At 39.6% G+C, this 72,089-nt stretch overlaps 2 protein-coding genes across 2 annotated transcripts in view; both read left to right on the forward strand.

Annotated features, from left to right (window-relative positions):
* The first annotated feature begins 34,568 nt into the window (after nt 1-34,568).
* xpnpep2 (X-prolyl aminopeptidase (aminopeptidase P) 2, membrane-bound) lies at nt 34,569-57,404 on the forward strand. Its single transcript, XM_063494645.1, has 21 exons — nt 34,569-34,668; nt 35,310-35,371; nt 36,204-36,314; nt 36,407-36,470; nt 37,127-37,231; nt 39,933-40,019; nt 40,187-40,330; nt 42,556-42,657; nt 44,799-44,880; nt 45,037-45,238; nt 47,223-47,312; nt 47,469-47,578; nt 47,753-47,830; nt 51,619-51,690; nt 51,783-51,843; nt 52,015-52,084; nt 52,226-52,330; nt 53,741-53,800; nt 53,874-53,950; nt 54,062-54,151; nt 55,787-57,404. The coding sequence occupies exons 1-21, from the start codon at nt 34,620-34,622 to the stop codon at nt 55,985-55,987; spliced, it is 2,022 nt and encodes a 673-aa protein (XP_063350715.1). The 5' UTR covers nt 34,569-34,619; the 3' UTR covers nt 55,988-57,404.
* A 7,576-nt stretch (nt 57,405-64,980) lies between these two features.
* Nucleotides 64,981-72,089, forward strand: part of sash3 (SAM and SH3 domain containing 3) — an 8,672-nt gene continuing 1,563 nt past the window's right edge. The window contains exons 1-7 of the mRNA XM_063485990.1: nt 64,981-65,172; nt 66,681-66,776; nt 68,888-69,022; nt 69,656-69,791; nt 70,808-70,965; nt 71,416-71,628; nt 71,714-71,858. Of these exons, the coding sequence (XP_063342060.1) occupies nt 65,116-65,172; nt 66,681-66,776; nt 68,888-69,022; nt 69,656-69,791; nt 70,808-70,965; nt 71,416-71,628; nt 71,714-71,858 (940 nt within the window). The 5' untranslated portion in view covers nt 64,981-65,115. The remainder of the gene's footprint in view (nt 65,173-66,680; nt 66,777-68,887; nt 69,023-69,655; nt 69,792-70,807; nt 70,966-71,415; nt 71,629-71,713; nt 71,859-72,089) is intronic.

The raw sequence follows: 72,089 nt of genomic DNA on the forward strand, positions 1-72,089 counted from the left end.
TCTCACCTTATTCCACTCAGGTTAAAGGAGTTCATCCATCCATCCACTGATGGATGAGTCTTGGGGACAGCAGTCTTCCTTCCAATTAGCTCTTCCTCCAGCTCTTCTGAGAGGATATCAAGGCATTCTCAAGCCAGCCGAGAAATGTAATCTCTCCAGTGTGTCCTGGGTCAGCCCCAGAGTCTCCTCCCAGTGGGACATGCCTGGAACACCTCACCTTGGAGGCACCCAGACGCCATCCTATTCAGATGCCAAACCATCTCAACCGGCTTATTTTGATGTGGATGAGGAGCGGCTCTACTATGAATTGAAGCTCCTTTCCCTATCTCTAAGGCTGAGTCCAGACACCTTTTGGAGGAAGCTCATTTCTGCTCCTTGAATGTATGATCCCATCCTTTCAGTCCCTACGTGTGACAATAGGTGAGGGTAGAAATAGATCAAAGGGTAAATTGACAGCTTCACTTTCACACTCAGCTCTCTCTTCATCCCAACAGACTCATGCAGCATCGCTGTAAGTACAAGCTTCAAATAGCTGGCACGCTAACTTGTAGGTGCTTTAAAGATGACTTCGTCATATCATGTGCCCAAACACCACAAATGATCATATGTGCATGTATAACATGCCTAATGCTTGAGGGTTGCAAAATGTTTTTTACGTTGCCAAAAATCCCCTGAAACAAAGCACTGTAACCTTTCAGCACGGCTCCATTGTGGAGCTCCTTTTTCCTCTTGGAAACTTGAATTACAGTCTAAATAGGGTAAAAAGCAGAGTGGGGTTCAAATCCTGTGTGAAGCCAAAGAGCACTTATGCAATGAACCATGTGCTTAATTGGTGGGAAGGAATTAGAAAAGGAAAGTGAGAGCTGCAGGACAAGGACTGTCCATTTAAAATTTTTAGTTTTGATTTATGTTTTGTCTAATAAATCTTGGTACATTTCACGACTTTAATGACAGAACTGCAGCGGGTAAGAATGTCATATTCAACAATAACTGTATTTGTAACCATATCACAATCAGAACTTGTAATGAGAAATAGGGAAATAGTTTTCAACACTCCAGACATTAGATTCAGAGTGCCTCACCTGTGCCTCAGATAAAGATGTGCAGCTTTCTGCTTCCACTCTGAAAACATGCATTTAAGCATTTGGGATGATGACAGTCAGATGACTGCCACTGTATTAGACTATGATATGGAATGGCACCCATTCTAAGCCCAAAATAAATGTTCATATTTTATCCAAGGTACAACAGCTGCTACTGTACATCTGATCATCAGTGTAACTGACTTATCAGGCCTGACTGAAGGATTACATTCTAACACTAAAGAGTCCTCTATTAAAGTGATACGGAGCATAAAATTTTAAAGCTATCAGCACTTAAATCCACACAGGCCTTAAGACAAGTGTTTAAAAATTGCATTAGAGTTTAAATGGCAATAACAGCTCCACAGACACCTGGTTCTGTGATCTGGAGCCAGTTTATGTTACGAGTCCAGATAGACTCATAAGGCACTCTCATGAAGACTCTGGCAGCTCTGTAAAGCTCAGGATATGGCTAATACCTGAAAAAAATCTTCTTGTGAATAGACAGACAGATATGTCTCTTTACCAGTTTTTCAAGTCAAAACAAATACTTTATCACTTTCTCTGACAACATTTCCTTCACTTTGAACTTCCCTGTCTGTAACATGGTAGACATGGTAGACATGCTTTCCCTGCGCTAAAAGCATGTTACACACTGCAGGCTGCCGCCAAAATTGCTGAAAGGTTAGACATACAATCAGGAGATTCTCCATGATTGGTTGCAGAAGCTCAGCGGGGATTCGGATGTCCTGCTGTTACTGTGTCTTGGCTTTCTTTTTCCTCCATGACCTCCAAACCTAGAAGGTATCGCCCTGCAGAACTGAAGGGATTCAAAGGATCTCAAAGGGGCCTCCAGTAGATTTATGAGCACCATACTCGTGTTTTGCCAAGGTGTCCCGTTTATTTTTGCTTTACTGTTAGAGACTTTAGGTTGAGCTAATGAATCAACAGACGCACTGAAGTTACAGATCCACGGAGAGTTGGTCTTCACTGTTCACCTACTTTCACGATCTTGTGAATTTGTTTTAATTTAGGAAGAACAGTTCTGCACAAAAGCTCAGATGGAATTTATAAAATTTATAAAAATCCTCTTATACTAAAAAAAATCTCATGATTCAGTATTTCATTTGGCATTGCTTTCATTAATAAAGAGTATATCTGAATCCAACAGCATCTCGAGATTGACCTAGTGAACAGTAAATTTTATTCATACACCTTCATTAATTTGCTCTCATGCTTTCTCAGTTTTGAGATATCCTTTCAGGATGGCTTTGGTATGATAATCCTAACAGCACGATACAGTGCAACTTCATAAAATTTTTAACACTAAACAAATAGCAAATACAGAAAAAAAATAGATATTTACACAATTGTTAGGAAGCAAGGATGCATTTAACCATAATGCAGTTACAGAAAAAACAAATAGATGGCAACAGTTCCTCAGCAGCACTGATGGATAGTTGACTCCTGTGGCAATCATTAACTTAACCTGTCAACCAATCTGCCAATTTGGCCCAGACTGTTGGATGGACTGACCTAAAATATGGTGTACATTTAAGTCCATAATGTTTTTGGACAAAAGTATGTCTTGTAGTTTTGCCTCTGTACGCCACCACAGTGGAATTTAAATAAATAACTATGTAATTGAAGTGCACATTTTAAACTTTAATACAAGGAAGTTTACAATTTTCCATTAACTGTTTAGGAATTACATAATTGTTTATACGCTTTTATACACACTACCCCATTTATGCTAGTCTGCCCAATACATTGGGCAGACTAGCATAAATTTAAATATAAGGTTTGTTTTTAATACTTTGCTGAAAATCATTTGTATTCAATGACTGCCTGAACTCTAACTCCTGTTTTTGATTATTTGATTATTTGACATAGTCATATAGAAAGCTGCTGTTGTGCTCTACAGAGGCAAAACTACAAAAATGTTTTCAACAAATCATGAACCCAACTGTAACTTGTGTTGCTAAGACGATGAATTCATGAGACTTAATTCTTCATCCTTATCATGATGGAGTGTGATAACTTTGGTGTCTTCTCTTTCCATCTAAAATTAAAATTCGCCTCATACTTTGTTATATAATCAAATAACTTCTAACCTGTTGTGAGAATATCAGCAGATACTTGTTTTCTTTCTCTGGTTAAAAGATTGTTAAAAATTGACAAGCTGCCAAATCTGAGAGCTGACCCAAGACCTGAAAGTAAATGTTTGCCTTTTTGCTCTTCTCACTGGGCATTCGGGATCTATTTCTAATACACGATATGCATGGACTCACATGATTGGTACAGTGAGTGAAAAATCTGAGCTGCAGGCAATAATTGGTCCAATTTGGTTAACAGAGCTCTAGAACTTTCATGTTTTAAAGTTAGTTTACTGAAAAAGAAGAAGAGGAAGAAAGAGAAAGGGAAAAAAATTAAAAATATATACACGCAACCTTCTACACTATAAAATAAGAAATAAAAAATATTAAAAGTGAATTTAAGATATTTCTGACTGTCCAATAAAGAAACACACTGTTGGAAAATAATCAAGAAATGCCAAACATCAGTTTCTCAAATAATATGATTTGATGGTTTTCTATGTCGTACAGTCCTGCGAAAAACTATTCAATAGCTTGTAGAACCACCTTCCTATACGACTTTATTAGTCTCTCACGTTACTGACCCACTCTTCTTTACAATGTTGCTTCAGTTCATTGAGTTTTGCAGTCACTCCTTTATGCACAGCTTGCTGGATCCTTTAAGGCAGAGGTTCCCAAAGTGTGGCGCCCGCCCCCTAGGGGGGGCGCAGAGCCATTGCAGGGGGGGCGCGGCATGAAAAGGAAAAAACAATGCTTGGACACTGCTACCACGGGCGCCTCCACAAACGCAAATCAGGAGATGAAGCATAGCTGAATATGTTTCCAAACCAACTTCTTTCCAAGCCAAAGACTAGAAATTATGGTGAAGCATATCTGCCCTTTGGTTTCACCTGCACAAGTGCCAAGGTAGGTCTCCCCTGCAGAATTGCTTTTCCATGCGTCGGGAGCACGCGCTGGGCTGTTCAAATCACGGACAAACAGCATCCCACATTCTTGATTTTTAGTTCACAAACTTGTTGTAATGACTAACTACTCCTGACATTTTGGAGATTTTAGCTCTTTATACAGTAAAGTTACAGTGGGATACAAATAACATCAGGCTGATCCTGCCACAATTTGTTCCCCCTGTTCAAATCACGGACAAACAGCATCCAACAGTTGTTTATGTTTTTGAACCCATTTTGCAGAGAGATTGAAAAATGTATTGATAGCAATGTTGAATATTATTACACAGGAAAAAAACAACTACATGTAAAATAATTACACCATGACGTCTCTGCCTTTCTGAATGGAGGGACAGTAGCTGCGTGTGTGTATGTAAGCGTGTAAAACCTGAAGACTATTTTGTCTCTATCTGCTATTCTGCAATTAATCTCATGTAAACAACATGAGATTAATCTTTAAAGACACATCCCTTTGACGTTGCGTGAGGAACTCTGTATTCCTCGTCCACACGTAAACGGAAAAGAGTTTTAAAAAATCTCCGTTTTCGGTGATTCCAAACGCCGTTTACGTGTGGACGAAACAGCTGTGTTTTCAAAAATGCCCGTGTAGGTGTGGACGTAGCGTAAAAGAGTTAGTAGTTTATTTCCTTACTGCCTGTAATTTATTGCAGATTACTTGTATTTGCTTAATTGTTTACTAAATGTTTGAGGTGTGAAATAAACCGCAATGGAGCAAAATATGGGTGTGTGTGGTTGGAGGATGTGTTCGCGTGTGTGCGCGCATGCGCGAGGGGGGGCGCGAACATTTTTCTTGTAAAACAAGGGGGGCCCAGCAAAAAAAGTTTGGGAACCACTGCTTTAAAGTATCCAGGTCCGGTGGCTAGAAAACAAGTCCAAATCATCACCCCTCCAGCACCGTACTTGACAGCTGGTAAAGCTGTTTGTGCTGATATGCTGTATTTAGTGTTCTCTAAATGTGGTGTTCTGGATTATGACCAGATATCTCCACTTTGGTCTTGTCTACCCAAAGGACATTGTTGCAGATGTCTTGTGATTTATTCAGATACTGCTTTAAAAAAAACTCAGGCCGTGCTGCTGCACTGTTTTAGAGAAAAGAGGCTTTTTTGTTCCTGGAAACACTTCCAAACAAGCCAGACTTGTTCAGTTTCTTTCTAAATGTGCTGTCACGAACTTTAACTGAGGCTTGTAGAGTCTAAGATCTAGCTCTTGGGATTTTTGCACTTTGGCTTAATATTCCATTATCTGACCTTGGGTGAGTTTGCTGGGATGTCAACACCTGGGAAGATTGTGCCACTGTGTTAACGCTCATAATTGATGATCATTTTGTCAAGTGCATTTTATTTTGAGCACCTGGATGCTGGTTGTTGGAAAAGAGTAAGGTTGTTTTTTTCATATGGCTGTACATCCTGCCAAATACACATGGGTAAACAGGATAGAGACAGTTTTCTTGATTTTAAGCCTGCTGTGCAGAAATAATCACGTTTAATCAAAAACACAGTGAATCTGTGACATTGCAGCACAGAAACAGTTTTCAGCAATAACCTCTTTAGCCACTATTTTTCACTCCAGTCTTTGAGACTGTAGTTGGTGGTGGTGGTGTAGCATCAATGAAATGTATCCTGAGACACAATACATTCTCTGTTCCTTTCTTTCTCCTATATATTCTGTGTTATGCTTGGCTTGTCAGGCTGTCAGGGGTTGGCAGTTTTTAAAGGCTAGAATAACATTTGTTCACAGATAGAGCCTGGAAATGTGGGCTGTTTTAATCACTTTCAAATGCTAGATAAGGGTACAGTGAAAGGTATATCTCAGTAATAACACGGCTATTAATAGCATTTGCCATCTGAGCTGGGAGAAGAAGGTGTCTGAGCTAACAGGCAGGCTGGATGATATGTCGACTGAGGTCAGCCTGTGTGTGTGTGTCTGCGTATGTATGTGCATGCGCTTCATTTTTCCACTGGTCACTGCTGACACCCATAAAAGTCCTGCACATGACGGGGTTGCAGCAGCAGAGTCTCATCGCACAGCAGTTTGTGTTTTTTATTCTCCTTCCAAGAGAGGCTTTAAAATCGTTCCTTTGGCCATGACATGAACTGAATTTTATATAAACCGCATTTTTCTCTGAAACTGAGATGACAGATGAAGTGCTCCTTTTGATTTAGATTTTTATAATGCACAGTATATGTCACTTAATATTAGATTTTTGATTGTAAATGATCCAACAGATTAAAACTGTGTTCTTTTCTGCTCCCAATTTATTCAGAAGCAAAATGTTTTTTTTTCTTTGAAAGACTGTGACTCATTCCTAACATTTCATTCTTACTTTTAGGTGATGCAGCTTTCTTTCCAACTTAGTCTCCAAGTTTGCTCATTATATTTTTCTTGTAACATAGCTGCTTCTATCGAGGGTAATAATGAGCGTTTCCTCTTTTCAAAAACACAAAAAAGAGGATTGGCATTATTTCTCCACCTAAAGTCTCCCCCTTCTTTTCAAATATTTCATTTCTGCATTTAAAAAAAAGGAGCCTATGGAGCTTGAAACTACATGTGACAGCAGCCTCAGCTCTGTTTCACTGTTTGCCAGAGCACAGCTTAACCCCCAGCAAAGTGTATATAATGGGGAGACCTGACTTGCAGGGTTTGACATGCAGTCCTCCCTTTGTAATGAGAGGTCAGCGCCTGCCACGATGGAGCCGTTTACAAGTGTCAGAGGCGAAGAAGCATCTGTGGGGACGAGGCAGAAGCCCCTGCAACTGAGACGTGGTTGGTTTTTTTCAGCTGCTGTCTGCACACAGTCGTGCAGGGGTCTTATTCAGAGGGGTCAAAAGGTCAAGTTAGGCATCGCAGTAATCCCTTCACAAGCCTATTATGAGACTGAATGTGCAGACACAAGATGTGCAATATTTTAAACTCTTAGTAAAGCTTGTGACATACTCCTGGTTTCCTTTTTAATTAAGTTCATTCTATTTAATGCATCCTTTGTTTCTACAGTGGCTTGGAAAAGTATTCGGCCCCCTTGAACTTTTCCACATTTTGTCACATTAAAGCCACAAACATGAATCAATTTTATTGGAATTCCACGTGAAAGACCAATACAAAGTGGTGCACACGTGAGAAGTGGAACGAAAATCATACATGATTCCAAACATTTTTTACAAATAAATAACTGAAAAGTGGGGTGTGCGTAATTATTCAGCCCCCTGAGTCAATACTTTGTAGAACCACCTTTTGCTGCAATTACAGCTGCCAGTCTTTTAGGGTATGTCTCTACCAGCTTTGCACATCTAGCGACTGAAATTCTTGCCCATTCTTCTTTGCAAAACAGCTCCAGCTCAGTCAGATTAGATGGACAGCATTTGTGAACAGCAGTTTTCAGATCTTGCCACAGATTCTCGATTGGATTTAGATCTGGACTTTGACTGGGCCATTCTAACACATGGATATGTTTTGTTTTAAACCATTCCATTGTTGCCCTGGCTTTATGTTTAGGGTCGTTGTCCTGCTGGAAGGTGAACCTCCACACCAGTCTCAAGTCTTTTGCAGACTCCAAGAGGTTTTCTTCCAAGATTGCCCTGTATTTGGCTCCATCCATCTTCCCATCAACTCTGACCAGCTTCCCTGTCCCTGCTGAAGAGACGCACCCCCAGAGCATGATGCTGCAACCACCATATTTGACAGTGGGGATGGTGTGTTCAGAGTGATGTGCAGTGTTAGTTTTCCGCCACACATAGCATTTTGCATTTTGGCCAAAAAGTTCCATTTTGGTCTCATCTGACCAGAGCACCTTCTTCCACATGTTTGCTGTGTCCCCCACATGGCTTGTGGCAAACTGCAAACGGGACTTCTTATGGTTTTCTGTTAACAATGGCTTTCTTCTTGCCACTCTTCCATAAAGGCCAACTTTGTGGAGTGCACGACTAATAGTTGTCCCATGGACAGATTCCCCCACCTGAGCTGTAGATCTCTGCAGCTCGTCCAGAGTCACCATGGGCCTCTTGGCTGCATTTCTGATCAGCGCTCTCCTTGTTCGGCCTGTGAGTTTAGGTGGATGGCCTTGTCTTGGTAGGTTTACAGTTGTACCATACTCCTTCCATTTCTGAATGATCGCTTGAACAGTGCTCCGTGGGATGTTCAAGGCTTGGGAAATCTTTTTGTAGCCTAAGCCTGCTTTAAATTTCTCAATAACTTTATCCCTGACCTGTCTGGTGTCTAAATCCAATCAAGAATCTGTGGCAAGATCTGAAAACTGCTGTTCACAAACGCTGCCCATCTAATCTGACTGAGCTGGAGCTGTTTTGCAAAGAAGAATGGGCAAGAATTTCAGTCGCTAGATGTGCAAAGCTGGTAGAGACATACCCTAAAAGACTGGCAGCTGTAATTGCAGGAAAAGGTGGTTCTACAAAGTATTGACTCAGGGGGCTGAATAATTACGCACACCCCACTTTTCAGTTATTTATTTGTAAAAAATGTTTGGAATCATGTATGATTTTCGTTCCACTTCTCACGTGTACACCACTTTGTATTGGTCTTTCACGTGGAATTCCAATAAAATTGATTCATGTTTGTGGCTGTAATGTGACAAAATGTGGAAAAGTTCAAGGGGGCCGAATACTTTTGCAAGCCACTGTATGTAGGATGGTAATGTTGGATAATCTCGATCTCCAAAGGATGAAAAGTCAGTCATACCCTGACTGTATTTTATAAAAATAAATATCAAAAACATCTCTCAATGTAAAGTTATGGTATCTTTTCAGGGCGTGGCTAGTTTCTGACCAGTTTGATTGACGGGTTTCTACACTAGGGTTGACCATGGTGTTTTCATTTTCTCATGCATGACTAGCTTCTTTAGACGTTCTATAAAGTTACATGCTCAATGGTTTTCTATAAATATGGCTTTGGTTGAAAGTCTGTTTTTCAAATCCCAGCTAGTATCAGAGTGAATGGATGCACATTGCTATCCAAACTAGAACATGTTTATGCTCACCTGGATGTAATCTATAAGCTCTACAGACATAAATACCTGTGGCACAAGCTTCATACTTTCTGTTCCTTTGTTGTGTTGTTTGATGCTGTCTTCGTATGCTCACCCTAGTCGTCACTTTTTAACTGGTTTTGATATTCAAAATATATAATTGGAATTTATTTTGAAAGCAGAACTTCATGGTGTTTCAAAAATAATTTCCAATTTCTGACAGTATAGAATTTAAAAATACTGAATGCATTTTTAACCTTTGTAGCAGCATTTATAAGTCTAACTAAATAATGAGCATTTTTCATTGTTTTCAATGAGCTGCTGTCTGTGATGACACACGTCCTAATTTCAAGTGTGAATCTACTGAAACATGTAGCCAGCAGCAACATTGTAGTGTAATAGTAGTGGCACAGCATTATATCCAAGGACATCAAGAATATATAAGTGTATAAGGCAAAATTTTCCTGGAAATTTTAAGTGAGGTGACTGCATAACAGTTCTGTTTGACAGTAACTAAAGTAACTTAACCTTTTAACTCTGCAGAACACACAATACTGTCACATAACAAAACTGAAAAATATTTTCTAACTGGGATCCAGTGTCTTGGGTTGATCTTTTTAAACCGCTGCTTAAAGCACTGCCTTTCCACTATCTAATTGCATCAGTAATTTCCATCCACTGTTTGCTCTTTCTTTTTTATGGGTAGCTGACAATACTTGGTTAACTTGTTTACATTTGGGACAACAGAGGGACAATAATGACAAGTATTAATATTAGAAAAACAGAAAAATCTAATTGCTACATGAGGTAACAACTGGTAAACCGAGGACTAAAAATATTAATATAACAATCAATCCAAAACTTTTAAATGAAAACAGGAACAAAACTCATGTAAGTCATTGTAATTTAAAACAAAGCAAAACCCCCCACCATGAGTTCAAAACTCAAAGCCTTGGGACCAAGACCCAGGAATCATGACAGTTTTAAGCTCAAGTGGTGAAACAAATTTGCTGTTTACACGCTGAGCATGAACAGTTTTCTTGCATATTTTGCTGTTGTATTAGCTCCTTTATTTTGGTGCTAAATAGTCATTGGAGGCTAACACATGGCTCTTGCTCTCAGTCATGCTATGGCTTATCTCGTTTTGCACACTAGCAAATGTAAATGCATGGCATTGCTATAGATTTCATAATATGACACTTTTATATCACATAGAAATTTATACTGGCATGATCACGGACGATATGATATGGCACAGCCCCAGTGTGAACAATTATTCTTTTTTTACATGGAACAGGTTGGGTCCCTTGGTGCAAGTACCAACGAGACACTGTCTGCTATGGAAAAGGAAACATTGTGCTGGGATGATTGTTGATTATGTTTTCACTACTTGCAAACCAGGTTGATTTTTTGGAAACCAACAATAGCATAGCAGTCCATGTAATATGTAGTAGGATGCAGCTGGTTAAATCTGCAAAGAGTAAACCTCAAAGTCAAAGCAGCAGCACAGGCCAGCTGATCTACAAAGAAAACAAGTCCACTGGAGCTCATGGTACAAATCAATTTTGGGAGTTATTTTGAGATGAATCATTTTTTCATCACTGCAGTGCTACACCCAATCTTAGGGTTCACCAACTGCAAAGTTGAACCTCTGGCTAAAGTTGTATTTTCTGTCCCAGTTTTAGTCTCTCACCCTGATATGTATGTATATTTAACTATATTTAATTTAAGTACTTTACTATGTTCAACAGTCGTTGGGGCAGGTTGTGTGTGGTGGATTTTTAAGGTCAGGTATTTTTTCTCTGAAAACAGTAGAAAACAATGCCAGAAGGAGTGAACCTAAACAAAAGTAGTGAGCCGGAAAATCCAAATAATGAGCTGAAAGTCCCTAAAATGCTTTGGGTGATCATTTTCTGTGTATACATCATTTGGACTAAAGCCTTTGTATTACACATAGTAATTTGATCCTCTGTAATTATAAAGATATTGATTAGTTCAGTATTTTTGGCTCATTATCCTGGACACCACATGTTCCCACTGATTTCCCATTAAATTTTTCCTCATTTGCCTTCAACCTGCTGTCCCTAATTTGCTTAAAACTTATCCATGATTAGGGATTTGTTGGAAATATCCACTTCTAATCAAGCCGCAGGAATTGAGCCATGTAATGTCTGTTCGGGCTGCAGGGGCACATGTGTTGGTGCACGATCACGTGGTCACCCAAACAGATTAACACAATAGCATTCTTTCACACACACTAACATCCTATGTAATTAAAAAGGAGCAAATTCTGAAAGAGTGATGCCAATTATAGAGATCATTGAACAAACAAGCTGACACAATGACAGATTGACTGACTCGCACACATAAACACACACACACAGGATGTCCGAAAGTAAGGAAGCAGTGTGTCAATAGGAAACAACACAGCGTGAGCCGGAGTGTGTCCCGTGTCCCTGAAGTCACTGTACACTTGAACCAGGTGCCTTCCTCTGTGTATTTTCCTGTTTACCGACTCACCCGCCTGCTTGTTTGGGTGTTTTCTTTTGCTCCCTGAAGTCAATATCTTCCTGTGGGCCATGTAGCTTTCCCCTGACTTCACCGCTCTTTTCTGGCCACCGGACGTCATTAAAAAATGCTGCACATATCAGCCAAGGGAAGTCTGATGGAGTCCAGTGTGCGGTGCATTGTTTTGAAATCATACTGGTTTGAGCTTTAGCTATTTCTGGAGCCACAGAGCTGCCTCCTGTACATCATCTGCATTCAACTGTAAGAAGTAGTTATTTTCCACCTACGCCTTGATTGCCAAACAAAACAATGCCATTTCCAAGGACTTCCTTTAAGTATAAATTCATTTCCTCTCTGCGGAGTGACAACTTTATTAGTCACTCAGATGCTGGAAATCTTTGTCAAACTGCTGTGTGAAATTCTCTGAATCATTTTTCAAACTTAAAATACAGTGAGTTTATTTCTTTAGAAATATTGACCAGTTATTGAGTTATTGAGAATAAATGCCTGCCAGCATGTCTCTAGTGCTGGTAGAGTGCAGTAAGACAGACCACAACTTTACTGTTCAGGAAATACTCTTAGAATGTGTTAGCAGGGCCTGCACAGCAGCAGACTCCTGTTCAGTAATGTTCTCCTGCAAATTAACATTATTTCTTATGTGGATGAAACTCATGCTTTTATTCTTTGGCGCTTGCAGTCGTTCTGCATTGCAAACCAAATGACTGACGATAAAATGGTTTCCTCTCTATTAGACGCATGTTTCAACTACAAATCTAGCTTCAATCAACCAGCACTACAAGGATTGTATCATACTGAATGCGTCTGGTAGCTGAAGCACAGCTTTACTGCAGCACAGTCGTTTGTTTTAGTTGTTTTAATGCAGGAACGATTTTGCTTTGAACACCCACTAATTCCTGTTCTCTGTCCACAGTTTACTATCAGATTTGGGATTACGCTGAATCCCTCACAAATCCACAGACATTTCTAAACCCGAATCTTTACGACCTTTTTGACCTTATGTTTGAGATATTGCTCGCATGTGTTTTTCGCACCCTCATCGTGAGCTTTGAGACGAAACAGCTTTGGGGGCTCCCTAAATGTAACTATGCACTGGGGTGGTCCTGCAAGAATTACATACTTTTAGGGGCTTTTTTTTTCTTATTGCATTTGCACCACCGGTACGTGGTGTAAATTGCACCAGTATGCAAAGTGATATATTATCCACCAGGCTACAATGACAACAAGAAGTTGGTGAGCACATAATTCAAGCTGTGTATTTGTTGTGTGGTCAAGGTCTCATGATAATAACAGAAAGCACCTATTATATGCTCTTTTAAGTAAATATGCAAGGAGCCACTAACTTTATACAGAGGCTTCCAAAGCCTAACCTCCAAAAGCCTGACTAAATAAATCCTTGCTTGATTATAACAAAAACCATAATCATCATTATTTAGCCAGTGATTAGAATGTACTTATCTTCTTTTTTTTATCAAGTTACAAGGGATTTTATTGTCCTTTAAATACAGTTTTTAAAAAGAATAAAACAGATAAATAGGAAAAAAGAGGTGCACATGGAGGATGATGCATGGTCATTAGATGGGGAATTATACTACTAACCACAAAGCCTGTCTCACAGTCCACTGCCTACTCACAACTAAGCCACAGTCTCCACTGCAAGTTGTCACCCGGTGGAGGCTGCAGCATACGTGCTTGTACTCGCGTTTTTTGAGACACTGAGTAGCCACCTCAGTCACAAACCACACAAAGTGGACTGGGTAGGAAACCCTCTGAGACAAAGCTAGGAGTGACTCGTCTCACTTAAGAAAAACTTTCCGAACTTTTATTTCTTCTTGATACTTTTTGATTGTTGACAAAAGGCATTCTTTCTGCCTTCTTGGCTCAAGCTGAGCTAAACTGTTTTAGGTAGGTATACAATGTCAGTTTATAAAATCGAACATCTATCCATGCAGTCTTGTTTTACATAATTTAGTGAAAGACTGGGTTATTTTAAAGAGCTCACTAATCTGAGCGTGGTGATATAATAATAATTAGATAGTATACACTCAGTTGTAATTTAAAAAAGTTACTGTGGTCCAAAAGAACCTAATATGTGTGTCAGTCACAGGTCCTTTACAATGACCTTTGCTTTAAACAGAGACAGCATAGACTGCACAAACACACACTACTCTGTCTGTATTTGCAGTGTTACGCCCCAGATCTCTGCTGCTTTCATGCCAGCCCAAGACAAACTCTATGATAAGGAAGGATTAGCCGGTCTTGTGCTGAATTGCTCTGCTGACTCTTGACATATCGTGCGCTTTCTCCAGCCTTTATCGGGCTGTTATCAACTCGATCCGGCTACTCTACCACTCATCTACTGTACTCTCCACTGATATTTCTTCCCTCTCGCCTGCAACAAGTTTGGTTATTCCCTCATCGGTTTGGAATTTGACACTCTGAGAGACAAATGGAAGCATAAGAAGTCTCCCATGTTACCGTCCAGAGGCCTGCAGCTCTGGAACAAGCCTCTGTCACCTCACACCACACCAAGCACACACTGTTATCATCCTGTACTCTGCCAAATATGCCACCACCTCACCAGCTGCACTTGTATCAGCCAGCATTTTTTATCCTCTCTAAATGACAGCAGCTCATGCCCTTCAGAAAACCACCTCGGCAACAGAGAAAAACTACTTAAACTTCAGAAAAGACCCAGTTCAGAGGTTTTCCATTTTACTTGAGTGACTTTTGTAATTTTACACTGACCTCAGTCTGGGTCAAACAAAAGTCAGTCATATTTCCCAAACTAAATCTTTCAATGTGGGTGTGATTATTGTCAAACTAATCAGAACATTATGTCTTAAATGTGATCTAACCAGGATGAAGCCGAGAGCTGAGATGTTGTCTGTGGGTTACTCCAGGCTTTTTTTGGTTTTACGAGGTAATCTCAGGCTTCACTGACTTGAGGTGGTTTCACCAAATTAAATACCTTTCAAGTATTAATCCTTTTCACAAAACACCTTTAATGATCATGGATTCTTTTACCAAATACTTTCTGACATATTACGCCACCGTGCTTCTACACTAGAGTATTTACACAGAAGGTATTCATGAGGGTCTGTGGTCTACGGAAAGGAGCAGATTGCATGTGATGGTCTTGTTAAGAAACATAACTCAACCGTGGCACAAAGTTCTGCAAATTGCTTTAACCATGCTATCTTATAACCTAAAAGTCGATTACATTATTGAAGACAGACCTGAGAAATTGCATATTGTAGCCATTCGTTCCCCAGAGCCCTGCATGCTGCGTTACTGTAAAATGTGATACCTCTTCATTAATCCTGCTGATTGGAGCACAGCCCAGTAGGATGTATGCACTTTGAGACCTGACTGTACAGCTTGACTTTGTGTGTGTGGGCATGTGCACACATAAACTCACATCTGTTTTTTGCGAGTACATGCATGCATGTTCATTCACATCTGAGCACGTGTGCGCATGGTAAGTGGAACACGGGTGCCTTGAGACTCCCATCTCTCCACCTCTGAGCGTGTTTGTGTGTGATTTGAGCACCAAAGGAGAAGTCTTGCATCCATCTCATCTGACAGCTCCCGACCTTCTGGTAATCCCAGTATTTCTCACTATCTCACTCCCTATTACCTCACACATAAATGCATATATGCATGGACAGAAGGCATGTGACCTACTGCTGCATCAAAGCCAGCCAGTTCATTCATCTGCGGCTGAATTGACATGCAGTCGCACTCAGTTCTCCGACATCAGCTACTGGCCGAAATTTGCCGTTGTTCCATCTGCATCCCGGCTTTAAACTTTGGAGTCTTATTATGTCATCTCATTAGGCCGGATCTGAAGAGCACTTTCATTTGTCTTCAGTCACTGGAGAAATGAGAGGGTTCACCATGATGGCTTTTCTAAGGGGATACAGTTTCTTCCGTGGTTTTGTTTTATGAGCCCAGCTAACAGCTTGTTTTGTTTCCCTGTCAGTGTGTTCACCAGTTTGGTTCAAACTGAAATATCTATGTCAAAAACAACTATCCCATACAGTCCATGAAATTTGGTCTTCATTCTCTCACCCCCGATTGGTCACAGTAGATGGCTGTCACTCCATGAGCCAGTTTTCCTTCCTACTGTTGCCAAGTGTTTGCTCATAGGGGGTCTTTTTATTGTTGGGGTTTTCTCTGTATCATTGGAGGATCTTTACAACATTAACAGCCTTGAGCCAACTTTTGTTGTAATTTTGCACTATATAAAGAACATTGAATTGAAGTGAATTGAATTGAATTAAATGGTAGAAATTTAGGGTTCCTAAATTAACTCCATCCAGCCAGCTAGCCATTTTCTTCCGATTATCCAATTCTGGGTTGTGGGGGAGCTCGAGTCTAATAGGTATTCAATGCCTTAGCTTCAGTCCCCTAACCAACCACTTACAGGAATAATGAGACCAGCTTCATTTCCAGTATTCACACAGGTATGACGCTCGTTTGGGAAACACTGTTGTGACATGTAGTTGCACTGGATACTAGAGGTGGGAATTATCAGTATATCCTACAGTGGACAGTGTATTATCCTACAGTATATTATCATGATATCATTACTGTTTAAACATTTTGCAATATGCCGAGTATTGCAATTGACACATATTAAGGTATACTGTGATTTATCACTTTTTTCAACTGCAAATTATACCCAAAAGCCCCAAAAAGTTGATTCTGTTCATCTAGACGTACATCCAGATGAGCAGAATCAACTTTTGGGATTTCCTTACCTGGATGATTGGGCATGCATCAAGACGAGCCCGTTTTCACTCCCAGGGCATAGCATACCGACGTTTTGTCACGTCCCGCGGTGTTCGTGAGGAACGTGAAAGGTTATGGTACGCGCCGGGTTATGGATGAATTGCAGTGGAATGACGGTCCCGCAGTAATAGACGTTCCAGCCATGTATTCCAGCCCTAAACCGAAACTTATCCCTAACCCTAACCATAACCCTATTCCTAACCTTAACCAGCACTGAAATGACGTAAAATAGTGTTTTCCGAAGCGATTTGAAGAAAATGAACGAAAATGTGTAGAGTGAGTCCAAACGGTTCTCATGTTTTCTCATTTTTCCGATGTCGTTATTTAGGAACGTGTTGGGTACCCGAAAGCGTAAAATGTTGACGATTTGTACCTAGCGTAAAATATTACGCTTAGGGAGTGAGAACGTGTTGTCAAGACATATATCCCAAAAGGTAACCTTTGTCATTATCTGTTTTATCTGTTCTATCAGTTTCTGCACCTGAGAAACTGAACTGTTTGCATTACAGTGTAGTCCAGCTTAACAGAATGCAAACATGTACGGACTGGTGTACTACTATGGGTATTTTGAACGCAAGATAGTACTTCCAAGTTCTCTATGAGATAATGAGCTGTCATGAATCCACAAGCTGTGATGTCAGTGCATCACAAGTTAATGCTATCCTTTCTGATTTACTCAGCAGAACTCCCTTCTATGTGTCCGTGACTCAAGGTGTGACCCTGAGCGTGCACTTCAGCGTGCATTTTAAAACATCTTTGCATGGATGCAGGTCTTTGCACATAAAGTAGGTGATGGATTGCATTATTTAACTGGAAGGGTGTCGGTGTTGGTTGTTTTTTTGGGTTGAGCTGATTTAATGTTAGCTTTACTGTCGTCAGGTAGCATTAACCCACATGGTGCATGAGATGAACCCTCATGTTTGTAGTGTTCCCACTGTAGTGTTTTACTTCCCTATGAGATTCCATGCAAATCCCATTTATCAAACGCATCTCTTTTGTCCTAGCCTGATTTAAAAAATCCAAAAGAAGGTCATATATTTTATTTAAATGCAGATGTTGCTTTTCTGATTCCCTTTGTTCAGTTCACTGGTTTGATGTGCCCCTAGTTTTCTCAAACAGCTGGAAAAGTAATAACACTGGTGCTGTTAAAGAGATGGTGTACTGCTAGTGATCATCATATAGAAAATCCCCCTAAATGCTCCAATCTTGTTCCCTATGGTATGTGAAATGTGATTTGCCCTGTATTTTTCATGCACATAACTGTTTGTAAAAGGATATATCTGCATGTCTTAAAACCAGATGTAGCTACAAAAGCCAGTCCTATTAATACATAACAGACTGAGCAGACAGAACTCAATTTGTTAATCACATCTGCACAAATACACTGACTTGACACTGATGGACAATAGTGGTTTTATTTCCTTTTATTGTCTAAAATTACCCACCCTTGAGTACAGCCTAACAGCTCCTATAGTTTTGTTCCTCTCTTGAATGTGATCATCACTCTAGGTTACGTTCAGAAACTTGCCCTGAAAGTGGTATATGGGGGAGCAATGAAAACATCACCACGCCATTATACATTTTTACAGGAGAGATAACTCTCATAGTTGTTGCTACCGCAGGAAGGTGTTACTCCTGTTCTATATGTGAATCCCTGGCTGCAAAAGTTTGTCTCAGCAGTGCCTGATTTACTGCCCGTTATCTTCTGTTTCCTCTATCGCGCCGAACAATCTGGTTTCACTCGGGCTCCCAGCTCTATTTAAAAGCACTTTGTCAACACAATGAGAAGAGGCGGTATTCCTCCCAGCCAAAGCACCCAAAATTATGTATTGTCGTAAAGAGGAGGGAGAGAAAAAAATGGTAAGACTTGTTTTATAGAGCTGGTGCTGAAATTTCCTAATTTCTTCAAGATGTTGGGATCTTTTGTGGAGGAGATGAAAAGAAGTTGCATTTTTCCAAAAGCAGCATATGCTTGGGATCGCTGTTTGTCTCGTATAATCATATAAAGAAATATTTATCATTCACAGTTTAACTTTCCACACAACATGTATACAGATAAAACTAATTGCTGAGTGTAAAAATACAACTCTAATTATGATCTATTCTGGCCAAATAATACCCAGTGGAGCATTTCAACCGATTAAATGAACTAGTAACATGGGTATAAGAACTGTAGTACAGAGAAGCAGGGTCTTTCATAAGTAAAAATGGGGAGGGGACTGGATGGGACTGAGGTTTTTAGAAATACTATTTGTCAATGTGATGTTGCAAAGGACTTTGAGTTTCCAGCATGTGCATTAAATAATACACCTAAAAGGTTCAGAGAAACCTGAGACATGGCTGTTAAATGGTGATCTTGATGCCTGTGTTGGCTTTTGTTGTGGAAACTATTTTTATGCGCTCAGAAAAGCTTCTGATAACTACCTCAGTCACTTCTTCCACAAATGCAAGTAAAAATTCCACCATGCAGAGAAAAGTAAAGACATATGACCAAAATCCAGAACCAACACTAGACCGAGATCATTTACGAAGCTCTCAGGCAAAGTGGAAAACTCACTTCTGCCAAATCAAACTTTAAAATGGAGTGGTACAGCCTAAAGATGATGGTTTGTTATCAGCACACAGTTCTAAAGCCAGCATCTTTGATAATATGACTGCTGCAAAAACAGCAATGTTAGCTGTCTCAAAGACAATGGTAGAAGAAGTGGTTAACACGAGAAGGTTAATGCTTTGGATATTTCTGGATGTTAAACAAATTAACTTTGAATTCTTTGAACAGATCTGAATGCTGAGTTTGGTCAAAATCGTCTTAATTATGTCAAACATCCTTTGTGTATTGCCATTTGCCACTCAGATATACTCAGCTTTTACTGTCCTTCTTATCAACAAGTCGGGCGGAGCTATTGACAAGAGGATGGACTAGAAAACCTGCAGGTGCATGTTGCCCCCCTTTACTTCTGAAATAATTGCAGCCTCAGTATATACACTGCCTACGGTACCTACATACAGCAATAAAAAAAGAAAAGAAGCAAGTATCGCTGTGTTGTCAGAATTTTATTATTGATAGACATCATATATACAAGTTTCAATGAGATGTCTACGCTAATCAGTGTGCAAAGTGATGACTGCCTTGTTAGACTAGTCAGTTATTACCTATAACTTCTATAGTTTGTACTACACCTCATTTTCTTTGGATTTTTGTTTTCTTTTTGCCTTGAAGTGCTCCAACTCCAATGGATGCAATGCAGGCAATTCGGGTTCAGCGTTTTGCCCAAGGATACAATATCCCGACTGGAGTAGTCAGGGATCCACCGACGTTCCAAATGATTAGTGATTCATGAGTCTCTGTTAAGTTGGAGACAATACTCTGGCGGGGAAAGTGTTAACGGCTACTGTAACATTAAAAAATCACAACCATCCACATAATGATGATATTTGTGTTTGTTTTTTTAATTAATAAGTAAAAATAAACCTATTTTAAGATTAGTCTGAAAACTTTCCAAAAGTTTTGCAACTTTGTCTTGTGTTTGAATTTACTCAATATTAATGTTTAATGTGAGATTTGAAGCCTTTTAGTAACCAGCAAGAATATCAAGCGTTAGCCAACCTTGCTAGGTTTTCTATTATAATATTGACCTTTTTAATATTGTTAACCATTGATTTTTTTTCTGCCCTTTTATTTATGTTGTTCTATTACTGGGAAACTGTGTTGCGGTTTATGAGGTCATAAAGCGGCACTTTGTACTTGGAGTCTGTGCACTCTGGGCAAATATGAAGTTGGACAATCTGAACGGAGCAGTGCAAAAAAAACATTAAACTGTAATATAGCTGTAATCTCTGGGAAGTGGCAAGATTTGTAATCAGCTTTGCCAGGCCTCTGCAGTAGAATGGCAAACAAAAGCAGCTCAAAGATTGGAAGTGAGTGACCCTAACTTGGAAGGTTGATGTTTACTTTCTACAGCGACTGATGGCTGCACAAGGACTGTACTCTGTATACGTGACTGAGATCACAAAACCTCTGATGTAACTGTGTGACAGGACAGGACTGCTTTTAATTAACTCTTTTCTCTTTAACTTATTCACAGTCTTTGCCTTTTTGAATGAGTTTCCTCATTATAATTCACTTTATTGTGAGCTATTGTCTAGACCACATAAGAAGTGCTAGCAGGGTTCTGGAGGATTTATATCCAGCTGGTAAATCTAAAAATCTATTGCAGCCATTATGGTCACTGTAAAAATACCATCCACTCCTCAGAGATACACGAGAATACTGTATGCATCACAACCCACAGCTCACACCAACCATCCCAGAGCAACACAGGAGAACACCCATGCTGCATTTCCACCTTCATGTAGTTGAAATTCAAGCACTGCTGCATAACTCACTGAATGTAATTTCTTTGGTTTATAGTGACCAAAAACTAACAAACAGCTGAATCCCTCTGCACCAAAACCCCCAAATGAGTCCTCGGCTGTAAGCACTCATGCTAAAATCTTGATTTGATTAATTTTGCCTGTTCTCTTGTTCTGCGCAGATGTGACACTGGTTCATAGCCAGGTTTGTTGTTGGTTTTCAGAGAGCATCCGTGCTCGGCCACGGTGCCCTGCCTTCCCCTCTGCCTGAGCTTCTCTGACTCACACACTGAACACTGTTGCCAGGGCTACCATTTATTAATATTGGTCCATAACTTTAAGCCTCATCTCCAAGCTACAGCATGGCTGATGGCTGACAAAGGCACTAAACCCCCTGGCATACATACAGATCAATGAGCATGCAAACACAGGCACAGAAATGACTGAAGGGCTGATTGATGCAGATTGTGAATGAGAGCTCCCATAATGGAGCAAGCTTTCTGAAAAAAACAAAACAAAACAAGAAAAAAAAAACAGGGTGTTCACTGAGGATGGAGAGAGAAGTGGGAATGCAGAACACTGAACACCAGTGACCCCCTGTGGTTATGTTCAGCAAAGTGATCAGTTTACCCTCACCATGCTGAGATCAGGTTTTTATATTGTACCTATATATGAAATACGTACCCTTAGGTTCACAGTTAAATAATGTAATTCATCAGCTACTTTAAGTCCAAAGACCTGCTTCATACAAAGTTGTGGAAAATGCAATCTGAAACATTGGTATGTGACACAGTCGGAACATATTTTCACGGTCACACCCTGAGTCACAGACACAGAGAAGTGAGTTCTGCTGAGTAAAGGAGAAAGAATTGCATTAACTTGCAATGCACTGACATCAGAGGCTGTGGAGTCATACAGTATGGCATTATCTCACAGAGAACTGGAAAGTGCTATCTCATGTTCACAGTACCAGTAGTAGTATGTATGTATGTATGTATGTATGTATGTATGTATGTATGTATGTATGTATGTATAAGTTGCACGCATTTCTGCATGGCTGCTTTGTCTTTTCGTGAGCTTCTCTTACATATAGCATGTGTCCATTCAGACCTGTTAGCTGCCTAGATTGTATAGGTTTTTCACGAGTGCCACATTTTTTCGGGGGGATTTTTCAGGATTTTTTTGTATTTAAGATATGTCAAAGGCAGCACTGCTGAAACTGTTCTAGTATCTTGACATGCCTATGGTAGAGAGTCTGGATTCACATCTATACAGCAATGAAGGACTGCTAGGACTACCGCTCTGTATACTGTGCACTTCATCTCCAGCTTCAATCCCCTATCGTTCCATACTCTCTTTTAGAGTCTGCCACGCTTGCTTTAGCGATGCATTTGGATACCTCGATATTAAGACTTTCGGAAGCCAAAAGACTGCTACCAAGATAGGTGAAGTCAATATTATTAAGGTCTTTGCTGTCAGTCTTTATTTCAGGCATGTTTGCTGTTCATTCCTTTGCAGGCTGAAGCATGACTTCAGTCTTCTTGGTGCTTATTGTGAGTCCAAAGTGTTTAGCGGCTACAGACAGAGAATCTGCATTTGAATGGGGTGTGGCGTTACAGCACTAGGTGCCATGCACAGAGGTAAGTTGCTTAAATCTGCAGTCGCCACCAAAAGGCGATACCTGTGGTTGCAGTACTATTAAATTTGGTGGGAAAACAGCTCTCTGTGACTTGAGCTCTCTAAACACTTTTGTGATGAAGTTATAGGCTCATTTACTCACTTTGTATCATCCATTCACTAAGTTTTGGTCATAGCCAATGAGTGTGTGGTTTCACCGTCAGACCTACCCCACTCTCATTACATTAGATGGCGTCTGTGAAAGTGCATGTCTGTAAGCTAAAAGATCAGCTCTCATGCTACTCTATATGCTCCATATAAGGTTGTTTGTTTGTTTGTTTTTTACTTCAGTCTACTGCTGCTATGGCGGGTATAACGTGTTACAAAGCAAAGTCTGTAATCACTTTACATTTTTGTTACGATACTGTACTGAATTTACAGTCACTAAGCAAACAGCTCTATTACTACTTGTGTTACATGAGTTCTCAGGTTATCTGCAGGTTGGGTGAATAGAGACAGTTAGCTGACTGAGTTTTTGTGCAAGGAGGAGCAAAATGGTCTGTTGAGAAGGGGAACTAAAGAAAACTAAAATATAATTTTTATTGCATGAAAGGGCATGAAGATAATGGTAAAGTGCAAAGTGTGTTTAGGCTAGAAAGAACATGCATCACGCTAACACAAAGCTGGTTGGATCCAGAATTATTTTAAAGCAGAGGGAATGCTGGCTGCAACCAAAGGATTTGTAGCTTTGCAGCTTTCATTTCTCCCTATGCCTTCTACTGCAGAATCACAGTGCCCAAGATCTTTCTTTGAAGTGGTGTTTCTTCTGTTTTTCACCAACATTTCTGTTGGCTTTGTGCTAAAACTAGAACACTAAAATGCAGTGATCACATCATTCAGTGTCTCAACCTGAGCAGATGTCCAATCAGCCAACAAAAAAACAAAATATAATCCCTTTGGGTGCCGTTAAATCTTTGAACAAAAGCACCTTTTCCCATTTAAAATTAATTTTTGACGCTGGAATTCCAAAGATTCGGTTTTGTAGGCATCAGTGAAAACAAGTCGTTTGTCTTTTTCTGACAGTGCAAATATATTAGTGTGCATTTCAACAAAAACACACACATTAAAGCTTCACAGCCTGGAAGAGGGTTTGCTCGAGTTTGCAAAAACATCAAGAAACAACATGAGGCACTTATGCCCCCAAATGCTCATTTGAGTGTACTGCTAACAGAGTTTGTGTCAATATTCTCGGTCAACACCAAGGCCGTGAGAACTAGGGGTACTGAGAGTGCTGCAGCACCCTCTGTCGGAAAAGGCAAAAACAGCACCACCTGGCAAATAGAAAATAAAAAGGTTTAGAAACACTACAAACACTATCTGTGTCAGTATTTGTTTAAGAAAATTGTGAAATTGTGAAAACTGTGATTTCAAAAGCAGTGATAAAAGCAAACATTCTTTGCTTTTCATCCCATATTACACACAATTAGGTAGAAATGCAGCATTATTCAAAATGAGCTATCAGCCAGTACCTATCACAAGCTATCACAGTGGTATGAACATTAATTTCTAGATTTTTTTAAATGTACATATATATTTTTGTTAACTACCATGTTATAAAGAGAGATGTTTGTTTTATCACTTGGCAACGATTATGTCCATGGATGGCTCCACAAAGAAACCTATTTAATTATTTATTAATGTAGGGCACTGAAGGAGGAAAAGAAAAGGTTATATGAATTTCACTGGTGTAAATTCTATGAGTCACAGTGATGGCAAAAGCATATTATATATATTATATATGTCTTCAAGTATATATATTGGCAGGTTTCCTCATGGAGTATTGTCGTCACCCAGCCAGGCGGGCAGGAGAACAGCTGGATGGGCAGTGTGGACACCCAACTGTGAGAACACGATAACTCTAGAATGAGGCGACGTAGGATTTTCAAATTCATACCTTAAATGTATCTAAACACCAAGAACATACCCGTAGCCACTGCAGCCAAAATTGAGGAGTTGGCAACTTGGCAACAATCGGCAACTTAGGATACGTGTCAATTTATTTTTCCACAGTCTTTGCATCTCCAATTCAGTTGCTGAGGATTAAACTGGTATTTGTGTAATTTCATTTGAAATAAGGTGTCTGTACGCTCTGACTACATCATGCTTTTTAAGCATGCGTCATCGTCAGCTCAGAAAAGATTAAGATGTGACAAAGTAAAACTTCCCCTGGGGGATTTTGGATTTATAGCGTGCAGACAGATGTTGTGTACTCGATACTTTCACTGACATTCAAAAAAATGGTGCAGAGGATGAACTTATTAACACTGCAGCTGTCACACACTGAATTGATGGCATTATTTTAATGCATGCTGCAAATGTGTAGTATGATGGAGAGAGGTCATATGCTCCTAGAATGACAGCAACCCACTATGCATTACTTATTATGCATGTGGTGGCAGGGCTAGAAGAAAAATGTTCCCCTAAAAGAAATCCATGTACAGTAAATGCAAAAGTCTTTTACAGTTAATATGAATGCAAACAGCACATAGTTAACAAGCAACAGAGACTAATTCACACTACATATTAAGTGAACAAGAGAAACAAACTGCCAGGGCTTCAGCTTCAACAAGCGCTGTATCTTAATGATATCAAAGAGTAATCTCTGCAGATAACATTAAAAAAGTCATCACATTGCCCCAGATACCAAATGCAGATGATCAAAGAAAACTTCTCTTTAGTGGGCCTGGAATCATTTAACAACACATGGCAGTAATTGGTCTGTTTGTTCTGCCAGAATAGTTAAGCATGTTTTAGAAAACATCTGCAGTCATGGACAAAATATTATGGATATGGGTCATCCTCAAAAACATCTAAGATGATCAGTTTTTTCCTATTTTCTGTTATTTAAACAAATAGCAGAAATTACTCCATCCATACACTATTCATTTATTCCTGGGGTCATGGAGGCATCAGGAGTGCAGAAACATCTTCCTGCCTGTGGCTATTTTGGGGTTTTCTGGGTGGCACTGTGGTTCTCATCCAGGTTGGAGATTCCCCAAATTACCTGACATCCAGGAGGCATCCTTTCACTGATGTAGGGCACTATCTCTATCACCTTTGACTTTAGTTAAAGTCAAATTGAGTCACCTTTATTAAAAAGTTTAAATAAAACCTTGAATACTTCGGCTTGCGCAAGCTTAAATGTTGCAGCAAGTATTTCTGAATGTCACAGCAAAACTTTGCCTAAAGATGATTAAAGACTTTATGAAAGGAAAATAAAGCCGTGACTCATTTCTCAGCAGAAATACATGTCCTGAAGGACCGCTGAGGGTCTCTGGACACAGTACACTGCCCATCAACAGTTTACAGCCTTCAAATAAAAGTTGCATAATCATTTTTACTGCTTGCTCATCCACCTCTCTGTGTTCTCTTTGTGTTATCAAGATATTATGCAAGCTAAACAAGCTTTATGGGCAATACTAGGTTTTATTGACCCATAAGCAGATTGCTATTACAATGCACAGTGACAGATGACAGCCAAACATTAACAGCTGTAGCTCAATTTACTTCTGTAATGGAGGATACTTTGGACCAAGGTCAAAATAGGATAGAGGCTACACTGAAGTCATTGTTAAAAAGTGTATAGTTACAAAACTAAAGAACCCGAGACTTTTGTGGCTTACTTGGTGGTACCAGATTCAACTATTAGCAGATTTTTGCCAAGCCACAGCCCAGCTCTATATTACTTTCATTTACCTCAACCAGTAAGAGAACTAGGGTCATATTCAAACAGGGCTTCATTTACAGCTCATAAAAATGTCATTTTTAACAAGATAAGTTTGTTCCTGTTTTCATTTGTTACTTATGAAAATTCAGAACTTTACATGTTTATAAATTCATGATGTAATAGAAGAAAAGTCCTTTCACACTTGTCACTCTCCTTTAGTCCATACAGTGCAAAATATTTGCCTCAAGTGCAGTCCTGAGACAGCCGTGATTTCAGAAAGTATTCATCTGCTGTAGATAGTATTTTTAAGCCTGTGACGTCTTCTTTCTGTCCTCCACTTGTCCAGTTAGTCTTTGGATGTCGTCGTCCTTGTTTCTGAGTTTTTTGGTCGTCTGATATCTTTTTCTTTTATTATTAGGATATATGTCCACTTCTTGGTTTCTTTATTGGTCACAATTTGAATTTTAGTTTTGTCTAGCCTTTGCCTTTGTCTTTGTTTAGTTACTTCCTGTTTTATTTTGGAGTCCTGATCAATGGTCATGACAGTTTGCAAATTAATGATCAAAAAACTGACCTCACAGCCCGTTGTTCGTCAGTGGTGCTAGTTTCAGTCATTATGCAAATGTACTGTTTATAAGATTGGGGAAATCTGAAGTCAGCTGAAACTGAAGAAGTCACTTGGATGAGTGATGAAATATTTCTTCCACTGAAAACGCTACATGTGGATTTTGGTTTTCTTTTCGACTTTAAATCAACCAGAATAAAACGTTTTTGTTTTTCAGTATTATATATTATAGTCTTGTCTAGTCTTGGGTCCTCACCTTGCCGTTCATGACATTAGGAATAACCTTGTTAGTGTAAAACAGTGATTTAATGTCTGTCAAACTGGGTTATTCTTGTCATTTTTCATAGATTCAACTAAAGAAATGGGAACAAAGTATTTATTTTGCAACAGGCTTATAGTAACAAAAGTGCCTAAAGGTACAATTTAAAATCAGTTCTTTGCTACATTGTCTGTTATGTGTAGACATAGCACTAGTTATTCCTGAAGGAATCATAGGTTAGTATTGAGTGGCTTAACATACAAAAACAAAATAGCAAAAAAAACAGCTGCCAGATGCCAAAGAGCTAGGGGTGCACCCTGGACAAATTACCAGTCTGTAACAAAACAAAAACATCAGTCTAAAAGTGGTCAGGTACAAGGACTGGACTGAGAATGAGAGTAAAAAAAACAGCCAATGTTCCAAGTAAAATTTTTAATAATCAAAACCACCAAAAAAATAACAAGAAAGTCTGGCTCCATGGAAGCAAAATATAAACGAAAAAGAGGGGTTGCTTAAGATCTTTCCCCAGTAGCAAATTAAGTGTTTTCTCATTCTTGACATTACCAGATGTTAAATGTGATACAGCTTTGCTGCAGGAAATAGAGGACAGGGCAGGAATTTGTGGTAATGTTTCATTGTGGGCAAAAGTCTCTACAAAAATGACCCAGAAACACTAATGTGGAGCTGCTCAAGCCCTTCAGGCTGATCTCTCTCACGTCATTGTCAAAGTCAGTCGGGCTTATGTCATAATATTAAATGCAATAAATAGGTATCGTCCTCTGTCTTCCTCATATTACAATGAAAGATTCAGTTTTTGTGTTTTTTGTCAGTATGGGATTTTAAACAAGAGCTACACTGAGTGGTGTGTAATTTGATTGAAAAATCCTCACAAACACTCCCATCCCTGAATACCAACTCAGGCTTTTACACTGATTATAATCAGATGGTTTTCATGGCTCTTCACTGGATCAGATAATTAGATGTCCAACCTAATTTCTGGGTCACACGATCTAAAAATACTAGACAAGACGCTTTGAGTGTGACATTTAATTGTGATAGAGTCGGAAAGACTCGTTTTTCACAATGGATTTAAAAAAATACAAATAGCATTGCACACATAATATTGAAGTAGCACATAAGCAGCATTCATGCCATCCACTATATTTATTGGCTTTAGTTTCATTTATTTTTTTAGCAGAGAAACTGCTTGTTGCTTTAGCCATGATGAGAACAAGACTGACTCACAAAACAAATATTTTCAACTTCCCTCCTACACTGTCGGCAGGTTTACATGAGTGGCTTTCACTGAAATCTCTAAATACACATTGGATGTATTTGTGTGCACATTAAATGTTGTGCATGAATTATAGTAATACATTTATTCATATACCACTTTCAAAAACAGAGTTTGTAGTGTTTTGACCCACAAGCAAAAGCAGAAAATATCAACATAAAGCAAGATCACACTAAACAGCCAAGAGAGCCAGTAATATATATACTGGCCAGCCACTTTTCATTTGTTAAACCTGTAGTAAATATCAAACCTAAATATCACCCATCTCAGTAAACGTAGGCATGCAGACATGTTCAAGACTAGCCTGCCAAAGAAATTGCTGATCTGCTGGGATTTGCCCATAAAATCAGAAACCATGGTTTACTGAGAATGTCTGAAAAAAAGAAATTATCCAGGGAGCAGCAGCTCTGTGGGTGATATTGCCTTGTTGATGTCAGAGGTCAGACATGAATGGTCAGGTTGTTTTGAGTTGATAGGAAGGCAACAATAACTCAAATAACTACTCATTAAAATCAAGATTTGTAGAAGAGCATCTCTGAATGCACAACACATTAAACTTTGAAGCAGACAGGCTACAGCAGCAGAAGACCAATACAGCTGCCATCCCTGTCAACTAAGAACTAGAAACTGAGGCTATAATTTATACAGGTTCACTAAAATTGCACAATAGAAGATGTTGCCTGACAAACGATTTCTGCCACAGTCTTTGGTGGGATCAGTATTTGGCGTAAACAACATAAATGCATGGATTCATCCTGTCCTGTATCAAAGGTTCAGGTTGGTTTAATGGTGTAGGAGATATTTTCTTGGCACACTTTGCACCATACCAGTTGAGTTTGCCTAACTGTGTTTTGCTGACCATGTAAGCCAATTTATCGCCAGAGTTTACGCATCTTCTGATGGGTGCCTTCAGCAGGATTAAACGCCATGTCACAAAGCTGTCAGAGTCTGGGTTGTTGTGATGTTCTCCTGTCTTTGGGGCAGAGCCATCATCCAGCTCTTGCCAGACACACCTGTGCTCCATCAAGATGCAATTAAGCGCCTCCACTTGTTACCAGATTGTCTGCTACCTTCCAGCGGTAAAGTGACTCCCTGATGTTGTTGTTATCTTGATTTTTTTCAGCATTAAGCTTGTTTTCCTGTTCTCAGTATACTCTGCCCAGCGTCAGGAATCAAAGTAACCCTGCTCTTCTGACCCCTAGTGAACCCCTGGTGCTTCTAACCTTTTTTTCTCAATGAAGTTCTTGTACTAAGTGAGTCCGCATTTGAGTCCTGAATTTTGGTACAGCCAACTCGACCCCTGACAAAAGCTCAAAACTTCTGTTTTCCTGAACATCACAATGAGTTCATTGTACTGAAATGGCCTCAAGAGTCACAAGATCTCAATCCAATAGACCACCCACTGAATGTGGTGGAATGGGAGATTCATATCATGGATGTGCAGCCAACATATCTGCAGTAACAGTGTGATACTATCATTTCAACATGGAGCAACATCTCTGAGGAATGTTCCCATCACCCTGTCAAATGCATGCTGTGAAGAATTAAGGCAGTTCTGAGGGTGAAATGAGGTCCCAGCTGATAAGATGTAGTACTAACTTTATTACTGCATTAGGTAAACCTCCATCTAAGTGCTCGTCAAGTTCAGGATCACAGGCTACACAAATGCAACAGTGCTGATCACTACACAGCTGTGTTGCCCTATTAAACCGTATACCTTCTACTCATCAAGCACAGCTTTGTAACATTGGAGCTGCTAGCTATTCATTAAAATCACAGGAACCTTTGCTTTCATATTCTCTGATGTTCCAGCCTAAGAGACACTCTGTGATCCCTTTACATTACCCAGTGTTATATCATAGGCTTTTTCTTATTCCAGCACACTGTGCTCTGAATGTCTGTCAGGTTTTGAAGTCATGTTCAAAGCTAATGGATCCCAGAGCACCATAGAAGCGTTGCCTCTCAAAAATATATTCACATCAGGTAGTTATAGTGTCAGTAAATCATGGCATTGGCTTGTTAAACAATCAGTAACATTGGGCAGTGAAGCACTATGTTATTGTGTTGTGTACTGACTACCCCCATATCTCATGAATGCCAGAGTCCATCTGTCAACATGACAATGACAGCTTCCTTCCAAAGGTCTGGTAATTGTTGGATGGCCAAGAAACACACGATTTTAGTTTCTCATTCAGTGAGTCACTAACGGTTTGGTTTACAGCAGTACGTTTCTGATAAATAGTCCAATGTGTGCGCTTGTCTGTGTGTTAAACTATGCAAAAATAACAAAATTGGATTTGTTGACAACCCGAGGTGATAAAAAATGTTTAAAAAAAAACGTAAAGAAACCTTTCACTCTATCAAATGAATACATTACTTTCACACTGACAGCCTGTTGAAAAAAATATATCAGCCTTCCTCATCTTGAAGTAGCATGCACGTGAACGTTTTGCACAGCTGGTAGAAATGACAGTCGTGCCATTAATGGGTTTGTCTACATTTCAGTGCTATATTATTAGCAAATTACACATATACAAACCAATGTGTAACCCAATGACTGGGTCGTTTTAACATCCTCTGTTGCAGATTTATGAGTATGCTTGGGATCATTTTCCTGTTTAATGTCCTACTTCTAGGCAAGCTTTAGCTGCTGGAAAGATGACCTCAGATCTGACTCTAGAATACTTTGGTATACAGATCTGTTCATGGTCAACTCAGTGAATGCAAGGTCCTGAAGTTCTGTGGCTGCAAAACAAGCCAAACTCCTCTCTCCTTGGTATGAAATGTTGGTATGAAATGTTATTGCTTTGTCTGGTTTTCATCAAACATTCAAACATCTCCACTTTGGCCTTGTTTATCCAACAGACATTGTTCTAGAGGTCTTGTTGTTTATCCAGATGCAACTTTGCCATATTTATTTTAGACAGAAGAGGCTTTCTTCGGCCAAGTCCTTCCACAAGGAAAGTCCTTACTTTCTATGGAAGCAGTAATGGTGTACTGAGCAGTTCACTGGACTCTTTAGAGTCCTGTAAAAACTTTCTTTCTAATTAAGGCAGAAAACAGTAATTCTATCAGGATCAGAGGGAGCGTCTGGCTTCCACTACCTTCCTGTGTCTACCTCTGACCGCCTTCTGGGCGGAGCCCTGGTTCCTCACCTGCCCTACATACCTCTCATCCATTGGCGACAATCAGAAAGGCTGTATTTAAGACCAGCACAGTCTTCTATTCGCCGCCAGTTTGTCAGCTAACTCATGGTGGTAGCCAGGTTTCACTGCTACTTGTTTTCGTGTTCATGCTCTGTACTTACCTTGATTTCCTTGTGCCTCCAGTTTCTTCGTGATGTCACTGCTTTACTCCCCTGCAGCTCAATAACCTGGTCTCCTTGGCAAGATTCTCCACACCTCTCTGCAACCCATGCACTGGAATTAAAACTACTCACAGCTTTTACCTGCTTGTCCCCCTGCCTGTCATCTCTTCTGGATTATCAGGAAAACAAGGTTGGAACAAGAGTCACTCACTCACCTCTTAAATGCTCACTCGGCTGCCCTCCTCAGAGCCTCATGACCTCCACCTTCAAGTAAGCCTGCAGAATCAGTATTCCTCTCTCCTCCCTGCATTAACTCCTCACTCTCATAACCTGACCTAGCTCTCGCTGTTCAGTGCCTCCCCGTTAGAGACTCCCCACTATGTACCCTCGTCTTGCCATTTCTAATCTGTGTTCACAACAAAGCTTGTTTAAATCTTATCGGTATTCCATTTGGTGTCTGTATTTGGATCCACATCCATGTACTGGCCTCCAGTGACAAATTCATAATGTAAACCCATTACGATGGCTTTTTCTGTGGTCATGAAGTTTACTTCATCTTCTATACAGTCTGATTTCTTACTGAAACCACAGACGTTACCTTTGATGTCGATTAAAAACAATACAGGGTTAAGGCACTTCCAGAACCAGATGCTGCATCCATCTTTTATTCATATATCCTGAACATTTTTTAGTTTGTCCTAAAGACAGACCGGAGGGACACATGTGGCCAGGCTCTGTCCAAAGGAAACAGTGGTTGCAGTGACATCCTCTTGACTGCAAGAGCCTAAGGAAGTCAATGTGCTCAACCCCTAAAAAATAATCCCCTTTCAATTTCAGCTTTTGTGCATCTTCATCAAATGAAATGTATGTTAATTAGCAAGTTTTCCAAGTATCCAAGTGTTGATAGGTATTTAGTTTGTACCTTCATTTACAAACACACCATCTGTCTCCCTGTAGCTTTAATTTGATTATATTACATAACTCACAACAAGAAAGCCAATTTATGTCTTTGCATAAATATCAAACTATCTCTTCAAAATGAAAACGAAATATGTAAAAAAAAAAAAGAAAAAAAAAAGAGTCCAGTAAAAATTTGAGAAGGTAGAAAGATATTCGAAGACAGCCTAATGTATTGCTGCTGTAATTAATCTCCTCATACATTTCCCTGCTCCTTTTTCCTTCCTCTTCTTCCTCCTCCTCCTTTCAGCTAAGTGGTATTATCTGTTTGGCATGAATTCAACGATTTAAAAATACCAAAGGGTTTTTTTTATGGGAATCTCTGCAGAATTACAAGTAGTCTTGGTGTGCAGACACAAATACGACCGCATGTCTTTATTATCCGTCCTCAGATAAATACTGTCATGGTACGTCAGTCCTAGCCGGTCGATCTGCCCCTTTTATTATGTTTTGTTATGTTCTCTCCCAGTCCCCTGCTTCCTTCTATGTGGGTATGTGTGTGTGAGTGTGTGTGGCCTGTGTGCTGGTTTACAGGCAACACCAGGCCTAAGGAGTTCCCGCGCTGAAGCCAGCCATATCTTCCACCAATCAAGATTCACCAGCTGCTGCTGCTGATCCTCCTCAGCAGTCTAATACTTAGCAGAGTGGCTGGACTTCAGTTGACGCTGGAGCGTTGAGTGACATAGTCAGCACAGCCCCGGCTCTGAGGTGAACCTGTCTTTATCCCTCGTCTAGGAGAAATGTTAAACTAATCGTCACATCTTGTTTTGTTAGGAACCTGGGAAAGAGAGTTTGGCGGGAGCAGAGCACACCTGTAAATATTGTGTGTGGGATTTCACCACATACCACTGACCAAGAGCACGGGAGTCAGGAGTAACCACGAACAGAATCACAACTTTGGAACTGTTTGCTTTTCACTGTTCATGTCTCACTGTTCTTTTCACTCTTTGTGGAAAAGAAAGTGTATAGACACTTTGTATATACTTGTATAGACTTCCGCTGACTAAACGAAATCACAGTTAAAAATAAGTACCCACTGCCCTGTTGTCGTCAGTGCAGAGGGTAACTTGGCCTTTGCAACTCTTACCATCTGGTCAGAATCCAGAAAGGTGATGAATGGAAAAATGCCTTCAATACTCCACTCGGCCACATTGAATACCTAGTAATGCCTTTTGGTGTGGCAAACGCCCCAGCAGTTTTCCAGGCTCTGGTGAACGACATTTTGAGGGACTTCATGAATCACTTTGTTTTTGTTTAACTTGACAACTTTCTAATGTTTCCCAAGACCCAGTCCGATCATGAGAATCACGTTTGTCTTGTTCTTCAGTGGCTACTAGAGAACCCTCTGTTTGTAAAAGGTGAGAAATGCGAGTTGCACATTTGTTGGTTTCATTGTGGAACAGGGGCATCTCCGGGCGGAGACGGCCAAGATTAAGGCTGTGGTGGAGCAGCCCGAACCCCAGACTGCACGGGAGTCAGGAGTAACCACGAACTGAGTCACGACTTTGGAACTGTTTATTTTTCACCATTCACTTCTCACTGTAAATAAATTCACTGCCTCTAACCAGGAAGTTTGGGTCCTGTTCTTGCCCTCAACCTGACAAATACTCTTCAATCACACAGTCACAGAATATAAGCAGCTTTATCCATGTTGTTCAGTCTAAGACTGCTTCTCTCTTCTTATATACACAAACAATAACAGTAGTGTTCTTAAATGCACAAAAGTGGGAATTTCTAACCCACAGCCACTGAATTACATCATAATACAATCAAAACTGTTGAGTCAGATGCAAGGGAAACAAAAAAAAAACCCACAAAACAAACAGGTGGGTGTTTTTCATGGATGGATGCATATTTTTGGTCAGGAATTTTTCCAAGTACTAAGATTCACTTCCAGTGCCACCACACATGATTCCTATCAGGGAGATAATGAGTGGTGACAGTGGAGGAGGAGAGAGAGGGAGCGAGAGAGAGAGAGAGAGAGGGCAGTAATGCTTTTACGAGCAACACCCCCACACACTTTCACACATATGCTGCATGCAACATCAGATCCTCAGCCATTCCGTGTGTGGATCTGTTCGCAAAGGGCTCGGAGTGTCAAGATGCCTTCTTTCAGCTGGCTGCTGGCTCTGTATCTAGCAGCACTAACAGGTAAAAAAAAAAAGTTCCTCTTTATCCTCTGTGATTAGGATCTGCTCTCTGTGTGAAGACTTTTATTGAGCCACTGTGGCGATCAATATTTCTCTTTGTTTACAGTACAGAAACTGTCAAGTGGCAAACAGCTCACATGTAGGAGCTGCTGTTCTAGGGATAGTTACAGTCTGCATGTACATACACTGCATGATTTAAGCACTTAGACCATTTAAAGTAGACTTGCATTTAAAGAAGTATATGCGTTCTCTTTCTGTGCCGGGTGGTTTTACTTGTCTGTATTTCTTTGCACAAAATTTGACTGCATAAACTCTCCAGAGCGGTTTTTGATCAGCAGTAACTTGGACATGACAGAATAGAGTATCTTGATTGATTGCACTTCTCTTGCTGGATGAGCTGTGGTTAATGGGATTGATATGAACTCTGTGTGTCCAGTCTGACTCTTGTCCTCAAAGCCTTGAGTCGCATTGGTCCCGCAGATTGCTGTGACCTTCAGATTGTCTGAAAAGATTTGGTACAATAAGCCCCTTTTAAAGGGAAAGATTACTTTAGACTAATCCAAAAATGTGCCTGCATAGCTCAGTTCAGTCACTTGTATCACTTTTCCAAGGTCTTTTACCTCTGTGTGCATGCAATTTCAGGAAACACTGATGGTGCTGTTGCACGAGAATCAACTGAAAGAAACTGCTCTTCGACCCCACCGGTAAGATTAGCTTGTCAACTGAATGTCTATATAAGGGGATACTGTTGATTTCTTTGCTAAAAATTACACAAATGAAGCGGAAAATAAAGCTGAGTCAAAAATGTGACTGATTCATATGGAGGAGTAGAGGCAGGCTGAATAACAGACCAAACATTTTTTTTTCTGGTTGAATCCAGGGTCCAAAATATATAGAAGCTTGTTTTTCACACCAATAACAATAATAACAATTAAACAAATGATCTAAATTTGAGTCAATGAATTGAAAATATACTGACTCAAAATTTGAACTTACTGACTTAAATTTCTGAGTAAGTTGGGATTTTGGAACACCGTCTGAAAATTTAGAGATCAATAGGACAGGTTACACACAGCGGACTAATTGGGGGAGCCAAAGCAATCACGAGGATCCCAAGAAGGGAAGGCTGGAATAATAAGGGAATCAAATGTGCACACAGGGATAACAGGAAAAAACTAAACATCAACTTGAACACTAACTAAAAATTCCAATCCCAGAGATCAGGACATGTTGCATGAGATTTGTACACTTAGTTAATGATTGCAGCACATGGACTGCAGTTAATGATTACGGAGGGAAATACAGAGATGGATGAATCAGCAGCTCCTCAAGTTTTTATTCAATCTGAAGATTTTTACTCTTGGTGTGTGTGTGTGTGTGTGTGTGTGTGTGTGTGTGTGTGTGTGTGTGTGTGTGTGTGTGTGTGTGTGTGTGTGTGTGTGTGTGTGTGTGTGTGTGTGTGTGTGTGTGTGTGTGTGTGTGTGTGTGTGTGTGTGTGTGTGTGTGTGTGTGTGTGTGTGTGTGTGTGTGTTGTAGTACCTCCCCAGCACAGCAGTAAACACCTCTCTCCAGCTGGAGGAGCTACGAGTGCAAATGCGTGCCATGAATATTTCTGCCTACATTATCCCTGCCACCGATGCTCACCTGGTACACATGCTGTCCATCATAATTATTTCATCAGAGATTAAAGCTCGTGTGTGTTTGTTGTGTTTGAGTTTGTGTATGCTTTTTTCCATTAGAGTGAATACATTGCACCACGTGATGCCAGGTTGGCCTTCATGACTGGTTTCACTGGTTCTGCAGGTACAATCCTTTTCTGTCTCATCCTCCTCCTCTCCATGACTCACTCCCGACATCTTCGGTCACGCAGCTCTTCTGCTTTCATCCCACATCCTCGCCATACATCTCGCTCCTCATTCATTTGTTTTCCCTGCTTTCACTTGCTGCACGGCTGCATGTCCTCAAATGTAGGCACTCGCCCTCGCGGGGGAACTTCACTATGAAATGATGAGCTCTGTTTTCACGCTTTAACTGTGAACTGAATTACATTAATGATAACGCACACGTCTGTACTCAGCTGTTGCATGAATGAAAGAATAAGAAAGCAGATGACAGTTCAGTAAAGCGCTGTTTACACTCCATCAAACCTATGTGAAACTCTATTATGAGAAGCCATATTGTCTGGGCTTTTATTAAGATTCATTGATGGGTATTTGTGATGTGAGGGTGCAACAGTGGAATGATAATGTAAACCCTGATTATATATCCACACCACATTACCAGACTGTTATCACTGTTTCTTGCTCACCCTCTCATCCAATCACACATACATCTTTTAAATTCAGATTAGCTGTCCAGTCACACATTGTACTGAGTCAACTCTGACATTTATAGTCGTTTGTAATTCACTGTCGCTGCTGCCCTCTCTATAACGCAGCTGTTTTCCTGCCTCTCCTCAGGCACTGCCGTAGTTACCCTGAACAAGGCCGCTCTGTGGACAGATAGCCGCTATTGGGTTCAAGCTGAGAGACAGATGGACTGCAACTGGGAGCTGGAAAAAGATGGTAGGAGTGGTCATATTTTGCTAACTTGTTATGACAACACAGCACCCATTCAATTCCAGTTAAATGTTTCCTTTTTTTGTATTATAGCAGAATTAATATCATTAAACATCGCTCATTAACAAAAAATTATAACACCGATGCAAAAATTAAGAGACTGCAACTTATGGGACTTTTCATGACAGCCAATGTCATTCAAGGATTGCAGAAAAGAGGCCTGTAAAGGGCCACATACACTCACCCACCAAGCCACTTCATTAGGTACATCTGTTCATCAGTGCATTAACGAAAATATCTAGTCATCCAATAACATGACACCATTGGCTTTAATCACCCAAGCATGGTCAAGACGACTTGATTCAAGTGACATTGAGTGTGGTATCATTGTTGGTATCAGACAGGCTTGTGTGGATATTTCAGAAAGTCCTGATCAAACCGAACACATCAAAGCTTGAAGCAGATGAACTATAGTAGCAAAAGACCACGCCAGCTGTTCACTCCTATGATCTAAGAACAAGAGACTGAGGCTCAACAATTTACACGAGCTCCACAAAATTGGACAATGGATGATTGGAAAAATTTCTGTTGGTTTGCTGAGTCTCAACTTCTGCTAAGAAGTTGAGACTACTAGTATGGTAGGAATTTGGCATAAACTATTTGAAAGCATGGATCTATCCCCAGCTGTTCAGGTTGATGTCGGTGATGTAATGATGTGGGATATATATATATATATATATATACATACATACATACTTTGGGTCACTTGGTGCCAATTGACCATCATTTAAATCTACAACCTACCTATTTATTGTTCTTACCTGTGTCCACTCCTTTATGATAACAGTTTACACTGCTGGAAGCAGATGGTAAAGCACCACATCACAAAGCTCAAATCTTTTCTAACCAGTTCCTTAAACATGACATTGAACCCACTGTCATGTTTAAGGAACATCTGTTTCTCATATTACTTCTTTTCTTAAAAGGATATGGTGGGGTTATGTGATATCTTCCTCTATTGCCTATACAACTGCTGTGTATATGATACACATAATACATATACTTACATTACAGCCATGTATGTATTAATCCACAGCTGCAAATGCTCAGCATTTGCATTCCTGGTCGGGGAAACATTTGCTGAAACAGTTGTAGGAAATTACTGAGCAACAAATGCTTCTAAGGCTGCAACACAGAGAGAGGTACGGGAGGCTGAAAAGTACTATCAGGCAAATACGGGAAAAACGCATTAAAATTTATAAAGACAGAGTGATGCATGGCTCTGAATGTTGATCTGACCTCTGCTCTTCAGATAGGCAGCTTTAAAATTCAAATTCAGGGAGGCTATGCTAATATTAAGTATTACAATGAAAGGAATTTATTCTTTACAGGCAAAATTCAGACCAGGCCTTATTGACTCTGAGGTTGCATATGGGCCTCATTAACCTAATGCTACTAGAATAAATAACCTTTCAACTTCAAAATGGAGTGTTTTTTTTTGTTTGTTTGTTTTGGGGGGTTTTTTTTTTATTACATGCACTGTGTAATAAAAAGCAAGCCTTTTTAGATGTTGTTGTTGTTGTTGTTTTGTTTTTTTTAAATTTCGCAAAACTGTTGTTGGCTTTTGAAAAGTTAACCAGAAGAAACATAGAAAAGTCAGCATTTAATTCAGTACATTTACCTCTTACTGTCATGGTATTGGATCACAGACCCAGTGTTTTCTAGTTCTGAACATTATGTTGTATGTTTTGAATATTCTATGTGATTCTTGGGGTCATGGTTATTCTTTCGTCATGTTTAAAGTATGTTTCGGTTATTCTTCAGTTCTTAGTGGTCTTAGTTCTCCCTCCCTCAGTGTCTTATCCTCTCCCGTGTTTAGTCAGTCTTGTCACTGTGTCACTGTATCAAGCTAGCTTGTCTTGAGTCTGAGTTTCTGCCTGTGTGTTTCCTGCCTTATTTTGATAGTCTCTTGTCCTGTATGGATTGTGTCCTTTGCCAGCACATTTCCTTTATGACCACTTTAAAATAAAATTTAAAATCCACCAACCAACTGAGATGTATTTATGTATTGGGTAGTAAGGAAAGTTTAAGAAAGGTGTCTTATACAGTATTCTCAATTCAGTTTTATTTATATACAACATTAGTCGCCTGAAGGGCTACAGCATTCACACGACCTTCCTTTGAGCAAACTATTGGAAACAGCGGTAAAGAGAAACTCCTTTTAAACAGGAAAAAAATCCTGCAGAAGTTCAAAGTTCAGGTGGGATTTTAAAAAAACGACAACAAAAAAACCCAACAGCTGCAAAAACTGACCACTTTTTAGTGGGGTATTTCCCTATATCTGACTTGCATAGGCCCATCCACTGTTGCAAATATTGATAACCAAATAATTGGCTTGCACTGCAAGAACTTAAGCATGTTTTAAACATCAGAAGTCAAGTGAGCTTTCTGGATGGACCTTCACTCCAAAGGTCCGCTTGTAACACTGACATTGAACCAGTTCAATTGGTCAAAGTTTCCTTTCAATGTTACAATAATTTAATTAATAGAAATTGTATTTTCGGATTAACATTATTTTAGCTCATTTTATTTTATGTTTTTTTTATAAACCCAAAAGTTGTTTTTAAAATTGCTGCAATGTTTTCCACCTTCTGCATCATTTTCTCAAATAACCTGACTGCAGTCTGTCATGTGTGATACTCTGTAGTGTCCATCAGCAGTGTGGCAGAGTGGCTTATCTCACAAGTGCCAAAGGGTGACGAGATCGGCTTTGATCCCTTCCTCTTCTCTCTCAGTGAGTCTCACGTCTCTTCCCCACCTGTCAGTCTGGCTTAACATCAATAAAGTGCTCACCTAAGTAGATGGGAAAATTATTGACAAAGCCTCCAGACGCCATGCAGACTGTTTACTTGTGATTGATTCGGTTCAGTGTGTGTAATCATCTGCAGTTTCCTCCATTAGAAACGCAGGAAGACTACAACATCAATCTGGAGTCGAGCGATCGCAGCCTCAAGTCCATCACCGAGAACCTGGTCGACAAAGTGTGGAAGGAAAGACCATCGGTCCCGCCTGACAGCCTCACCCGCCTGCCTGACCGAGTCATACGTAGGTTTCCTTTATGTGAATGTGTGTTTACGATTGTACTGAGCACGCATCTTTCAGTCTGTTGGTCTACCTGTGTGGTCTTTTTTATCTGTGTGCTGATAAATACCTGCAAACTGGATAGAGCGCAATAAGGCGCTCCACAAACAGAGCCATAAATAGCCTGTTAATAGTTTTACAGCAGGCTGATGGATCAAATACCAACTTAGACTGGATGAGGATATTGTCCAGTTTATGGTCAGAATAGGCAAATGGAATAAATGGAGAGCACCATAAACCTAATGGACTGTATGTGACTCCAAGCTGCACAAAAAAGAAATCCATATAGCTTGCAAATATTGTCTCATAGTTTAGACATGAAAGCTTGTTCTTCTGCTTGGCTAACTGTCTGGAAGAAGTCCATTAAGTAATGAGAAGCTTGCACGTCAGAGTAAAGGACCCATTTACTAGAAAGGCCTTGGAGTATGTCTGAGCTCAAAAGCATTATATTTGAAAGATCCATCAATCCATTTTCTTCCGTATACCCAGCTTAGCATCATGGTTGAGCTGGAGGCATTCCCACCTGTCATAGGGCACGATGAGGGGTACACCCTGAACTGATCACCAATCTATCGCAAGATTAACAAATAGAGACAGGTGCTGCTGATCGACAATTCTAGTAAAAAATTTAAGAGCTACAAGTGGAGCACTGAAAGCAATTTATTGATTTAAGATAATAGTAGTTAGTTGCTATCGTTAATAAAGTGAAGTTTTATGTCTGAAAAGCACAGAATACCTCATAAAACCTTTGCTTTTGAGATCTGTTTAGAGTTACCAAAGATTCTGTTTTGGTTACACCCACAGATGGGTCACAATGTGTTGGATGCAACCCCATCAGTGGTATTTGGCCTAGATTCCGCAAGGTTTTGAAAAAACCAGTAAGCCCCTGGATGATTTTGTAAAGAGAAATTGTCTTGTTCTACTTAACAGTGGAAACCACTGTTTGGATGGGATATGAGTTTTTTTGTTCTCCCCATTCAGTGATTCAGTTTGTGTTGCTGTACCCTGTTTTGGTGCATCTGCATTAGTCCTTATTTACTTTGTCCAGCTCTGTCACCTTTCTGTGTAAGTCATTTCAAATGTTGTGCAAAGTAGACTTGAATTTCTGACAGAATATCAGTAAGTTAGCAGGTCTTTTATGTCTTTAACAAGACATTTTTGGCACTTACAAGCAGTGGAAGGAACTGCAAAAACAACTCTGGCATGCCATTAACTTCCTAAGAGAAAAGGTGATATGGTTAGCAAGCTCTTGGTTGTTGTTGTTGATGATGAGACAATTAAATTCTCATAGAAACAAACACCCAGATAATTACTGTATGAATTAGCAGTGTGACGATAATCTGTATTGATTGTTTGACCTAAAAATGAAATATTGATAATGTGTTAATAATCAAGAGTTGTGGTTAAAGATGTTCTGTTCGAACTATTTTGGCCTTATTTGCTAATAATAACATTTGTTTTGTTTAAACCACATTATTTGTGAAGTGAAAATGTTAGAATCCCAGTATGAACTCTGCCATTTCCCTCAGCTTTAGGGAGCAATTAAGTGTTATTTTTCTTCACATGCCCTACTCTCTACAAACTCACTTTGAGCAAAAAGCACTCAGACAAGTCCAAGTTACAATTGTAGCATCAAATTGCTGGCAAAGTTACACACTGCCAAGTAAACTGGCCTTTTAAGTGGAGCCTTTTAATCACCTTTTAAACTTGCACATAGCCAATATCTAAAAAAGGAGCACAAATACATAAACGGTGTACTGGAAAGAGAGATTAAGGGGTCCGTGAGGTAAGTCAAACCTAGCTGACTACTTTTTTTTAATTTATTTAACCTTTATTTATACAGGTCGTCGTATTGAGACCCACTGTCTCGTTTACAAGAAAGACCAAAGCATTTTATACAACTTGCCTCATTCACACAAGCACTTTTTTCTATGCTTTTTCTTTGTAAGTGCTTTCTATATAACATTCAAACATATTTCTACTCCAGTGGATGCATCAGAGAGCGACTTGGGGTTAGTATCTTCTAGATTGAACCACCTACCTTCCAATTAGCAAACGACCTGCTCTACCTCCTGAGTTACAGCCACCCTTCGAGGATGGACAAAAGCACACTGGACCTTGGATATGACAAATTAGCATCAAATGTGTCTCACTGGATGCAAATGAAAATTAAATATGTATAATTGTAGAGAGGACCTGGCAGGAGAAAGTGGAGCACATACGGACTCAGATGGGGGACAGTCCATACAAGCCCACAGGCCTGCTGCTTTCAGCGCTGGATGAAACGGCTTGTAAGTAACTGCAATCTTATATATCTTATAATGCTGTTCAGAAATGCCTTAGTTAATTATGGTGCATATTTATACTGAGCTACAACTGGATCACTGAGAAAGGCACCTGAGACATATCTAGCTCTAATGTATTCATTGCAGGTCTTAGACGCTCTTCACCACCACGGGGGCAGAATTTAAATTCCCCCCATTTGATTCAAGCTTATTTGAATGTCCAGAACTACATTCCCTATTCAGCATGACAAGAAGGAAATATCAGTTCATTTTAAAGTCCCCCTGAAACTGAATAGCTTTCCTTATTGCTCTTTTACTTGCCCAACATCCTGTCCCGACAAGCTACTCAGCTGCAGCATATAAATTAACCTGAAAATGTCACAGATCTGTTTTAGATGTTTTTGTAGTCCTAACTGTTCAGTACTAGTAACAACATGCTGCCTACCAGTGACATGCAGCTGCACTGCATATTTGTTTGCTTCAGGCCTTGTTTTCTACAGTGTAACAGCACAGCAGGCAGTAGAAAACTGACTTTTTTTCTCATTTCTAAATAATTAATTTAATTTAATTAAAAAAAACTATGAAACACTACTAATATCATGATTACAAAAAGGGTTGACTAAAGATGATTTGGTTGTATTTTAAGTAATATTCTTACCTTTAGAGGATCTACGAGTACAAATATTAAAAAAGACACATAGCAAGGATACCTTTGTCTAAAAGTATTTAAATAAATAATAGTTATAATAAATAATTACTGTTGCTAAAAAATTAAATTTGTTTTTCTGTCACATTAGTAGACTCTAAAAAAGCTTTTCTGGCTTCCATTAATGTTCTTAAAGTATTGCTAAAGTACAATAGTTTATTTTAGCAGTTTTTGTGTTTTAAATACTTAATCTTGCATATGAACTAAAGGTGAAGAGCCTAAGAAGTTTTAACTTGTCGATGTATTGGGCTGATCAGATATCAACTGAAGTTAAACTAGGGCCAGGGCCTTTCTTTCACGTCATAACATGTTGTACCAATATGCAGCAAGTCAGTGTAACCTTTATTGGATGGACAACCAGCCAAGTAATCCATCCATTAGGGCTGGGTGATATGACCACAAATCACTCACTCAAATTACTTTGAAATGTTTTACACCCAACGCTGTTAGCCACAGACAGCATAACAGGCTGAACATAGTTTTCTGGGAATGTACTGGCAGACCATTGGGATCTCAGGTAGCATGTCTACTTGCAGAGAGCACCTATTGCCTGATGGAGGCAGTGTCGAAAGTAAGCCGGCAACACGTTTTTGTTTTTGATTCTGGTGAACTCCAGTGTGGCTCCCTTTCCTGTTTCAGTCCTTTCAGGCTTGTCAACCAGTCAGCATTCAGCTTACACACAGCAATGTGTTGCTGAATTTTCAGAGGACTGCGTAGGTAGAAAAAACCCTCTCTGTAAGCTCTGCAGGCAAAAACTTGTGGCAAATGGACACAAGCGCAATAGAATAGAGATGAGCTATTTTTTGACACTTGTTTCTCAATTATACCCAAAATGAGTGACTGAGCACATAACCTCATCAGGAGAGTCAGCTATCGCCCCCTGCTGGCAATCAAAAGAATGCAGTTTTGAGGTACATCGACTTTACTTTCCATCTTCCGATCTGGAAGCCATGTCCATCTTTTATGCTGTCTAAAATTACCACTGGGTACAAAATCTTCACCCCACTAATGAACAATTTAACTTTAAAGATAGTAATTACAAAAAGTATCCTTTAAGATAAAGAATATTAGGATTAAAAAAAACAATCACTTACAAATGTATTCAATCAATTTCTCTATATGTCCACCTAAAATCACTCCTCCAGCTCCATCACTCTAAGTGACAGGTTAAATGATGTGATTGAATCGGTAATAAGCAAGATTTCTGCAGACTGAATTATACAAAGACAGTCTGCCTCCAAACCAACACAGGAAGGGTACTATTCGTAAGACTGTTCGTGACTCTGACTTGAATTAGAGCCTGTTTTGAAATAGCAGCAACACAGAGAGAGTCACGTAAGTCTCACAATAGATGCAAAGAGCGCTTCATGGCCCAAATTGATCCCAGTGAGGAAATAAATGAACTTGCTGACAGTGAGATGTTTTCTTTGTTTGTTTTTAGGGCTTTTCAATATGCGTGGCAATGACATCCCTTACAACCCTTTCTTCTACTCCTACACTCTACTCACAATGGATGAGATCTGGTAGGTTCATTTTTTAGACACTACATTTCACCGAATAAATCCTTTTAAATTTCCTATAATTCTCATCACAAATACCAGCTGCAAAGCTATTATCAGTGGTTTATATATTATGTAAAAGGATATGCAGTATTTATTTCCCTTCACGTCATGTAACAGGCTCTTTCTCCACATGGAGCGAGTGAGTGAAGAGTTGAAGGTGTACTTGAATGCCTCTTGTGAAGGGGCCCTCTGTGTGCAACTAAAAGGTTATGATACCATCCTCGATCATCTGAAGAACTATGTGACCAGGCCTGAGGTTAAGGTGTGGATCGGTACAGAGTACACAAACTACGCTCTTTATGAGGTCATTACACCACAGGTATGCAGACCTTTTATTTCTTTTTATGTGTTGCACAGCATAATTATGCCCACCGTGATAGTTTTTTATTTTTATTTTTTTATGTCTAACAATCTGTTTGCACTGCTGTTCTCGATGGAAGAGCTGTTGTAAATTATAAAGCTGCACTAATCAATACTGTTTATCTAATGTATAATATACTGAAGAGAACACAGATTCATACTTTCCCAGTCAAATGTAATTTGGGTGACTAATTAACCCTACCAATGGTTTTATTTGTTTCCAAACAAACTGTAAAAAAATAAACTCATGCATCTATTTTTTTTTTTGTCTGCCTACACTTATGGTGTCAAGGGCTCAAACCTGTCACAGCTCAGATAGGATGATAGTCTGTGACAGAGCTCCTTCTAAATTTACAGTGTACTTAACTGAAAATATTGGAAAGATGACCTATAAAATAAAACTGCTTTATGCTCATTGTAAAGTTGATGGCCACAGACTTCAAGCTTTAAAAAGTTGAGAAAGGAGCTTTTCTACCACTGCTGCATCATCTCTTTAGCAATAACTGCTATACTTTTGAATGTAAGGCGTTTTCTCACTCTTGTTTGATATAGGACTTTAGCTCCCTGCCACTTGAAGTGATTTTTTTTTTCAAATGCACTAAATTGTTTTTCTAGCACTTTCTGAGCTATGAGAAAGACAATGCTGCAGACATAGTGTCTAGTTTTCACACACAATGTGTTATTGCACACTCTTTGATGGATGATCATTTGAGCTCCTTCCCAGGACAGCTCCAGCCATCTCAGACTCCTTTCCACACACCAGCGCACTACTGCGTAAAATATCCTCCTGAGAACCGAGGAAGAAAAAAATCTTCCCATTGAACTTTTTTGTGATTTCTTTTCTCTTTGGAGCTAAAAGAGGCCACCCAAGAGGCCAACACATGCGATATCAATGGAAAGCCCAGGATGTCCTCTATTTAATACATCGGGACTTGGTAGTGTAGCTCAAATAAATCAAAAGATATAGACTAAAAACAAATATCCATGACAGAGGACATAAATGAATTGGCTTGTTCTCAGGAGGGACCTGATTAGATCATTGCTGTCAGCTGTTCTCACCTGGCACTGCCAGAGCCACGAACCAGGGAGCCATCCGGCCTAACCTACAGCCCCCCTCACGAATTAGAAAGGAAGTCAGCTACAGCAATCTGCACCTCCCAGCCTATGGATCACTACTAGGTGGATACTAGCAGTTAATCCAAGCATTGGCATCTTTCATGTTATGAAACCACTGAAATCCTTAGGATTAGGACATAGAGCGTTGGAGTAGTTGGTTGCCAGTGTAGCACTTCCTCGGCTATGGGAAACCCTATCAGAACACAACAGACAAAGTGTTTGCTTTTCACACACTTGCTTTTTGCTTTATTGCGTACACTTTGGTAGGTGATCGCATTTGAGCTTTTTCCCTGGACCGCTCGAACCACTCTGCTGCTACCTCAAACTAATGTGGCAAAGAGTGAAGGCAGGATCCTATCCTTAAATTTAGTGACTCGGGAGCCGTCAGAACAGTGACAACCACTTCCTTCGTCAGTCACGGACATACTTGAACTCCTTCGCTTGGAGCAACAAGTTCCTGACCCTAGAGTAAGCCACTCCACCCTTTTCCAACTGAGAACCATGACTTCAGACTAGGAGGTGCCAATTATCATTCCAGCCATGTCACACACAGCTGCAAACCGGGCCTTCACAGATGTGAAAAATAACTATTCTCTGCAGTAACACACCTCCGATATCACATATCACTATGAAGGTCCCCATGTTCTTTAGTCAGAGCATGTGGATTACATGATTTGAAAAAACGACGGGTCAGGCTGAGTTTAAGTACCCCTGGGTCTTGTTTCCACCATTTTGAACAAGGCCTTTCTACTAATAAATGTGTATAATTTTACAAAATGGGTAATAAAAAATAATCATTAATAATCATTATTTTTTGCATCATGTAGGACAAACTATTGACAAGTTCCTACTCTCCTGTGCTGACGACAAAAGCTGTGAAAGATGAGACTGAGCAGCAGATTTTACGGGATGCTCACGTATGTCATCCACTCAGACACGCATAATGCCTCCAAAGGAGATACTGAGTAAACATACATCTGAGTAAATGTATTACCCCATCCAAAGATGCCTTTCAACATGCCATATACATTTTAAAACTGCATCATTTTCATTGTCACGGTGACTCTGTGCAGGTGAGGGATGCCGTTGCTGTTATCCAGTTCCTGATGTGGCTGGAAAAGAGCGTGCCAGAGGGGAGTGAGACTGAACTGACCGCTGCAGAATACGTCGACAAGTGCCGCAGGTGGGTGGGAACAGGGACAGCTGACATGAAGTATTTGAAGCCAACTATTTAATTTGAAAATGTAAAATTTAAAGGAGTTGTTACACATGAAAGATGAGAAATTTTTAGAAATTGTTAAGCTCAAACTCAAATTTGTAACAGTATAATTAAAGAATTATATGAACGTCATTCCAGCAAACAAAAGGACAGCAGAGGCCCAAGCTTTGGCACCATATCTGCAAGTGGACCTAATGCTGCTCTTGCCCATTACAGGTGAGATTAATTTATTCTCGACATCTTTATACTCATTTTTGCATTTTTAAGGATGCATTCATAGATGATTACAGTACCCTATCATGCTGGATGCCAAAAATGACCTAAATGTTTGTGAATCTTTTTAAATCATTGCGAGGTGCTCAGATATTCAAGATTTCAGTGGTGCAAATTTTTTTTTTTTTTTTTTTTTTTTTTTTTTTTTTTTTTTTTTAAATGGATTATAAGATAAAAAAATCAATCGGAATTCAAGTGAAGGCTTTTCCATTATGACCCAAGATGTTCAAACCAAAATAAAAAAGACCACGAACTAAACAACAAAGTCCTTAAAAAACATAAAAGTTTAAGGCTAATTAATTATAGGTCCCTTTAGGACCTTATATGATTGCTTAACCCCGACATTACGCATCTGGATTTGTAATTGTCTGTAGTTCCACAACAAGGCAGCATTGTAACATTTTTGTGGTATCATTAACTTGTTGCCGCTTTTGTTGGTGGTTGTGGTGTACGGCAGCAGTCTTAACCTTCTTAAATATTTCACAACCAACACGACTTTTCCAAGGCATTTATTAAATGAATATTGTACCTTATTATTTTTACATGATGTTCTGTAGTTCTCAAAGCTGTAAAAATAGAATAACATTACTGGAATTAAAAAAAAAAACACTTAAAGCCAAAACAGGAACTTGTTTTTTCTGGCATGCTAAATATCTGGTAGAATATCCTAAATATACATCCAAAATCTTCTTTTTGCATGTTTTTTGATGGGATCTTTTTACTCCTAAAAGAACTACTTAGTTTTACCAAATATACTGAAAGCTGGTTGAGCTAAGATTGTCACAAACTCAAGAAACACGTTTCCTGGAAACAGTCATGCAGAATCATCACCTTTCATTTTACAGCTCCTACAAATTATTTATATACTTCCTCAGCTCACATGTCACATACTCGAGTTCTGATAATGCGTTCAGTTATATAAGGTGCCAGTCTACAATAACCATCATCTCAAGCCCCCCCAAATGTTATAAAATGAATACCCTACAATATTATAGAGAGAAACCTCTACAGTCAGATGATATGGAAAAACAGCAAAGCATTTTGTAGTAAACTGTGGCTTTATAATTTTAATTCAGTGTTTTTTTGTTTTGTTTTTTTCAAGGGTCGAGTACAGGAAAAACACTGTTACAGAAGCTGATTCAGAATCACTGTACTGTGGGCAAGTCCCTTGATGGTGATGGTGATTGATTCGTAGTGTTAGACTGTTTGCAAGTCAAGCAGAATTAGCGGTTTTGTTAATCATGAATAAAAAAATAGATAAAAATGGTGTCAGGAGTAAAACTAGACTTAAACCAAATGACAGATTGTATCCAAGTAAGCCTAAACCTGCTCAACCATTGTGCATTGAAAAGTCTTGTTTTTTTTAAATTGATATTGATGTCTGATTTGTATTGATGTTAAAAAGGGACTGAGAGTAGCACTTTTCAGTTTATGGGGAAATCTGGAGTAATAGTACAGTATGAGTAATTACACCAGAATACTGCCTCAGATCTTCCTGGAACAAGACTAACTGAATGAGGCTTGTATGCAGAAACTGAAAAAATGTTGGAGTGCTTAGACTGAACACGCAAACATATTCAATACACTCATTCTGTTTTTTTGCATTCAGACTGACATCAAAAGATGAATCACTGTACCATATGGAAAAAAAAAAATGCCTGTACTTTACACCTGTGTGTGAGAATTTTTGCCCATTTATCCACAAAAGTATCTTTGAGGTCCTGGCTCACATTTGCCATTCTAGTTCATCCAATCGGTGTTGAGCTTTGTGTGGACCCATCAAGTTCTAATCCAACCATGCCTCTGTGGGACTTGCTTTGTGCACTGAGGCAAAGACATGCTAGAAAAGGGTGTTACTCAAAATGTTACCACACAGCTGAAAACAGAGAATTCAACAAACCTTGACCTGGTGTGGCATCAGACTGCCACACAGAGAAGTATGACTTGACACGCCACATAACTCAACTGCACCACTGTCCAGTAGCATCATGCTTTATTCCACTCCAGATGCTTATGCAGGATTGTATAGGGCTTGTATGCAGCTGCTCAGCAATGGAAGCCCATTCATGAAGCTCCTCTCACACAGTTTTTGATGACAGAAAATGTTTAAAACTATGAGATTATTGCGTCCGCAGTAAGTTGGTGACTTCTACACACAGTGCCTTAGCTGTAACCTAGCTCTGTAAGTTTATGTGGTCTGCTACTTTGTGGCTGGGTTGTGGTGGTGGTTCGTTAACTGTAGTACCTCTTAGAGTTGATTGTGTGACATCTAGGGGGGAAGAAATTTCACACATTGTTGCAGCAGTGGCATCCTATTATCGAACCACACTCTTTAGAGTGACTCATTGTTTCACGTTTGTAAAGCAGACCGCATGGCTCTGCTGTGGCTTTATACACCTGTGGAAATGGGACTCAAAACACCTGAAATCAAATATTCAAAGGTGTGGCCATTTAGTGTAAATGTACATATGTAGTCTTAGGGGCTGTTTATAATAAATAGAATAGGTGTCAGGAGTCAGACACTAAACAGTCTTGTTTTTAAAAACTGATTCTGCTCTGTAATTGCCTCCGTCTGATTTGCATTGATTCGTAAAAAGGGACTAATTGTAGCCCTTTTCAGTTTATATGGTGAGCTAACATTATTATTAATGGGTAAGTACAGTATGAGTAACTACACTATGCCTCACAAATCTGACTGGAACTAGATCAAAGCTAACCAGTAGTCCCTGAATGAAGGCTCGCATGCAGAAATTGTTGGAGTATATAGAGTAAACTGTGTTATAAGAGTTATTTGATCCTTATGTTGCATTCAATCCTCACACCATGACCGTAATTCTCAGCACTCTTAATGCAGTTCTCAAATCAGGAATGTTTTTCCCTGCTCATCCCAAAAGCCTTCCTCATTTTTCTCCAAAAGTTGATTCTGTTCATCTGGACGTAGCGTCCAGATGAACAGAATCAACTTTTGGAGATTTACTTTCCTGGATGATTGAGAATGCATCAAGACCTTCCTCATTTTGTTTGAATAAACTGCCTTCTCTTTATACTACACTACGAAAAACATTTTTTCCAAATATTTATGAAAGAGTAAAGTCATGTACACGCTGTCAGTGGTAGAAGTAGCAGATGCCCTTGATTTGAAGCAAATAGAAATGCATGCTCTCAGTCTTGTGTCAGGCATGCCTGGTTACACACAAGCATATATCATACAAATAAGTGGTGCGAGTGGTTTAGAGACAAAGTTAGAGAGAGGTGCTGGTTCCAGTAAGGTTTTGATGAAAAGATAAAATTATTTGACTGAAAGGTTTTTAGTCACTGGTTGCAGAGTTAAAGTGATCGAGTGGCTTTGCATGTGTTGACACTTTTTTGTCTTTTATAAAAATGAGTCTGTGTTGTGAGAAATGTTTTGAGAACTAAGGGTGAGAACGACTTTCCTGATGTGAGAATTGCATAAAAGCCATCGAGGAAAATCTGTAAAAGATGAGTAACTGAGAATATTTTTCTTTTCTCAACTTTTGCGCCTCACAAAATGAGGCCCGCACGGTCTTATTATAAACAGCCTGATTATATCTTTCTTAGCCTTAGAGCCCCACGGTTATCACAAAATAACAATAACATTATGTTTTTGGATTTTTTGCATGAAGGCATTTTTTTTCTTTTGCTAATAGTTTAACACATTTGAAAAACACCAGCAAGCAGTGCTACTATCATTTCCTGTTTTTGTGCTGCAGCCCTACTAAAGAAACAAACCGGAGGTTGACAGTTGATGAGATGTACCTGGTTGATTCTGGTGGCCAGTATCTGTGAGTAAAAACAGTCTTTTCATACACTTCTGTAGTTTCATTTTATGTCATGTGTGTTTAAAATGAGTCACCGTGTCTCTCACTATTTTCAGAGATGGCACCACTGACATCACTCGGACGGTTCACTGGGGAAAGCCCACAGAAATGCAAAAGGTATCACTGATAGAGAAGATATGTTAATATTTCCTTAATCAGTCTAATCAGTCATATAGCAATCAATCAACTTTGCTCCTTTCTATTTTTTTCAATATGCTAATTCTTTAATTCTTATTATTTCGTTCAAAACACAAGTTTCCTATCATTTACCACATCACCACTTCACAGGAGGCCTTCACTCGAGTGCTGATGGGAAACATCGAGATATCCAGAACCATTTTTCCCTCTGGGACAAGAGGTGGGAATGGGAAAAAAAAAAACCACATTTTAAATGAAATCTTTCTGTTTCACCACTAGAGAGCCCCCTTCCTCCACCATAGACCATAGCTGTGAGTAAATGTTACAGGATGTCTGACTGGAGGTTTTTGTTCATCAACAGGTGTGAACATGGAGATGCTGGGTCGCCGGGCATTGTGGGAGGTGGGCCTGAACTACGGCCATGGCACAGGTCATGGTGTCGGAAACTACTTCGGAGTTCATGAGTGTACGAACCTTTATTTGGAGATGATTTTGAGATGCCAAATATGCTGCATGCTGTTTTTTGAGCACCGTTTTATTTTGCAGTGCGTACACTTGCATCTATGCATCACAAAAATATCTCAGAAAGGTTTCAGAAAATGGGCTACACTGCGATGGAAAGGGTTTATGAATTTAATCTTTTCAGTAGTAGTTTGTTACTGAGTATCTGTGTGTACACCTGGATGAGAGTCCATGTCGTGCTAAGATGGAAGAAATTATGTTCAAATGTGTCCCAGGTGTACAAAAACTTCAAAAAAGCCACAAAGTACAAGAATTTCAAGGAAATGCATAATTTAATAAAAAAGAGAAGTGGCACAAATTCTTCCACTAAATCAACCATGTTGAAACTGAAACAATTAAACGGTTATCCCACTTTGTCTTCTGCAATTGTTACAGAAGTAAATTTGTAGGCCTTAAAAAACCTCTGAAAGCATTACTTTTATTCATTCCAGCCTCCGCAAAAAAGATGCAAGAGGGTATTAAAACACTTCGTTTAGTTATCATGCTTTTCTTACCTCTCTCCACCTTCTGACTTAAGATGAATGAATAAATCAAATCATACAGTATGTCAAGGATAAATAAAATTGCGCTGATTTTTAAGTGGCTGGTCCATTCTGTGGTCCAAATGCTGTTTAATTGTTTTTTAACAATATCAGGAGGAAATTATTCCTAATAGGGCTGAAAGTAACAATTATTTTCATCATCTCTCAACTGTTTAATATATAAAACATTGAAATGTCAGTCATGAGTCTGTTGATCCATTTATCCTTCCACTTTCTTCCACTTATCCAAATCAGGGTTGCAGATTGGCTGGAGCCTGTCCCAGCAGTCATAAAACAGAGAGACAACCATTCAAACTCACATTCACATTAATCTAACATGCATGTCTTTGGACTGTGGGTGGAAGCCCAGGTACCTTGACACAGCATGCAAATCCACACAAAAAGGCCCCGGCCAGCTTACAGCCTTAGCTAAATGCCTGAGATTACCATATTATGGATATCCACAGTGACAGTAATGTATGACACAGATACAAAAATCATAAAGGCTCATCTTTAACTTTCCAGAAAACTGTTCTCATCAGTCTCAGCTGTATTTTCCACCATATTAACAGTGTTAACGAGTAAAAAAGCTGAAACTGAGTTTTTTTGAGCAACCTGAAGTCTGACATTTTGGCTCATGAATAGTGACCTCTGATAATTCCTCTTTAATGCTTGATATCCACTGACCAGCATGATCATGAAAACACACTTTAGGTTGCATGATGTTAACAAGCTTCCAATGTATATATTGTAGAGTAAATCATGGAGAGGTTTATTTGTTTTCTGTAACGTAACTTGCATTTTAATCATAAGTTAATGTAATGTATCCCCAGGGCCTGTTGGCTTCCAAAGCAACAACATTGCCTTCAGAGCCGGCATGTTCACGTCTATCGGTGAGTTTTATTTTGTAAAATTTTTCTGTGCAAAATGTCAAAATCCTGAAAAATCGCTTGATTTTCCTCATAGAACCTGGATATTATAAGGAGAATGACTTTGGGATCCGGATTGAAGATGTTGCAGTGGTCGTACCAGTTCAGACAAAGGTGAAAATTAAGTGGTGCTTTATTGATAATCTGGAATTATGAATTCTTTGTGCATTTTTTTTAATGTAACGTGAAGGTAACGTTATGCGGATTTTCTTTTCTGTCCCTCAGTATGGAAATAACTACCTGACCTTTGACACTGTATCACTGGTTCCATATGATAGAAAGCTGATTGACACGTCACTGCTCAGCTCAGAGCAGGTAAGAAATCGCATCTCATTGCATAATCAATTACAAGATATTTACCTCCAATTTCTGAAAATGAGATACAAATATGTGCTGACGTAAAAGCATAAAATGAATGCTCAGCTGCACCTCGGTGTGAGTTTACTTCCCCAAAACTAATTTCTAGTTTTAAATTGTAAATACCTTTGGGTATATAAACCTGTCATATCAGAGGCTCTTTTGCCTGCAATACCAATGCTGGTTTCCTCTTAAAATCCCCCATTATACGCTTTATGCTGCAGTTTGTCTACGGTTCACTGATCAAAACGCTCTTTAAAGAAAACAAAACCACGTGTGAAATCAACTTCTGTGTTTTGGCTCTTCTTTAGAAGTGGAAAATGTAAGAACCTGTTATGCTGCTTTTTTTTTTTTTTCAAATCTAGATGACGTTAACTTTTGATAAACGGAAACAGATGTTACTTTTGTAGAGTACATGAACGTTTAAATCCTGTCATTATTTAAATCCAGTGTATTTTTGTGCACTTTAAAGAAAATATCCCATGAGCAGCAGTTCCCTGGTTAGAAATGTCTTGTTGATGTTAGAGAAGAATTGTAAAAGTACTTCCAGCAGTAACTCAAATAACCACTACAACCAAGATATGCACAAGAGCATCTCTGAATGCACTTTGAACTTTGCAGCAGATGGTTTACAGGTGCAGACCACACAGAGTGCTTGCCAGGAGACGAAAGTGAGGTTACAAGTCACACAGATTCACCAACATTGGATAATAGAAGATCAAACAAATGGTGTCTGGTCTGGGTCTCAATGTTTGCTGCAACATTTGAATGAATGCGTGAATCAGTCCTGTCTTGTATCAAGTACACGGGGATGGTGTAATAGTGTAGGGAATTATTTCCGGAGCCCCACCGTATGAACTGAGCATCGTTTAAATCCAAAGTCTACCTAAGTATTGTTGCTCACCATGTTCATCCTTTTGTGGACCTTTATGACAGTGTCTCAAAATCTCTCACTTGATGTTTTATCAACATGTTGGCAGATAGCAAGGCTCTATACCTTTGAACAGCAGTGTTTTAAGTACAGTTTCTTGTTTGTTGTCTTCCTTAAAACTTGGGTGTCAAACATACAGCACGCGGTAGGATCTATTGTTGCCCCATCGATGGTTTTGTACATTGTTTTGCATTTTGCCACAGGAAGGATTGTTTTGTAAGTCCTTTAAAATGGATCACGTCATTTGACTGGTTGTGCAAACTGAATTTCATCAGAGCCGGAAGTCCAAGTCGTCAGTTTCACAGGCTTCTTACTGAAAATTATCTTTTCCAGTCCTTAACACACCAAAATGAAATAAAGTGGTTCATCCAAAGAGCAATGATGATACATTTTTTAAAATTTATAACGCTAAACATTTCTGCGTAATGACAATAGGCTGACTGTGAGGAAAACTGAGGAACCACAGGATGTTCATCATGTGTTGCGTAAATGAGTCATTACGTGCGAACACTTTCATAATGTGCATTTATTTCTTCACTAAAATAAAAAGGAAATTCTGTTTTATCCTTGTTAAGCAATTTTGGTTACTTTGGAGTAAAGCTTATTAAAATCAGCTGGAATATTAAACAGTAAACATTCAGTAAATGTTCTTCTCTCACCAGCTTCACTGGCTGAATAAATACTACGAGACAATCCGGACCCTGGTGGGTCCTGAGCTGGACAATCAGGGCCTTCATGAGGAGAAGGACTGGATGCTTAAAAACACGGAGCCTTTCGCTGAGATTGGCTCGTCTGCCTCCGTCTCTTCCTCCTCGTTGACCCTCATCGCTCTGGCCGTCGCTCTGCTCCACAATATCATCTGAGCATCTCCGTCTCCACTGCACTCACTCCATTCGCAGCAGACTAGCACACTGTTACTCCTATGCAGTCTCAGTTGAGCAGCTATACCGGGTTGAGAGATGCAATTTAGCATTTTTTTTAAATTGAAAGATATATTTAATAATTTAATTATGTTGGTAAATGTTTGATGTGGAGTTTTAAATGATTTGTTGTGATTTTTGGGGTTTTAAACTGGACATTTGTATGACCAGATAATATCGTTTCTATTTTATTAAAGTAAGACTCTTTAAAAAAGGGTTTGTTAAGGAACTTGCAAAGTGGTTTTATTTGTTTCTCACCAGTCTACACTGAAAAAAAGGCCATGTTGGATTTACTTAATTCGATAGTGGACATTGTTTGCACACAAGTGTTTTGCTTTGGCAGAAACTTAAACAATTGAGTTCAATCAACACAACTTATTCATATTCAACAAACCTGTGCATTTTGTGTTGATAAAACGCGATTGAAACATGTTTAGATGAAGTAAGGTGAGCTCTTGGAAAATTTTAATCCTTCGCAATTTTGTCATTTTATTTCAACCCTATTGAATAACTTTTACCCCAATATTACATGTTGTCTTCATATTACATAATGTTCAACAAAGTCTAGAGTCTGGTTAACATAGGAATTGAATGGATCTAAAATGACTAACGGCCTCCTTGCTGCAGAATTTCCATCTTTACCCAGGTTGCAGGGGGGTTTGGGCATAACCCAGAAGTGATAGGTTAAGAGGCAGGGTACACCCTGGACAGCTTACCACTTACCAGTCTATCACATAGAGACAAACAACCATTTGCACTCACATTCACAGGTAATTTAGAATCACAAATTAACCTAACAACTGCATGACTTTTAACTGTGAGAGGAAACCAGAATACCCAGAGAGAAACCACTGCAAACTAGATTGAACAATCCAGACTGTGGATTTGACCAGGACCTTCTTGCTGTAGGCAACAGCACTAACCACCATGCCACCAATCCAGGCTTAACAAATGTAGGAAAGCTCTGATTTCAAGGCTTGATTCAGAATTTTCTGTACATCTTTGTTCTTGACAGGTTAGACCACAATAAATAGCGATAGCATACACGTGGTGTGTGTGTGTGTGTGTGTGTGTGTGTGTAGTTGTCTGCCTATAATAACTCCAGTGATTTTCCTGCAGTTTGAAATTTCCTGCGATCTTGTGAATTTCATGAGTCCAGCAACTAACCACTCTTACTAGGTTGTATCATGTCATCTCAACAAGAACAAATTAGGTTTTTGAATTTCGACTTGACTGAGATGGATGCCTTCCTCAAACCACGATCCAAAGTGTTCAAAGCTGAAATCCCGTGCAGTGTCGCGGGATTTAACATTGCTATATTATTGATTTACTTCACTTGAACATGATATGAACAATTTAATCTACCCTCTCTGCATATCATGTAGTTTCTACACTATATAGTTACACTTAACTTTAAAGCATGAGGCAATTGTGTTAAATGCACGCAAGATGCTTACATAAAACCAAGAGATGGCCAATCCCTTTTTTTCAGTGTATAGAGAATACAGCACAATGAGGGAGCAAAAACATGGAGTGTTCCTGTACTGAAATAATACACTGAAATATCCTGTTTATATACTGTAAGTGTTCAGACCCTTTGTTATGACACTGAGCTCTGGTGTGGCCTACTTCCATCAAAGGTCACCGATATGCTTTTACAACCTCCAGTGTCTAATTAAATTTAGTCAGCGCCAGCTTTAAGAGGGTTTGTGCCAAAGTAAAAAATGAGCTTTGAGGTCAAGAAAATTGTCTCTAGATGTAAGAGATGAGTTTGTCAAGGCACAGTTCTGGGGAAGGATGCTAGCATCAGCAGTATGTGGTCCAGGTAAAATAAGTAATTGGGACAGAGGGCCAATGCTGACCCCTGTGGTCACAGTTGATGAAATACAAGAAGAGGAGTGAGAAACCTCCAAAAGGCAAGTGTGCAGAAGCATGATGGACACCACCAGATGTTAAAGTTAACAGGTTACCAGGATGTTTTTATTTTACAGAAGTAGTCAGCCTACCTTGCATATATTTTACATGTAAAAGTTTTATTTAATATGAGTTTTTACTAATCAACAAACTGCAACAGTGACACAAAAAGAGTTGACTGGTGATTTCATACCTGTTTATCTCTAATTTAGAACATAACCAACTCTGGAGCAGCATAAGTTACCAGGTTGATATACCCAGGTAAGAGGTGATTTAGTTCGTAGAGAAACCCAAGGATTAACTGTAAAGCTACCCTGTTTTCTTGTCCAAACTGCTGATTGGTACCCAGGAAAATAAATAACAAAAACTTAAATGGACAAGAGGCACAGCAGTGAGTTTTTAACACACATTTTGGAGACAGTAGTTCATATTTGTAGTTATTTTAGGTTGCATTTGGCCTGTATTTGTAGCCCTGACGCAGTGTGAGTGCATAAACTCAGCCACAGGTCAACCTTATATAGGCCAAATGTCAGCTGTGCTGTTGTGTTTGTACCACATCTAGCCCACAAAATGTTTTTCAGATTCAAAACTGAGCTAAAAGTGAGATAAACAGCTCAAACTTTGCAACTAGAAGAGGTTCATCAACTGAATAAAGACATAAAAGAAGACTTTTATTTTGAGAAACGTGAATAACGAATGCAACAAAGTGACAACATGGTTTCTGAGTATCTGACTTCATGAAATCACTGAATCTTTTTTGCCAAATGCCATTACCCTGGACACACAAACACACACACACACATGAATTCGCTGTTGTGGCCTCTCCTCTGGGGCGATGCGTGTTGGTGAAAATGCTCATATGAGTGCTTCACAACAAGACTAATCATGTGATGTCATAATGACTATGTCCACCTCTTTTTTTTTACTGTCTATGTAAATGTGCCATCTTAGCTCACTTCCCCTCTGTATAAGTCAATTTTCCTGTAACTGGCTGCCACTTGCAAACAGAATATTTGCTGTGCTCATAAATATGGCTATGTGCCAGGTATAACTGCATTAGGGAAAACCCCAAGGGATGTGGATGATATTCAAATATTTAAGTAGTCATTAAGTTATTGTTTTAAGTAACCATTTATGCAAATGTTTTTTTGTTCTTAATGGTGCCTGGCAGGCATTAGTTTGCTACTATCACACAAACATAATAGTAATGGACCAACAAGCTGTTGGCCAGCGACCAACAAAAATAAAACCAACAAAAATAGAGTTCAGCACGTGTGACATTGTAATGAAAGATATTTTTATAAATAGGAGAAAACACAAAGTCAAAGAATGAAAGCTGTCAAAGTTTTTGTGTGAAATCCTTCAAAGAAACCAACAAAAAATGAGGTCCAGTGTAAACTCTGTCAGGTGAAACATGACTTTCAAATACAGCTCTTTGGGAATTTAATCAATGACACAAAAATGTAATTAATTTCTGTCAAACTGGATACCATTGACACTTTTCACAAATTCAAATAAAGAAATAGGAGTGCATGTTATGTTTTTGTGACAGGTATTGCATTGTGATTCGCTCTTTTTTTTTTATTCCACTATTCAATGAATGGTGATCAGATCACTCTGAATTTTTCCAGAGAGTTGACTTGACTGTACCTCAGTTTTTCTAACTGCAGCATAAAAAGCTCTAATCCAGTTATTTAAAGATGTAGACTTATCTGCTTCTCATTAATCATCTTATTAATAAAGCTAAAGCTATGCCTGTTTATTTCACAGAAACTGTGATCACTAAAGGGAAAACCCCCAAAGTTGGAGATGTATGAAAAATGTACTACCATTTTTCCACACAAGCGTGAGAGGACCTCAAAAAGTGTTGGCAGGGCCAAAACATGTGAGCTACAGTAGTAGTACCATCATGGTGTTGTAAAACTAACATAGGATGTGTTTTTTTTTACATGTTTCTCACTTGAGTAGTATAAAAGGTGCAGTATTCTAATCTGAATCAGACGTAATCTGATGCTAAAAGAGGAAGTGTCAATACAAACTAATGTTGCTAGAATGTTCTAGAGTGTTTAAGGCCTGTTTCCTTGCTGCTTTTGTTTTGTCCCATGTGGGCTGATTAATATATGTATGCATATACGTTACCTTTTGTATGAATGTCATTACTACTATTAATGAAGCTCATGTTCAGTAAGGAAGATCTATCTGTCCTCTCCAAGGTACTACCAGCTAAATCTAAGCTTTATCACATCCACTTTCCCACACTCTCAAGCTGTTTGTGTCATCACTGGTCCAGTCCAATTACCTTCTCCCGGCCTTCTCCAGCATTCCTGCCGCATACTGTAAATCTCACTGTGTGTCTTTCTTCTTCACAGACCCCTTCTGTGCAACCCACCTCCTCCCCATCTCCACCTTTCATCACTCAAGCTCCATTCAAGCTACCTTCACCTTCACCACCAGCATCCGGGCTCCGAGGAGTCCTGCTCTAATCTCTTTCATAGCTGGGGTTCAGTTCTGCCAAGACAGGCCATCGGAGTCTAACCACCAAACATCCATCTGTATTCTGTCAATAATCATGTTCATTCTTTCTGATGATCTGTCCTTATTGAACTGCGTGGAAATACAGGACTCTAAATATTTACTAATAAAACTTCTGATGTGTAAAAATCTTTTAGAATTTTGGAATCATTTTTTACAATGTTTTAAATGACATGAACATTCCTTTTGCAACGATATCTTTAAAACGAGGTGCCTGAAAGTTATGCTATGACAGAGACAGTATGATGGTGTGAGATGGCATCTCCCTCACTGGAAAAACAAAGCTAGTCATCACTGGAGGAAAAGTCATTGCAGAGAAATACTGAGAGAAGACTCTACAATCATTCCATATCTTCAGAGTCTGGGACCCAACTGTATCCACAGCAGCACTCCCCCCCTCACAGAGCATATTGGAGACTGCCTCCAGAATTTGGGAGTTGAGAGGATGGAATGGCCTTCCTGCAATCCTGACCTCAGCCCTACTGAACACTTGTTAGATCAGTTTCGACATGCAGAGTAACCAACACAACCACATTGGCTGACTTGTGACAATTACTGGTTGATTGTGGCTGTTATGGCTATTAATGGTTCTTCCATGTGCCCATGTGCTAATAAGGCCATTGTTTGTTAAATGAATGAATCGATACATTTCCAAAGTCTCATCAGATTTTGATCCACTATGTAATACCACCTGCAAAATGTCTGATTGGTAACAATGTAATTTTTCAACATGGCAGTGATGCCAAACAAAAAGCAATTAATGTCCAAAAGAAGAACTTTAAATGTCCTTTGAGGAGTCTGGATAACTGTTCTTGAAGAGTACTTAAAGGAATGAGGAGGAAGGTTGTCATACCAAATACTGACTTTCAAACTTGTTAGAATTGTACAGACTCTATCTTTCCCCAAGATACTGTATTTGCATTTATCAATGAAATGCTGTACCTATTTCCTATTTTTCTAGCAGAATACAAAGAAACGAGGCGGGACTTGAGACCTTTGCACAGTACTGTGTTAAAATTAATTTATCATCGTCATGAATAGGTGCACATTTAAAGAAGTTACTTCTCCAGACAAAGGAACAGGAAAGTAAATAGTGGCTGTAAATAGGCAGCGGGCAGTGACTATATTAAATGAGAAATATGCATCTACAAAAAGAATCAGTATTTGACTCTGAAAAAGTCACTGAAAAACTGATGCCAAAAAGGCTAATTAGGGCACACAAAATCCCAATGCATGAAGTTCTTCATTAAAAAATGACAACATCTGAAATCAAATCATAATCAAAATCAACCTGCAGCTTCACATAACTGGACTCGTGGTTGAGCGGCTTAGAGCTGCTCCTGCTGGCAGACTTTGGTTGCTGGGCAACTATTCTGTCAGCATGACTTGAAGGTGTGAAGACAAGCGTCGACACTTCACACCCTGCATCTGCATCTCTGGTCATTAAAAGCACATGACGGAGCCTTTCAAACACAGAGTCTGATAGCTCTCAGAAAAGGCGTTTTCATCCACATCCACTTTGGTGAGCTTGTGGTGAAAAGAAGAGAAGAGGAAGAAAAACTATGCGATCATTGTTCTCTATGAAGAAAGATCTTTTGTTTACCATGTGCCACTGTTAAACACTCTCATATTAATTTAACAGAAGTCTTCCAGTTATCACTACAATCCAAGTAGTGTTGCGTATTTAAGTTGAGGTACTTACACACCTGTGGATTTGATCTCTTAAATCTGACAATGAGTTGTTTTTCACCTTCAAATAACCTGACCCTTTAGAAGAGGTTATCTTGGTTTAGTTCCAGATTAACTGTGATTCAATGAAGGCGTATGCAGATGAAGTTATGTCAGGTTGAGGTGCAGATCTGAGCTACAGCCAAGCGTGGTTTGTAATCTGGAAACACTGAGAGTATAAAAGATGGATGCAGCCACCTCGATGTCACCCACTGCTTATTTATGTCTCTTTTTTAAGAGCATTTCCTTTGTCGCTTTCTTGGTGTTTTGGCTGATCTCAGTGTGAAACAACCTGCTGTTAGCAAATGAGCATCATAATTTAATGTTTTAGTGAACAAATCTCATCAGTAAGCAGCATGAATATTTGTAGAATTCACTTGGATTTCTCACTCTTTGAAAAAATGTTGGAAAAAAAACAATCATAATAGATGGATAGGCTTGTCCATTTTTTATGTGTGGAAGTAGAAAGTTGGCAGTCAAGAACCTAACCCTAACCCTTGTTAAGGAAGGGAAATAGGGAGTATTGGAAAAGAAACCCAACCAATTTATTTCTTAGTTGTGATTTACTTATGGAAGACCACTTAGTTGTGGTCTTCCATCCATCCATTATGGACCTGCAACCTAGAGTATCCAGGTGCCACGCATACTTATGGACATCCTTATGTTTGAACATGGTGTTCATTATGGACACGCTGTTATTTGTACAGAAGTCAAAAAACTTCACAACATTCAGGTTCAGATGAGGCAAGCCATTTCTCCAAATCACACCCGTTCTGTCATTGCCTACGTGGTCAGTGAAGGACAATGGAGTCGCCAGATGGAGCATCCCCGAGCACCTGGGCCCCATGGACTAAGGCCTGACCACCAGGCACTTTCCATCAAGTTCTTGGCTCCAGACCTATCTCGGGCAGGGCACACAGATCCCTTGCTCTTTTTGCCAGTCATTGGTCCATTGAATCGCTCTTTGTCTGCCTCCTCACTCAGGACCAATTTACCTTGGGAGAGCCTTCAAGGAGGCAAAGGGATCGCTGGGGCACACAAACCCCTCCACCATGTCAAGGTGGTGATTCACAGAGGGGACAACAGCAACATGGCTTTCATTTTGTAAATTATCATCTCCATTGAAGTAACCAGTTCAATCATTCATTCCCTTTCGCTTATCCATATCTGCTTGGAGTAAATAAGATGATAAATCAGGCTGCACTGCTACCAAATAAGAGAGTAGTGTCCCATGGTTTCTCTGTCAGATCTGGTTCTCACTTGTTACACTTGGTTACAGAAAAAGTCAAAAAAAAAAGGTGCTGCCCTAGTTAACTGTGGTTGAGCTAGTAACTATTGTGCTGGAAACCTGCAGGGGCCTGGATTCGATTCTAGCTTGGATCATTTCAAAACTTTGTGATTTTCCCTTTTGCTTTCTGTATGCTTTCTGTTCTGAAATGCTCTTACAAAAATGTCCAAAAAATTATTTAAAAAAGCATCTTCACGTGTCCGTGAGTGTAATCATAACAGCTGTGTCCATAATAATGTTTCGTTGTTTTCTTTACACAAATTTCATTATGCATGAGTATTTTTATTTTTTCTTTACATTAAACATGTGCTAAGAGCTCTTATTTTGTTATCTCTGCAGCACTGTAGTCACACAAACGTCTGAATGTTTCTTACACTACTATGTCTTAGTTTGCACTGTCCAAATCAGCTGTTGCTTGTTGTTTTCATCCCCTTTGAGATCTTTTGCGAGATTGCTTGCCAACCTTTAACCGACTGACAGGAAACTAAAATAGGGCATCCTCTTATCATGTGGTCCCCCCACCCCCCCTCCAAAATAACAAACTAAACTTGACTTGCATTGTACTTCCCTCTTTACATTTACTGCCAGCCATTTACTTCGCCTTGTCCTGCCAGCTCAGTGTGCACTCACAAGCGCACACATTTCTGAGTCACACAAGTTGTTTTTGTCTCAATGCGCCATTTCTATCCTGTCAGGATGTGTCTGGCCGTTTTCTTTTTAACTCACTTGTCCCATAAACCACTTTGTGAGTAAATATGGATGAGTTTTTGGGCAATCTGATCAGCAGTTTGTGATTTTTTTATGGCCTCCTGTAGCTGTAGCTGCAGCTGCAAAGCTGTTACTGAGTTGCTAAATATGTCAGCTCTAGCTGCCTTTCACTTCCACACTTCAGCTCAGTAAAACTGAAGCTAAACGACAGACTGCAAAATCAAAACCTTTTATTTGTCCTCAATGTTGTGAGCACACAAAGGAGGCTGACAACACAGATATTAAGATACACAAGAGAAGTTTTTACAGCCAGTAAATTTAACTGCAACTTTTTGCAGAAGTTCTAAAACGGTGCAGGGGTAGTAATGTTGTATAAGTGGCTGCGGGATGTCACTACAGCTGTGACACTGCAGCAAAAGATCATCAACATCTTTTGCTGATTAATATTCCTCCAGCCAGCTTTTACTTGACTTAACTTTTATCTTTAAAACTTTTTTTAAAGGTGATGAGAAACAGGTGATTATGCACTTTCCATTTGATATGTAGTAACAGTCAACAGTGTTGTAATGAAATACTCATTAAGGTTGCATGTATCAGTTCAGTTTTGAGCCACAGAGAGCAAATAGCATGCGCTTGTGAGCAATACTTGTAACAAAACCACGAGTCTCCGTGCAGTCACCAAAAACAGGGTTTGCCTCTTCAGTTTCAGCATGGCCACGTGACTTCCTGCTGGTTTCTGCAGTTCATTCGGCAGCAACACAGCACACATCAGGCTTCCTCAGTTTTTTAATCAGACTCAGGCTGTGACCGCGTAGTCACAGAAATCCTCAGGTGATTAAAGCGGGTCCAACTTTCCCACAGCTTTCTCTCCGGGGAGATCTGAGGATCACAGAGGGACAAGATGTTGAGGCGAAGGCCGTCAAATGCCTCAGAGAAGGAGCAGGTGCAGAAGAAGAAGGTGAGTTTTTTTGGTTGCTGTAATTCTTTGTTTTGATGTGTGTGTGCAGCTACACTTAGAAATGCTTATATTAAATAGAAATTTATAGTTTTTATATTTGTTATTTTTTGTAGACTTTTGTTGCCACACACACTTGTTTGCACTTCGACATCAGCTGTCTTCTTTGTGTGCACATCTTTTCAACACAGGATGTCAGCTTAAGTTAGTTCAGACCTTTGCGGTTAAGCTGAACACACACGAACACAGACAAAACTTGAGGTTCAGCTGCAGCTTTTTGCCTAAAACAGAATATTTCCTACCTTTTCTAACTACGCTTTTGGCTGCAGCCTCGGTACATTTTTAGAAAAGTAAAGTTCCTCTATTCTGGCAGGGTGAATCATTGCTGCAGATGTAGTTTGAGTCAGAGAAGGCTTTGTGGCTTCTGCTGACTTCGTCTCCAGCTGCTATCACGATAGTGAGCCTCCTACACTTGACACCAGTGCTCTTATTTTCCATGCAGCTCTCCACCCGCGGTCGTTTTCACGCCATGTCATTACACAACTCGCTGCGTTTGTTCTTCTCATGTCACTGCTGCGGTTGTCGGTGTTAATAGAAGATTGATTTAGCTGAAAGGTCTGTGGCTGTTAAATAAAAACTGAGGATGGGAAAAGAAACATTTGCCACCAGAACTTGTCATATTAAATGTCACTGAGGCCCAAGACTGCTGAAGTTTAAGCTTTGGTGGTTAAACTTTACAAGGTAGACCGTAAGCCACCGGTGCTGGCTAGATGTCTGCAATGATTGGCTGGCAGCAGTTGCTAAAGCTTTGCCAGTTTCCTGTGGTTTGAGCAGAGAGAGAAGGATGAGCTGCGATAAGATGTTGCACGGCGGCGTGGTTAAATGGAAAATTAGACAAAAATTTTCCACAACAGCTACGAGAAAGTCTAAATCTGGAAAATATGCAAAAAAATGAGTCAAATTTGGCTCTTTTGCTCAAAATTACTACAGCTTGAAAACTTCATTTCCACTTTGCCTTTCTGGTGTTTGAACTAAAAAAAGAATTAAAAAAAAAACAATGTTGTTGCGAGGATGAAGTCATGTTCTTATATATATTTTAGCTTTGGTGCTCATGTCCTTCCCCCAAGGTCTTGTGTATGCCATTTTTGAAAACACAAGCTATTTATTGCAGAAACCCTAATGAATCTAGTCACACATCATTTCCTTTGTGTTTCCTGCTAAACAGCTGCAATACCTTTGTAAAACCTTATCAGATGCAGCCACATCACCGTGCAGACGTTCAATTAGCCGTGACTTCAACTTCGATAACAGTGTGTAGAGAAACACTGGCACACATTACTTCTAAGAAACCCCTTCTGTTCACAAATTTGAGGAGATAAGATCGTACTGTGTGCACGACCACAAGTTCAGCATTATCAGTTATTCCACAGAAAACCACTGAGCAACTGTCTGATCCTCTTTGCCGTTCATGAGTTCATGATATTTAAGTGCAATCCACATTTTGTTTGCAGCTCACCCTGCAGAGGTCCAGCAGCTTCAAGGATTTCATGAAGCCCAAGCCTACCTCTCCTGTTGTGTCAGAGAAGGAGTTCAGCTTGGAGGAGAATGTAAGTTTCTTCCCTGGGATTTGCACAAAACAAGCAAAATATACAAAACATCAGTTTATAAGAGTAAAAATATCTATTTTATCTCTTCTTTTAACTTCCTGAATAGCAGTTCCTCCAGATATTTTGTTACATTGTTCCTCGTCTCTCGTACTGTGGCCTTCTCTAAATAACGCATCCACTAGAGGTCAAGTGGAAGCTTTTTTCAGTTATGACTGTTACAGAAGTGCCCAGCTGGTGCTTCCTGATTTACATGTGTGAACAAATGATAACACTTTTAAAATTAACAGAATATATTAATAATTTCCCAGCAACATTCAGGTTACTGAGTGGAAGTTAGATTGAAATGATTACAGAGGAAGTAAGAATGAGAAGCATTGCACAGAGCCCCAGATGACAACAGCATGCAGACAGGATGTCCTCCGGTCTAGTCAAGCAGAGAGCCTCTCCGTCCGAAAATCATAAATGGTATTCCCCCGAAGAGTGTATCCATTTAAATTTGGCCTTATTTTTTTTCATTTACATCAACTCTGAGCTTAAAACTTTCTGCTGAGAATTCATCTGTTACACCCCTGTCAGCGGTCTCTGCAGACGTGGGTTTGCCATTGTCATTGTGGTTACTGAATGTTTACACTGCCGATAAACGGCAGCGTTTTTTTCATGATAGTGTTTCATTAAGAATAAGTGCACGACAAGCTTTGAGGGCATCTCCAGAGCCTAATTATTTCATATTTGTACCAAAATTGGCTTCAAATAAAGATATTTCTCACTGAATATGAGTGAATGGAGCTAAATGGACAAACTTATATTTAGTTTGCAAATCTAGTATTGATTTTTAAATCAGGGAAGCCAAGCTTGACCCCCCAAAATTCTGTTAATGTCAGCTGACTAAAGTGTTGTATAGGTTATGCCAAATACAAAGATAATTACCAATCAGCAAATCACTAATAAATACACTAAAGTCTGCAAAAATATCAAAACATCATCAAATAAACAATAATACAAATAAATAAGACCACATGATAAAACCCAGGAAACCTGCTCAACTACTACACTACTCAACTTTGAGCGTGGATCTAGAAACTTCTAAAAGCAGCTGGTTTACAGACTAGGTTAAGTAGGATGGCACAAAACCGCTCAGGCTCTTGAAAGCAAATAGTAAAATTTTAAACTGGATCCTGCAATGGACTAGAAGCCAGTGCAGGGAGGCCAGTACAGGTGCGATGGGATCGCACTGTTTCTTTCCTGAGAGAAGAAACACCTTGCAGGTGATAAAGTAACGACTGGTCAAGAAATAGAAATAATTACAGCAGTCTAATCAGGAGGTAATGTGGACAGATGGTAGACCTAATTGAAAAAAGCTTGTCTTAATACAACATGCTTCCAAACTACACCTGAGTTGCAGAACCAAAACAGAAACCTGTGGGTATTATTAGTAGAAGGTTATGGTGGTTGAACGTGACCACTAACCAGGTGGGTGCTGTAAGAAAATTCTCTGCTGCTGCTCTTCATAACTCACCTGACAAATGTATTTTACATACAGCAATTTAGGGATAAAACTGCATCTGTTGTCTTGATGTATTCTGTCTATTTGGCACTCTTAATACTTAATGTTAAGTTTTTGGGCTACAGCTCTTGACTAATTCACAAGCGCCCACTGTTGCTTTTTAGGATCTGCATGATACTAATAATCACTGTGATTAAGCTATGTGCCCGTCTCTGCTGTTAACTACGACATTTTTAGATGTCAGTAATAAGCACGCAATTTCACACAGTTTGTCTGCAGATGGAGTCTGGTAACACTCTCTAAAACTGTGCTTTCAAGCACCACAGTAGAGCGGTTGTGTGTCTGTGTGTGCGTGTTTGTGCTACAGAGAGACAGAGAAATACTTTGTGGATGGCAGCAACATGTGTGCACGCAAACCCCATTACCACAAACGCTCTTCTTAGTCTATGAGAAAAATTTTATGACCTGGCTTCGATGCCACCGAGGAAATTCATGTCAGTGGCTTAGATTTGAATATTTTTTTTTACTACTCTCAAACTTAATTTCGGTGACTTTAAATAACACCGAAAACTCATCTGATGGTTTTCCCTTTTCTCCTTTTCTCCAGGTAGCAGATGGTGTGACTGCAGAGGAAGCAGTGAAAAGTGGCAGCAAACTGGGGAAGAAATGGCGCAATGTCATTTCACGCACCATGACCCGCAAAACGTCCAAGATGGTGCAGAAGGCTTTAGCTGAAGAAGGGGTAAAGACTGTTTAAGGTTCACAAAGTAATCCAAAGGTTAACACGTGATGCATACCTAAAAAAGAAAAAGAAAAAAAAGTTCACACTACTACAAATTTGAATCTGTCTCCACCTTGTGGAGAAATCCATGTACTGCAGAAGGGTTTATTCTTTTACCTTACACAAAAACTTGCATGCAATGTTTTCTAGATTTAACTAAAATACAGCATACTGCAGAATTTAATGTTACAGTTCAGCCAGTGCTGTGCACTCTTCTTGTAATCAAGTATTTTAGATTTGTGGGGATGCTGATGTTTGGGTAAAGAGCCTGAATAAACCCTCCTCCACTGCTTCTGCTTTTTCATGTCTATCTCCTACCAAAGTTTGGTATAATGCTCACTCAGTTCAGAGCTCTAAATTTAGCAGACTGCCACCAATCTGTCATTTAAAGGTTAATGTCTGTGAGCACAAAGACAAGCCAGACTGTGTTTTTAAAGAATTTACTTTTCTGCAAATCAATGACAGATCCCCAAAAGTATTTTCCAAGGTAATGAAACAAGTTTGAGACAAAGATAATGAGACACTTCTTTGACGTTTTTATTATGTATGTGAGGTAAATGTGAACTGACCTCTGACCTGCACTGTTGTCCCCAGGGGGAGAGCGGTGAAGAGCTGTCTCCTGTCTCCTCCGACTGGCTTCCAGATCTGAGTGCAGGCCAGAGGACGTCGGTGTGCTCCACAGGCTCGGAGGACACCATGCCCAGCCCCATCAGCCGCCAGCTCTCTGGCAGTAAGTGTGAAAAAAAATCACTACTTCAGGCTGTGTGAGAGGAACAGGAGGTCCGACTACACAGATGTGACAGACTGAGTGTGGCCCAAGGATACACTGAATACTTTTTTAGGGTGATATTAATTTTCTTTTAACAGCAAGACAATAATTATAATGATAAACTAGATTCTTGACTATCAATTCTTTAAAGGAAGGATTTTTACTCAAGTAAAATCAGGAAAGGCTCTCCTCCCCTAAAAGTGTATTTTAATTTTAGATTTAAAGGAGGTCACCTACTGAGTCGACCTGATTTCCTCGGTCAGATGCATAGAGAGTCTTCGGCATTATAACTGTTAAAATGTTAGACCAGGCTTAACTTTGCTGTTGGAGTAATTTAACAGAAGTAGAAAAGTTTCACAAAAAGGTGCTACTCAATCCCAAAGCTAAACTAAATTGTGAGTGCCACCGCTTTTCTTAATTTACACAATTTAAGGGGTTTCATAATCACTTAACAAGCAAATGATGCCTAGTTTGATCCCAAGAGGCGAACCCAATCCTTATGAGGTTGCGTTAGGAAGGATATAAAAAAATCTGCCAAATCAAACATGCGGAGCTACCCGCTGTGGCAAAACCACAGGGAGCAACTGAAAGTAGCAAGTTGATAATTTTACAGATGAATGAGAAGGGAAGTTTTCCCAGTAAAATGTTCTTGTAACTGTTCAAGTCTTCAAAAGGCCGTGTTTCCCACTGGAGGAAAAGTGCTTTGACTTAATTATCCAGCATTCATAGTTAAGAAGTCCAACCTAATATTATATATTTACATTACAAATGCTATTTAGAGGTCTGATATCTTTGTAAAATGCCATATTACTTTAATAAAAGCCCGAAAAAACCCTTTTATATTGTATAAAGGCCCAGTGTCCCATCAGCATGATTCCTGGACTCATACAGGGATGTTTACAGTGTGTTTAAACCTCTGGGGCAGAGGCGAAGGCCTCAGGATGAATCTGACCCAGCTTCTTATCTGTCCTCCTCAGACAGCGACAGACAGAGCCTGGACAGTGGATACAGCCAGAGGGACAGCATGCGACTGGAGGAGAACGGCATTGCTTACAACGGCCCGTTCTGCGGCCGCGCTGTGGTCCACACCGACTTCACCCCCAGCCCCTACGATGTGGATTCGCTAAAACTCCAAGTGAGTCTCGGAGGGGGGAGTCTTCCTCACTGGCTGCGATTTGGCCTCGTTTGCTGTCTCACTGAGGCGTCCTCCAGGGAGCTTGTTAGCTGTGTAAAAGAAGACAGGTCATTTTGATTATCATCCGTGAAGGAAGAGTTTAATCTACAAGACCCTCCATTACTGGTTACCCCTTTGATAAAATATAATTTCAGTGCAGTTTATACAATGATGTGTGATCAGAAAAGTCTGCTTGAGGGGGTGCTTAAAATATTTATAAACTCATATTTTCAAAGCTTTTACGCTGGTGATCATTATCTTAAATCACTGGATAGATTTTTTGATCAAATATTGGGCAAAACTTTGAGATGATCACAGACTTTAATTTAAACTAATATTCTGCGAGTCTTTTGTGAGTTTCTTCTATCTCCTGACAGGCTGCCAGTATTCATGCACTCTCTCTTTTCATAGAAAGGGGACATCATCCACATCATCGAGAAGCCCCCCGTGGGCACCTGGACCGGGAAGCTCAACAACAAGGTGGGCTCCTTTAAGTTCATTTATGTGAACCTCCTGCCCGACGAAAGCCCCCCGACCAGGAGGAAACGCTGCAGCAGAAAAGCCAACCGAGCCAAATCCAAACCCAAAACCCTGGAGGAAGTCCTGGACAGCATCGGCCTGATGGTGAGGGAAACTGCAGAGTAACTGTTGCGATGGTCACCTCTGTCTGATCGCAGATATGTAAACCTTATTCTCTCTCATGTTGCAGGAGCTGAGTTCTTTGCTGTCCATGCATGGTTTCCAGACTCTGGAGGACTTTGCAGGGCTGAAAGAGTCTCACCTGAATGAGCTGAACATCACAGACCCAGAGCAGCGCTCCAAGATCCTGAACGCCACTGAGCTGTTGAGAGACTGTAAGTTTATACACTGTGATGCTGCAAAGCTCATAATGTCTAATCAATGGATGATGATTTCAGGAGCACTTTGTCATTTTTTTATGCTTCAACTACACAATCAGGTGCACTTTATGGCTCACAATGTGTTCTTAGTGCTTCGTCTTAATATCTTGGCTCATCTTTGCTGCAGAAGGAGAGTTTGTGAATTTAAACTTTCTTTAAAATTCACTCAAAACCATTTCATATGAA

The sequence above is a fragment of the Pelmatolapia mariae genome, linkage group LG2 (assembly GCF_036321145.2).
Source record: "Pelmatolapia mariae isolate MD_Pm_ZW linkage group LG2, Pm_UMD_F_2, whole genome shotgun sequence".
NCBI lineage: Eukaryota > Metazoa > Chordata > Actinopteri > Cichliformes > Cichlidae > Pelmatolapia > Pelmatolapia mariae.

Coding starts and splice junctions, on each gene's coding strand:
- xpnpep2 (XM_063494645.1), top strand. CDS start 34,620: ATGCCTTCTTTCAGCTGGCTGCTGGCTCTGTATCTAGCAGCACTAACA. Junction 34,669..35,309: donor GTATCTAGCAGCACTAACAG/GTAAAAAAAAAA, acceptor ATGCAATTTCAG/GAAACACTGATGGTGCTGTT. Junction 37,232..39,932: donor CTGGGAGCTGGAAAAAGATG/GTAGGAGTGGTC, acceptor GATACTCTGTAG/TGTCCATCAGCAGTGTGGCA.